This window comes from Cavia porcellus, unplaced genomic scaffold, assembly GCF_034190915.1.
Source record: "Cavia porcellus strain 051 isolate PalLab524CR breed Dunkin Hartley unplaced genomic scaffold, mCavPor4.1 scaffold_11, whole genome shotgun sequence".
NCBI lineage: Eukaryota > Metazoa > Chordata > Mammalia > Rodentia > Caviidae > Cavia > Cavia porcellus.
Window position 1 is genome coordinate 84,530,221 of NW_026947494.1, and position 72,089 is coordinate 84,602,309.

The 72,089-nt window shown below is 42.8% G+C and overlaps 1 long non-coding RNA gene across 1 annotated transcript; it reads right to left on the reverse strand.

Moving 5' to 3' along the window:
• Nucleotides 1-32,998: 32,998 nt before the first annotated feature.
• On the reverse strand, nucleotides 32,999-42,742 carry LOC106027811 (uncharacterized). Its single transcript, XR_010050668.1, has 3 exons — nucleotides 42,582-42,742; nucleotides 41,338-41,742; nucleotides 32,999-37,961 (listed from the first exon to the last, which is right to left on the reverse strand). It is a non-coding gene; the product is annotated as an uncharacterized LOC106027811 (long non-coding RNA).
• Nucleotides 42,743-72,089: the final 29,347 nt, after the last annotated feature.

Below are 72,089 nucleotides of genomic sequence, written 5' to 3' on the forward strand. Positions count from 1 at the left end.
ATACTCAGATGTATGAGGCATACAGGACCCCAGCTACCTACAACCCTAACAGAGAAACACCCAGGCATATAATAATAAAAATTCCAGAAATTCAATACAAGAACAGAATATTAAAAGCTGTAAGAGACAAGAAACAGACCACTTACAAGGGAACACCCATCAGAATTACAGCAGATTTCTCTGCACAAACCATCAAATCACGAAGAGCATGGGGGGAAATAATTCAAGCTTTGAAAGATAATCTCCAGCCAAGATTGAGATATCCTGCACAACTGTCCCTGGAAATTGATGGAAAAACAAGGTGCTTCCAGGATAAAGAGGAACTGGGGGAATTTGCAACCACCAATTCAACCCTACAGAGAGTATTGCAGGATATTCTAAAAAAAGAAAAATACAAAGAACCCAGAAATAGTGGCGGGGAGGCCACAACGAATGGAGCAGAGAACAAAATGAAGAAGACAAACTGACAGCTACTGACAGAAAAAGAGCTCAACAGAAATGAGACAGAGAAGATTGGATGATAGGAACAGCTATTTTGGAGAAAATGACATCTTAATAGGTAATACTGATTTAGTATCATCTTGTTTTGAAGTCTCATCTAGCTTTTGTTCTTCTGTCTCCAATGGTCTAAACAGGTTGTATCTTATTGGATTTTATTATGTACGATAGTATAAGCAAAAACCTTTTAAAGACAAGGAGATTATACAGAAACCATTGTTCATTTTCTGTTAGTCGATTCTAAATACTCTGTAATGCTGTCATTCTCTTAAATGGTTTTACATTGTTTTGATATACTTAATGCTACAGTATACGAAGTTGTACTCAAGGACTTCAAGGAAAGAGTCAATATGGTAACTACTTTTGGGTCGGAATTACCTGGTGGTGAAACACTATTCTGCTTAAATGGTTATGTTTTGATCTGCACTGTTTCGCTGTTATGCCCTCTTTTTTCTAAATCTCCACTCCATTATTTACTTTTTTATTTTTATCCATTTAATTAAAGGGAAAAAATAGCAGGATATAATATAGTAACCTACTTTGACTTTCTATTATCTCGATTTGAAGCCCTGTATTACTCTCACCATCTTGTTTTTGACTGATGTTCCCCTAGTCTGTTTTGCTGGATAGTATCAGGTTCGAAAGTTTAGGCATCAGCTGTGAAGATAATGAGATTCATTATAATGCCCATTCTCGTTGACTTTTATCTACTTTTGAAGACCTACAATGTCTCCAATGTTTTGGTTTTGTCGGTTTTGTTCTTTACTGTTTTGTTCAATTGTATTATAACTAATGATACAGGCAATTCTATTAGAGATAGCGGGAGGTACTATGGTAACCATTGTTGATCACCTTGTATTATGATTTTATATTATCTATTATGTTCACCCTTTTGACTTGACTGATTCTGTTCTGTTATGTCTCATTTGGTTTTACTCTCTTCCAAAAAAGCAATAAGAACCGTGGGAGCAATGAAACCCAAAATGTGTAATAGTCATTGTACAAAAGAGAGGAAAAGAAAGTGCTCTAAACTATATAACTACATGTATATTTAAGTGTATAAGATAGAAAATGATATCACAGAGTTTTATTGGATCATTGAACAGAACTGTTTGTAGTATCATTGTTGGAATGTCCACTCTACAAGCTTTAATTTTGTGACTTGAACAATTATTTCTAAGATGGCAATATGTAATCCATTAACTAGTGATTTCCTACTGTTCATTTTTTTCTTCTGTAAATCTGTATAACTTGTACCCTTTCACTGGTTTTTTTTTCTTTTCTCCTTAAATAAAAAAAAAGATGTCTGTGAAATTTCAGTCTCCCACTGGACTTTGAAACAGTTATGATGGACAATTTTTTTGCCATTTGTACACAAAGCTGTGTAGCAGCTAGCTGGTGGCTCAGTCCTTCATTATCCTCAGTACCTGCTGATCCATAGCCTACTGGTCATCAGGCTCATAGGTCCACATGGCCAAATTAAAGTAGGCCATGTGCATAGATATAAAGGAAAAAGGATCCATTCAAAGCTAGCTCAGAGACAAAGGGGTCTTTTTGCCTCAAATCTTGATCTCACTGTGTACAGGTAGGCAATGGTTTTTACAGTAAGGAACAGAGAGTACAGAAGCATGCAGAGACAATCCAAATAGCTCCACTTGCTTGATCATTTTCCGCCATCTTAGTTCCTTGTCCACTTTTATAGAAAGGAAACTGAGGCCCCAGACATTTGAATGTCTGCATCTGCATATTTTCTTATTCATCTGAGCTGAAGGGATGTTGGAAAAGCTGTTTATGCCCTAAGCCTCAGGAAGCCATTGGTCGCTAAAGGAAAAAAAAGTAACATTTAAAATTTTAATTTCCAGTGCCACTTACAGTTCCCCTTTCTGATTTCAGCCTCTGTCCTGAACGCCTCACATTTCACATCACTGTGCCTGATGTCCACAGTTGGGCTACTATCCACAGTTGGGCTGGTGCTTTGAGTCCACTACATGAAGCTGGAGCACAAGCCAAGGGAATTCAGATGCTGGAGTCCCCCCCACCCCCAAAAAACAAATAGCTGAATTTCATGATGTTAATTGTAGAAGAATGCCAAGCTCAGGAGGTATTTAACCACACCTATTAGCACAGCCTGGTGATTTTAGTCAGTCATGCATTAAGGGCCCTCCTTTATAACATCTGCAGCTCTCCTTATTTTAGTAGGGTTGGCATAAAGGTGACTCTTTGATGCTTGCAAATTTTCCCCCTCATCTCTGAATGTTTTTTAAGACATTTTCAATTAATCATATATAGCTTTGCTGTATTGTGTCAAGGAAACTTTTATACATATGGTTAGTTAGAATATTTCCTACATTGCAATGGAGAATTAGCAATAAAGAGTGGATGTGACACATAATTAGTCAGTGTCCTAAGCCATTTTTGTTACATTTGAGGAATGTCAGAGATTTAGAATGATTCTTTTGTAGAGTATATTGCCAAGTATAACCCTTTCTATTTTGTAGTTAGCACCTTAAATTGTTAGAATTTGGGCAAGGAATATTTACAATGGCCATAAATAGACATAAAACCAGTGAAAAATCACAAAGCAAAGTTATTCTATGCCATAGACATGAACTAAGAAACAGGGGACCAAGTTAGTGAAAGAAAGCCAACAATATTATGAAGCAAGCTTTGTTTTCCCAGAAATGCAATTAAGATAATTGTTTAAACTCATGTGAATTACAATTTAGAATAAAGCACAAAACTTACTAATGTCAAATCCAAGGTTATAATTCACTGGAATATTTTAGGTACACATACAGAAGCTAACCAATCTTGAATATAAGCTGAAAAAATAATGTCTACTCTATGATATGAGTATATATTTTTGAACAGAGTATTATTAACCAAGAAGAACATGGCTTTTGGCAACTTATAATTATAAAAATATGCAATGCAACAATTCAGCAAAATAGTGATCATTATACCATGTTAAGATAACATGACAACATAACTAAGATAATTTCAAAGTACTTGCCCCAGATTTTAATATAGTATTTATGGTGCTAAAATTAGATATACATAGTCAGAAATTTTTACATCTTACCTCAGCTTTGTTGCTAACTCTCTGTAATATGGAAAAAGATGTCAGTTAGGAACCCTGCTGCCCACCAGGAAAAATGTAAAGACAAATCTTCTGTACTCACATGTTTTTGTTGATATTGAGGAATGGAGGTAGCAGTATAAAATATCAAGTTTTAAGGAAGAATGTTTGGTAAATGTTTTGAAACATAGCTGTACGATGAATCAAGGACTGTTACTGAAACCAGCTGGTTTGAAGCCCCAGTAAACTCAATGACATTAGCCCAAGAGCTGCGTGTTCAGGAGCCACAGCTGCTCTAGCTTGCATCCATAATTAATGCATAAAAGTTCAAAGGAAGCAACTGTAGGTATCACCTAGGGCAAAGTAATTTCAGAGTAGCTTTTTGAGGATAATTCCATGAAATGAGTGTGCTTTCACATAGATATCGCACAGTATCACAATCAAATCACGTTCTTCATGTCACAAGTAACTACAAATATTTAGGGAGATGCAAAGTGGCACAAGCACTTTTATTCCTGAGCACTTTATGATAGAGATCCTCAACTGCAGCTTCAGTGCTCTATGCTCTTGAATTGTTTCTTCTAAGCTTGTTTGCCTACAAATTGTGTAAGAATATTGCGCTCTATATTGGCTCACCATAACTCCCCAATGGATATTGGGCTGATCTCCAATCAAAATGATATATGAGTAGAGGACAGATAATCACCTTCAATTTTAGGAGTGTTGTGTGTTATCAGTGATAACAGGGACTTTTCTTGGGGAATCCTAACAACAGTTTATGGAAAGTGCATGCTCTCTCTGAGCCCACAGCATTTGGACAGCACAGAAAAGGGGCCACATCCTGTACAGGACTGTGTCTCCTCCCAGTCCTGCTGCATTCCCCTCAGAGTCCTTAGCAGGCCATCAGAATAGGCTGAGTCTGAAACTTAGACACAGCTGCCTCATGGGCATATTTTACAGCTGATTCCCACACTCAAAAAAAGCCTCAAAAGAACTGAGCCCAAATGACTTACAGAATTCTAATCAGCACCAAAGCCTGCTGAGTTCTAGGCTAAAGGTGGTTACAGGGAGATAAAGAGCAAAGAAACAAAAGCATACCAGAGCAAAACCAGTACATACCAGTACCATACAAATGAGTACTGCAATTCCAAATAAATGCTTGAAAAATAATTTTAACCTCAGAATATCTTCTCACACCAATCAGTGTTCCACAATAACAGCCACAGTTCCAAATGACTACAAATAAACCTGTCCCCCACAAATGGCACTGATGACCAACAAATGGCCCAAAATATATAATACTCCATAGTCTCCCAGTAGTGAAGGTCTTTACCTCATCCTCTGCAGGAATGACTGTGGAGAAGGTCCAAGCTGTGAGGACAGTGGATCCTATGGCATACTGGTCAGCAGGAAAGGACACAGATTTCATGCTCCCCAGCTCTCACAACTGTCTTTTTCCTTTATACAAGGAAATCAGGAATCTTTACCGGCATCCTATGTCATGAAAAGGAAAGAAGGAAAATTGCTGGGTAAAAAAAATGACCCTGCCAGGATTTAGCTCAGCAGGTATAAGGGACTGCCTGGCAAGAGCAAAGTCTTGAGTTTGATCTCTGGTACAGAAAAATGTGACCCATTGGGGCCAGGGACTTAGCTGAGTGGCATAATCACTTGCCTGGAAAGCCCATGAGATTGTGAGTTTGATCCATGGTATTAGAAAGTTAAAAAAGTAAGCCAGAGCCAAAGATGTAACTCCACAGCACAGTGCCTGACTGGAAAGTTTAAGGCCTTGTCTTCAATTTCCAGTACCAATAATTAAGAAATTAATTAGTTAATTATAAAGTTTAAAAAGCGTTGTACAAGTATCTGCAAGCAGTCCATCCCTGCTCCCAGAATGCTTGGGACCTATGTCCCGACATGCACCGAAACTTAATAGATTCTTACCTTCATATGCTTAGATTTGTCTGTTTGAGGCTGACCAAATTAAAGGATGCCATGAATTTGGAGGAAAAAAAGGAAAAGAGTTATCCACAGTTGCCTCTGAGGATATTTATGGGCCAATTTACATCACATCATCATTTCAGTGTGCAGCTGGGCAGACCTTTCACAGTGAGGAATAGAGAGGAGGGAAATGCAGGAGGATAATGCACATCTCCACACTGGCTTCCTCACATTTAGCTCTCTTCAGTTCATTGTATTCTTGCTTTTGTGTAAAGGAAACTTGGCTCCTAGCTTTTTGATGCTAGTATCTACATATTTTATTTATTTACCTGAACCCAGGATATGGGAGGAAAGTACACATGTCCTAGCCAGAGGAAGCAACTTGAATCTAATGAAAAAAATTGCATTTTACTTTGCAATACCTGGATATAGTCCATCCTGGAAGTCTAAATTCTCAACTTTGTTCCTTTTAACAGGAGTTTTAAATCTACCATGAATTCTAAAATAATTTAATTCTTTCCATGGGCTTTTGAGCCCCAGTAAGATTCTTTTACATTCATTAATTTTTCTATTCTGGACTATATTATGGTTTTACCTTTGAATTTGAAATTGGTGCTCCCTGTTCTGAATATTTTTGAGAAATTTCACACATTTTCTTCATTGATTTAAGAGAATTGGAGGGCACTATTCACATTGACTTACATTCCATCATGTGAAATTTTGGTCCATCTATTGGGAAATTTTAGATTGCAGATTTGCTGATGATCCTACTCTAATCCTCCTCTGGGTCAAGTCCAGCATTCATTTTAATGTGGCTCCACGTTCAGAGTTGGATCATTGGGCAGCAAGGTAGCAGCCTTTTCTTCTCTTCTTCAGTTAGGAAGAAAACTCCTTAGGTGTTGCCTAAGTAGTAGATGAGGCAATGGTTCAAAGGGACATTAAGAAGTGTGGTGTTGTTTGGCCTTCCTGGCTCTCTGTCAGCTCAGCAATTCACTGGATGAGGTGCCCCTTTTCCACCTTCTTCTTGACTGTTCTCCATGTGACAGGATATATATGGAGATGAGAGTCCTGGAGCCCAGTTTTGAAGATGTCTGTGTTTCAGCTCCCTTCTGGCATCCAGGCTGGGCAGCTGCATGGAGATATTGGTGAGATGGAAATTCCAAGGCTTCTCTAGCCTTTGGGGACAACTGAAAACACCTGTGGTGCATTGGTGTGCCATTCAGTGAGGGCAGGGCCCTCCCTGGCAGCCTCATAATTGTAATCAAACCTTTCATGTGGTCCTGCTGTTGCATATTTCTTTTCTACATAAGAAATAAACACAAGGCTGGGGATTTAGCTCAGTGGCATAAGTGCTTGCCTGGAAAGCACAAGGTTGTGAGTTTAATGCACAGTACCAAAAAATAAAAAAAAAATAAGAAAGAAACCCCAATACTTTTTTGTTTTTAAAGAGGGTAAAATTAAACATAGCAAAGCAGATCATAAGATAACAACATGAGACACAGATTACATAGTAAGACAACCAGAGATCTTCACTATCATATTGTCTCTTGTTTTCTTCCAAATAGTTGTCCATGAATTCATACAAAACATCATAATATAGAACTGATCAGAACAGGATGATGAAGGCATTTTAGGTTTTCAAGGCCAGATAATAAGGAAGTCAACAATGGCTGCCATAGTGTCTCTCATTCTCTTCAAAATAGCTGTCCATACCTTCATGTATGATGAAATTAAAAAAAAAAGCAGACTAAAATCACTGTGAACAAAGAATAGTAGTATGGCTGGATTTCAACCACAAATATTGATGTAATTTTTACATTAGCCATTGGTTTCTATCCAATGCAAATATAATTTTTAGCTATCCTTAGGTTTGCATTTTTGCTGCTCACCACCAGTAATGATTGTGTGTCATATGATTTCCCTTCCAGCCTGAAAATCCTCTTAGCATTTCTTGTGGATCAGGCCTGCCGGAAAAACTGCTCTGGTTTTGTGGTGCAAGAATTGAAAGTCCATTATTTCTCTTTCATATTGGAAAGTTATTATTCCATCATCCCTTGAACTTGCTTAAATTTTATGAGGTATAACTCATCATTCGAATTTATTATTCATATTGGATTAGGTTTTACTTATTTGATGGCCTTAAGGATTTTATCTTTGATCATTTGTAGTTTGACTATTATGTAGCAAGTTTTTAAATTTTACTTTATTAAAGATTACTAAATTCTTGAATCTGGATGATAATGTTCTTGGTATGTTTTGATAATGTTCAAATTCACTGGTCTTTCCTTCTACTGTGTCCAGTGTACTCTAATGCTTTTTTATTCTCTTCTACTTTCTTTCTTGTAGTAGGGATGGAACTTAAGCCCTTGTTCTTCCCAGGCAGGGGCTTATGCTGCTGAGATAAATCCGTCAGTACAAGGCTTTTTGAAATAAATTTTTATGTATAATACAAAAAATTTCATGTGAAAGTATCTGACTTGTTTTTGTAACCTTACATGAAAATTACTCTCTATTCATGTGTTATTTATCTCCACCTCTCTAAATACCTTAAATGTATTAAATTATCATTTTAAAGTTCTTGCTATTTCATTGCAGCTTTGCAATAGCTACAGTTTTGATTCAATGGAATTTTCCCTGATTGTAGAGCAGGTAGCTTCACTAAAATGTTCTATAATTTATTATAGCTTAGAAATTTTTTCAAAGAGCAGTGAAGGCTAAAGTATGCAACTGCTTGCAGAGATTTAGAGAGAGACAATGCAATTTAGGGCTGAGCATGGTTGAGAGAGCTTCAGTGTGTCTTCAGAAATAACAGCACCATGCTCCTCTCTGTCATTCACCTGCCACTGCCCTGCACTTGTTTTTTTTCCTGAGAACAGAAAAAACATTTCTCAAGAAACTTGCTTCAGTCAGTGCAAAGCTTTCAGAAGGAACTGGAGCACGAATGCAGGGGCCACAGGACACAAACTCGTGTCCGCCTCCAATAGAAGTTTATTACACTTTGATTTACTTTTTCCTCAGTCTGTTTGGAGTTTAGCCTCCATCTACCATTACTTCAGCCACAGGTCCCTTCTGTCATAGAAGAGCTTATAAATTTGTGCACTCTGCTCTCTGCAGGGCTATGAAAGATTTGACTAGTTTCTTCAGCTTGTTTTCACTTTTACTGTAGAAAACAGAAAACATAGAGGTGTTTTCTTTGCAATTTTATATATCCCAATCAAAAGAAATGCATTCTAACAGGAAGCAGATGTGCTGAAAAATCACAAGGAATGCTTCTTCCTCCCAGATGGTCCTCCCACTCCTAGTCTGTCTGGGTGTTTTTCACTCATCCTTCTCACTCATTCTGAAGTGAGAGTAAAGTGGGAGCACCTGTGCTTTTCCTGACCCATTCCTGGCAGAGCACTCACTTATCAGAGGCCAGAGGTAACTTCACCAATCAATGGCCAACTTTATTTTGATTTCTAAATCTTCAGACACCAAGACATTTGAAACTGGCTCATGCTGTGAAAAAACTGTAATTCAAAGCTAACACCATATCTGGAATACCTAGAATTAATACAACATTTGCATTTGTTAATAATCACTTATCCACACACAGAGTCCATTGTCCCTGGCCCAGAATGTAAAGCAGCACATTAGGAGGCTGTAGCCAAATCTGATTCTCTGGAAGCTTTGGCACAGAGATCTGTAACTCCTTCATGCATTTCTTTGATGCTTCCACATCTGTTCTTAAGTATGACTCTCAGTACTTGGTCAGGACACCAGGTGTGAATGCAACCTCTTTCACCAAGCCAGATGCCTGAATGTCTCTTTTCCTCTGACTCTACCCCCAGAGAACTTCCTTCTAACTCAAGTGCTGTTATACTTCGGATTAGAGTCAAACCCCAACTCAAACTCTATGGCTTCTGTTTTTCATCTATGACATAGGAATACTGACATGACACTCAGGGTTGCTGGGTAAAATCCCACAGTGAAATCCCCTTTGCAAAGCATCTGTATTGGGTTTCTTCCTTTTCCCAGCACCTTCCACCAACCTCAGGAAATCTCTTTACAAATACAAATGTGTGCAACTTGGGAGAAAGTGGTGCCCTGCACAGCAGGGGCGCACACTTTCATTTCCTTCCACCCTCACCCCTGTTTTCACTCACAGTCAAAGTGACAGATAGGAATTACCTACCCCCCACTTTGCTTTGCCTCCCCCATTCCTAAATGGACTTGGACAGTCTGACTCAGTGTCCTCCCTGGCTGGCTGGTAGGGTGTTTGCTTACTGTGCAGCTGCCACTCTCCACTCCCACAGGAGCCTACTCAGTGAGTACAGAGCCCTGCCTTCACTCCAGTCACTGCAGGTGCTCCTAGTTTTTGAATAAAGGAGGAGACACCATGGCCTGGGAAATATTAAAAAGGGGAGAGACCCGGCCCCATATTTACATACCCAGCATTCAGAAAATTCCCAGGGCTCAGCCCTGCCCTTCACTGCCAATGACCTACAACATAAAAACAACACAAAATGATCCCTCTCTATCTGCCCAAGCCAAGAAGCTTGGGCTCCGTGCTCAGCTGGTGGGGCCTGGCCCAGTGCCCAAGAGGGATCTCAGTATCCCAGCCATTCTATGAAGATCATTTAGAGGAAGAAGGTATGGAGCTTTTTACCCACCGGAGCTGCGAGGTTTACTTAAAAAAGGCTACAATGTTCCATAGTGGCTAGAGAAGGCTCTTGGGCAGGCATCATGATTTTTATTGCTTTGGAAAACTTTAACAACTAAAAATAAAAACCTAGTGAGGGGAAAGAGTTCACACGTGGAAAATCAAGTATTAAGTATGAGTAAAACAGGAAAAAGCTGGTTCTCTCTTAACTCCAAACTAAGCTGCTGTGTGAGGACATTTCCTTTCTTTCAGAATCATTTTTATTTTATTCACTTATGACAATTTTTTTAAAGAGTGCAAGGCAAATTTAGTTTTTTCTTAGAAATACCATGTCTGTAGATGATGGCTGTTTCCACTGGCTCAGAGCATTCTGCTGTCTGGGGAAGTGAGGAAAACACTGACTTTCAGCCCAGGAGACCAACAAACCCACAGAGCTGCTGCATTGGGCATGAAAAACAATGGTTTTCTTTGTGTCTATTTCCAGAAAATGTAAACCTCTTTGAGAAATTGATTCAATAATTAAATGAGAATTTACATAAAATATCCTCCAAAGCATAATAATGTGGATGTATGCCTCACAATTTGATCATGAAATACACATACAAGGAAGCAACTTTTGGGCTGGAGATTTAGTTCAGCAGCACAAGTGCCTGCTTGGCAAGCATGAGATTTTGAGTCAATCCCCAGCACCAAAAAAAAAAAAAAAAAAAAAAAAAAAAAAAGAAACTTAAGCACAATGGGTTCCTTCCTGTCAGTTGAATGAGTCCAGTCCAGCAGAGTCCCAGAACTGTCTTTTTCACCTGTGGGTCAGGTTCTGGCTTCCTGTCAGACGAGTGAGTCCGGCAGAGGCAGTGAACACCGCCCCAGCCAGCAAACTCTCTTCTTCACCTGGGGACCAGGCTCCAGCTTCCTGTTGGTCCAGTGAGTCCAGCAGAGGCCCTGAACTGTGTTCTTCACCTGGGGACCAGGCGCCGGCTCCCTGTTGGGACCAGTGGGTCCAGCGGAGGCGCGGTATCCTTCTTCACCGGGGGCCAGGCTCTGGCATCTGTTGAGTTGAGTGGTTCCAGAGGAGGCAGGGAGCCCCATCACAGCCTGGTGGAGCTCTCTTCTTCTCCTGCAGACCAGGCCTGGACTTTCTGTCAAGATCAGTGAGTAAGGAGGGGGCAGGGAATTTTGTCTCAGTCTGGCTGATCTCTCTCCCTCATTGGAACAACACTTGAAGCTCAAAAATTAGGAAAATGACAAAACCAAAGACCAAAATTCAGTCTCAAACATCCAGCCCATCCCAAAAAAGACTAGGAGCCATATGCATAGAAGAAAATACATGCCACATACCTGAAATATCTCAAATAATAGTAACTGAAATAAAGAAGCAACTCTGAGAAGACTTAAAGGAATTCAAACTAAAAATAACTCTCTCAGGTAATAGAAGAAATGATAAAAAAGAAATGAAGGAGATGCTGAACATATCTAAAGAAGACACAGTTAAAAAATTGGAGGAGATAAACAAAAAGATAGAATCACTGGATGAACAGCCTCAATGAATGTGAAGATAGAATTTCAGATTTCAAGACAAGATTGCAGCCAGTGAACAGGAAAGGAAAGATCTTTTAAAACTAACAAGAAATCAGGTACTAACAATTTAGCACCTGCAAGATGATGCAAAGAGGAACAACATAATGTTAATAAGGATAAATGAAAAAGAAGGGAACAATATAAAGGATATGAAGAGGATATTTAGAGAATTAATAGCTGAAAATTTCCCAAACATGAGAATGGAAACTAATATAAAGATCAATGAAGCATATAGAACTCCAAATAGCCATAGCAAAAATAAAACTATACCCAGACACATAATAATGGCCATCCCAGAAATTGAACAAAAGAGTAGAATAATAAAAGCTGTCAGAGAGAAAAGACAGATCACCTATAAAGGAAAACCTATCAGAATCACAGCAGACTTCTAAGCACAAACAATAAAGTCAAGAAGAGCATGGAGTGAAGTATTTCAGATCCTAAAGGAAAATGATTTCCAAACTAGACTGATATACCCTGCAAAACTGTCCTTCAAAATGAATGGAGAAATAAGATACTTCCATGACAAAGAACAGCTGAAAAACTACATGATCACCAAACCAACACTGCAAAGAATACTAAAAGACAGCCTAGATACATTTAGGAAAAACCATTAAACAAAGCAGACAATTAAATAGAACTGAAAGATAAAGATGCAACAGCAGAAAGATAACATGTCAACAATAAACCAATATATAACAGTTATAACCATTAATGTAAATTAAAAGAAACAGACTGGCTGAATGGATCAAGGAACAAAATCCAACCATAGGTTGTCTACAAGAAACCCATTTAACTCAAAAGGATACCTACAGACTGAAAGTCACAGATGGAAAACAATACTTCATGCAACAGGAACACCCCAAAAAAGCGGGGATGGCTATCCTGTTTGCAGACAATGTGGACTTCAAGCCAATAATGATCAGAAGGGATAAAGAAGGTCACTACATATTGGTTAGGGGAAAACTCCAAGAGGAAGAGATAACTATCTTAAATATATATGCACCAAATTCCAGAGCACCCAGTTATATAAAACAAGTACTAACAGAAATGAAAAACCAAGTTAACAGTGACACAATTCTAACAGGAGATCTTAACACACCATTAAGACCAATGAACAGATCAACCAGAAAATCAGCAAAGAAATAAGAGAACTGAATCACACCTGTGAACAAACAGACTTAATAGACATATACAGAGTATTCCACCCAACAACAACAGAATACACATTCTTCTCAGCAGTGCACGGGTTTATTTTCTAAAACTGACCATATATGAATTCACAAAACATATCTAAATACATGCAAAAGGGTTGAAATCATCCTTTGCATGCTTTCGGATCATAGTGCTATGAATGTAGAAATTGATGAAAAAAGATACTGCAAAATTCCCACAAACACATGGAAACTGAATACCACACTCTTGAGTAATCAGTGGGTCACAGAGGAAATCAAAGAAGAAATTAAACACTACCTACAAGAAAATGAAAACACAAATACAACTTACCGGAATCTGTGGGATGCAATGAAAGCCATCCTCAGAGTTATATTTATTGCACTGAGTTCCCATATCAGGAAAATGGAATGAATACAAATAAATAACCTGATGCTACACCTCAAACAGCTAGAAAAAGAGGAGCAAGTCAAGCCCAAAGCCAAAAGAGGAGAGCAAATTATAAAAATCAGAGCAGAAATCAACACAATAGAGACTAAGAAAACAATCCAAAGAATCAACGAATCTAAAAGTTGGTTCTTTGAAAGAATAAATAAAATCGATAAGCCCCTAGCCAACCTTATTTTAAAAAAGACAGAAAAAGCTCAAATTCATGCAATAAGGAATGAAAGAGAAGAAGTCACTACAGACCCTATAGAAATACAGAAAGTCATCAACACCTATTTCGAAAACCTCTACTCTCAAAGGTTTGATAATACAGAGGAAATAGACAGATTCCTAGAAGCATACGAAGTACCAAAGCTAGGTCACGAAGATGTAAAACTACTGAATAACCCAATTTCTATTAAAGAAATCGGAAACATGATTAAATCCTTACTTACAAAGAAGAGCCCAGGCCCAGACGGATTCACTGCAGAATTCTATAAGAAATACAAAGAAGACCTAATGCCAACTCTCTTCAGACTCTTCAATGAAATTGAAAGGGAAGCAATGCTTCCTAAATCATCCCTAGAATCTAATATAACGCTAGTACCAAAACCTGACAAGGACCGAACTGAAAAAGAGAACTATAGACCAATCTCCCTAATGAACACAGATGCAAAACTCCTCAATAAAATATTGGCAAATAGGATGCAGCAAATCATCAAGAAGATCATACACCATGACCAAGTAGGATTCATCCCAGGCATGCAGGGATGGTTCAATATATGTAAATCAATAAATATAATACACCATATTAATAGAGCCAAAGGCAAGAGCCACATGATCATTTCTATAGATGCAGAAAAAGCTTTTAACAAGGTTCAACATACATTCATGATAAGAACCTTGCAGAAAATCAGAATAGATGGTCTTTACCTCAATATAATAAAGGCTGTCTATGACAAACCAACAGCCCATATCATACTAAATGGTCAAAAATTGAAGGCCTTTACTTTAAAATCAGGCACAAGACAAGAGTGTTCGTTATCACCGGTTCTATTTAATATAGTGCTGCAAATGCCAGCCAGAGCAATTAGACAAGAGAGAGAAATAAAAGGTGTAAAGATAGGAAAAGAAGAAGTTAAGCTATCATTATTTGCAGATGACATGATATTCTATATAGAAGATCCCCAAAACTCCATTGAAAGACTGCTAGATATAATAAATAAATTCAGTAATGTAGCTGGATATAAAATCCATACTCAAAAATAAATAGCATTCCTATACACTAACAACAAAGTTACAGAAAGTGAAATAAGAGAAGCCACACCCTTCATACTAGCAACCAAGAAAATTAAATATCTAGGAATTACTCTCATGAAAGAAGTGAAAGACCTGTACAGGGAAAATTATAATACACTGAAACATGAAATTGAAGATGTTCTCAGAAAATGGAAAGACATCCCTTGCTCATGGATAGGAAGAATAAATATTGTGAAAATGGTCATTCTCCCAAAACATTTTTAAAGATTCAATGCAATCCCGATAAAAATGCCATCAACGTATCTCACAGAACTCGAGAAATCCCTCCTAAAATTCATCTGGAGTGAGAAGAGACCTAGAACAACAAGGACAATTCTAAACAGCAAAGGCAAGGTGGGAGATATCACAATCCCTGACTTGAAGTTATACTACAAAGCAACCTTAGTAAAATCAACATGGTACTGGAACAAAAACAGAGCTGAAGATTAGTGGAATAGATTAGAAGATACAAACACAACTACAAACACACTTAACCACCTTATCTTCAATAAAGGGGTCAAACATTTTCACTCGGAGAACGACAGTCCCTTTAATAAATGGTGCTGGAAAAACTGGCTCTCCAAATGCTGAAAACTAAAACTAGACCCATGCCTATCACTATGTACTAAAACAAAATTTAAATGGATCAAAGATCTAAATATTAAAACAGAAACACCAAATTTATTGGAAGAAAAATTGGGTAAAAACCTTGAAGATATAGGAGTAGGTAGAGAATTCATGAATAGGACTCAAACTGCACCGGAAATACTTCCCAGAATCAATAACTGGGATCACCTCTTGTTAAAAAGCTTCTGCACATCAAAAGAAATCTCCAGCATAGTGAAAAGAAAACCCACAAACTGGGAAAAAAATTTAATGAACTGCCCCTCAGACAAAGGACCTCTATTTAAAACATAAAAAATTTTAAAAAATTTGAGCCCCAAAATTCAAAGACCCAATCCAAAATGGGCATCTGAGATGAATAAACAATTCTCTGATGAAGAAATACAAGTGGCAAGTAAATATATGAAAAAATGTTCATCATCATTAGTAATTAGAGTAATGCAAATTAAAACCACACTGAGATTTCAACTCACTCCTGAAAAATGGCCAAGATCAAGAAAACCACCAATAACAAATGCTGGAGAGGCTGTGGGGAAAAAGGATCTCTCCTGCACTGTTGGTGGGAGTGTAGACTAGTGCAACCATTGTGGAGGTCAGTCTGGAGATTTCTCAGAAAACTGGGACTGGAAGCCCCATTTGACCCAGCCATCACACTTCTAGGCATATTTCCAGAAGAACTGAAAGCCTCACACCAGAGTGATATATGTGCACCCATGTTCATAGCAGCACAATTTGTAATAGCCAGATCTTTGAAACAACGTAAGTGTCCATCACCTGAAGAATGGATAAAAAAGTTGTGGTATTTTTATACAATGGAGTACTACTAAGCGATAAAGAATGATCGCATTGAGACATTTATAAATAAATGGATGCAGCTTGAGACCATACTCGTAAGTGAAATAAATCAAACTCACATGTATAAATTCCTAATAGTTTCCCTTGTGTAAGAAATGATAAGAATACATAAAAGTATGTGGTAATCATGATTCCTAATCATATTGGTTTGAAGGCATATAATGTTTTCACTCATTAACAGCAATGGTTTTAAGCTGGGTTGTTCAATTTTTGTATCTATGATAGTACAAATAGCTATTTTGAAGAAAACAAAACAACATAAAAGCTAGTGCTGATTGAATATCATCTTGTTTTGAAGTTCCATCAAGCTGTGGTACATCTGTTTCTACTGGTTTTAACATGTTGTATCTTACTATATTTCACTATATGCTATAGTATAAACAAAATTATTTATAGACAAAGAGATAATAAAGAAACCATTGTTCGTTTCCTATTAGCTGGATCTAAATTCCCTGTAATTCTTGCATTCTCTTGAATAGCTTCACACTGTCTTGATATGCTTGATGTTATAGCATACGAAGTTACACTCACGTAATTCAAGGAAAGAGGCACTATGGCGACTACTATTATGTTAGATTATCTGGTCGTGAAACACGATACTTGAGTGGTTCGGTTCTGCCTTGTGTTGTTCTGTTACAATGTCCTCTCTTGTCTCAATTCCCCCCCCCCCTTTAAAATTAATCTATTTTCTCTCATTTTTTTAATTAAGGGAAAACTAAATTAATAATAGTGGGGCATATTATAGTAACTTCCTTGGTTTTCCTATTGACCTGATTTGAACCCCGGTATTGTTCTCCCCATCTTGTTCTGTCTGATTATTCTATATTCTATTTAGTTTGATAGTATCAAGTTTGAGGGTATAGGCAACCACTTTGCAGGCAATAAGGTATACTATGATGCCCATTATGGTTTGACTATTATCCTTTTTTTGAAGTCCTGCAAGGTTTCCAATGTAGGTTTTATTGGTCTTGTTCTGTACTGTTTTGATCAATTCTATTATACCTGATGATATAGACAACTCAATTTAAAAATATTAAGAGGCACAATGGCAACCACTTTTGATCACCTGGTGTTCTATTTTTGCATCATGTACTATGCCCACCATTGTGTTCTAACTGAATCTGTATTGCTTAGTCATGTTTGGTTTTATTCTATTCAAAAAAAAGTAATAAGAACCATGGGAGTAATAAAACCCAAAGTCTAATTGTTATTGTAAAAAAGAGAGGAAAGGAAGGTGGTCTTAGGGATATAACTGCATGCATGTTTGAGTGTGTAGGATGGAAAACCATAATATCAAGCTTATGTTGAATCATTGAATGGAGCTGTCTCCAATTTCACTGTATGAATGTCCATGTTATATGCTTTAATTTTGTAATTTGGACAAATGTTCCTGGGAAGATAATATGTAACCTATTAACTGGTGATTTCTTTTTTTTTAAAATTTTATTTAAGAGGAAAAAGAGAAAAACACAAAACAAAACAAAGCGGTGTAAGGTTACACATAATACAGAACTACAAAAAAAACCATAACAGTAAGAAATCACCTGTTAATAGATTACATATTATCATCTTGGAAATAGTGGCTCAAATCACAGTATCAAAGAATACAAATTAGACATTCAAAGAGAGAGACTGCAAACAGCTGTGTTCAATGATCCAAAAACATTAATATAGTCAGCTATTTAACACCCCTAAACACACTTGCTGTTATATCCGTTAGAGCTCTTTTTTTTCCTCCCTCTCTTTTTTACAACAAAATTTACACATTTTGGATTTTATTACTCCTTAGTTCTTATTACTTTTTTTGGGGGGGAGAGAATAAAGTCAAATATGGCAAAACAAAGCTGTCAGTCAAAACCAAGGATAGACATAGCACATGATGTAGAACAGAGTACAAGATTATCAACAATGGTTATCAACATTGTCTCTTGTTTCCTTAAAAAGAATTGTCTATCTCATTAGATATAATAAAGTTGGACAAAACAGTAGAGAACAAGACCAATAAAACTTAGGCATTGTAAACATTACAGGACTTCCAAAGGGGACAATAGTCAAACCAGAATGGGCATCTTAGTGAATCTTATTGCCTTCAAAGTAGTTGCCTATACCCTCAAACTTGATACTATTGCACAGAATGGAACAGAGTCTAATCAGTCAAAACAAGATCATGGAAGTATTACAGGACTTCAAAACAAGTTAATAGGAAATCAAAAAGAGTTACTATTATATATCCTAATTTTTAAAATTTTTCCCCTTAATTAAAATAAACATAAGAAATAACTAAATAATTTTTTTAAAGAATAAGGGAGAGATTGAGTTAAAACAGGACATAACAATATAACAATAGAGGTCAAAGCATGACTGTTTCAGCAACCTCGTGCTTCATCACCAAATAACCCGATTTAATAGTAGTTACCATAGTGTCTGACTTTCCTTGAAATATTTGGATAAAACTTCATATACTCTAGCTTCAAATATTTCCATATCAAGAAACCCAGAATAAAGCCTTTCTAATTAGTAAGTGAAAATTTTATAAGGCTTCAAGGCCACATAATGGGGAATCATGATTACCACATATTTTTATATATTTGAATCATTACTTACATTAGGGAAACTATTCGGTATTCATACATGCGAGATTGATTTATTTCACTTATGAGTATGGTCTCAAGCTGCGCCCATTTATTGATAAATATCTCAATGTGATCCTTCTTTATAGCTGAATAATACTCCATTGTATAGAAATACCAGACCTTTTTTATCCATTCCTCAGTTGATGGACACTTGGGTTGTTTCCAAGATCTGGCGATTACAAATTGTGCTGCTATAAACATAGGTGCACATATATCACTGTGGTATGATGCTTTCAGTTCTTCTGGGAATATGCCTAGAAGTGGGATAGCTGGAATAAATGGGATTTCCAATCCCAACGTTTTGAGAAACCTCCAGACAGACCTCCACAAAGGCTGTACCAGTCTACACTCCCACCAACAGTGCAGGGGAGTTCCTTTTTCCCCACAGCCTCTCCAGCATTTGTTGTTGGTTTTCTTGATCCTGGCCATTCTTTCAGGAGTGAGATGGTATCTCAGTGTGGTTTTTATTTGCATTTCTCTAATGACCAATGATGATGAGCATTTTTTCATGTATTTATTTGCCATTTGCATTTCTTCATCTGAGAATTGCGTATTCATCTCAGATGCCCATTTTTGGATTGGATCTTTGAATTTTGGAGGTCTGAGTTTTTTTTAATTCTTTATATGTTTTAGACAAGAGTCCCTTGTCTGAGAGAGAGTTCACTAAAATCTTTTCCCAGTTTGTGGGTTTTCTTTTCACTATGCTGGAGATTTCTTTTGATGTGCAGAAGCTTTTTAACAAGAGGTGATCCCAGTTATTGATTCTGGGAAGTATTTCCCGTGCGGTTTGAGTCCTGTTCATGAATTCTCTACCTACTCCTATGTCTCCAAGGTTTCTACCCAATTTGTGTTCCAATAGATTTAGTGTTTCTGTTTTAATATTCAGATCTTTGATCCATTTAGATTTTAATTTAGTACATGGTGATAGACATGGGTCTAGCTTTACTTTTCGGCAAATGGAGAGCCAGTTTTTCCAGCACCATTTACTAAAGAGACTGTCGTTGTTCCAGTGAACCTGCTTGGCTCCTTTATCAAATATAAGGTGGTTGAGTGTGTTTGTAGTTGTGGTTGTATCTTCTAATCTATTCCATTGATCTTCAGCTCTGTTTTGATTCCATACCATGTTGATTTTACTACTGTTGCTTTGTAGTATAATTTCAAGTCAGGGATTGTGATGCCTCCTGCTTTGTCTTTGCTGCTTAGAATTGCCTTTGCGATTCTAGGTCTCTTCTGGTTCCAGATGAAATTTAGGAGTGATTTCTCTAGATCTATAAGGTATGTTGATGGTATTTCTATTGGGATTGCATTGAATCTGTATAACAGTTTTGGGAGAGTGGCCATCTTCACAATGTTTGTTCTTCCTATCCATGAGCAAGGGATGTCTTTCCATTTTCTGAGATCATCTTCAATTTCCTTTTTCAGTGTATTATAGTTTTGACTGTATAAGTCTTTCACTTCTTTCGTAAGAGTAATTCCTAAATATTTCATTTTTTTGCTTGCTAATGTGAATAGTCCAGTTTCTCTTATTTCCCTCTCTGTGATTTTGTTGTTTGTGTATAGGAATGCTGTTGATTTCTGAGTATTGATTTTGCATCCAGCCACATTACTGAATTGATTTATTGTATCTAAGAGTCTTTCAATGGAGTTTAGGGGGTCTTCTATGTAGAGTATCATGTCATCTGCAAACAATGATAACTTAACTTCTTCTTTTCCTATCTTTAGCCCTTTTATTTCAATTTCTTGCCTAATTGCTCTGGCTAGTACTTCCAGTACTATATTAAATAGGAGTGGTGATAAAGGACATCCTTGTCTTGTGCCCGATTTTAAAGTAAAGGCTTTCAATTTTTGGCCATTTAGTATGATGCTGGCTGTTGGTTTGTCATAAATGGCCTTTATTATATTGAGGTAAAGACCATCTATTCCAATTTTCTGTAAAGTTCTTATCATGAATAAATGTTGGACCTTATCGAAGGCTTTTTCTGCATCTATAGAAATGATCATGTGATTCTTATTTTTGGCTTTATTGATATGGTGGATTACATTTATTGATTTGCATATGTTGAACCATCCTTGCATTCCTGGGATGAATCCCACTTGGTCATGGTGTATAATCTTCTTGATGATTTGCTGCCTCCTATTTGCCAATATTTTATTGAGGATTTTTGCATCTGTGTTCATTAGGGAGATTGGTCTATAGTTCTGTTTTTTATTTGGGTCTTTCTCAGGTTTTGGTACTAGAGTAATATTTGCTTCCAGGAATGAATTAGGAAGGATTGCTTCCCTTTCAATTTTTTTGAATTGTTTGAGGAGTGTCGGCATTAGGTCTTCTTTGTATATCTTGTAGAATTCTGCAGTGAATCCATCTGGGCCTGGGCTCTTCTTGGTGGGTAAGGACTTAATTACATTTTCAATTTCAGTAACAGAGATTGGGTTATTCAACAGTTTTACATCCTCTTGATCTAGCTTTGGCACTTCATATGCTTCTAAGAATCTGTCTATTTCTTCTGTGTTATCAAGCTTTTGAGAGTAGAGGTTTTTGAAATAGGTATTGATGATCTTCTGTATTTCTATTGGGTCTGTAGTGATTTCTCCTTTTTCATTTCTTATTGCATGAATTTGAGCTTTTTCTTCCCTTTTTTAAATAAGGTTGGCTAGGGGCTTATCGATTTTATTTATTCTTTCAAAGAACCAACTCTTTGATTCGTTGATTCTTTGGATTGTTTTCTTAGTCTCTATTGCATTGATTTCTGCTCTGATTTTTATAATTTCCTGTCTTCTTTTGGCTTTGGGCTTGACTTGCTCTTCTTTTTCTAGCTGTTGGAGGTGTAGCATCAAGTTATTTATTTGTATTCATTCTGTTTTCCTGATGTGGGAACTCAGTGCAATAAATTTTCCTCTCAGGACGGCTTTCATTGCATCCCACAGATTCCAGTAAGCTGTATCTCCATTTTCATTTTCTTTTAGGTATTGTTTAATTTCTTCTGTGACCCACTGATTACTCAAGAGTGTGTTATTCAGTTTCCATGTGTTTGTGGGATTTTTGCAGTATCTTTTATCATTAATTTCTAATTTCAGAGCGCTATGATCCGATAACATGCAAGGGATGATTTCAGCTCTTTTGCACTTGTTTAAATATGTTCTGTGAGCTAATATATGGTCTATTTTAGAAAATGATCCATGTACTGCTGAGAAGAATGTGTATTCTGATGTTGTTGGGTGGAACATTCTGTATATGTCTATCAAACCCATTTGTTCACAGCTATGATTCAGTTCTGTTATTTCTTTGCTCATTTTCTGTCTGGTTGATCTGTCCCTTGGTGTCAATGGCGTATTAAGGTCTCCTGTTACAATTGTGTTACTGATAATTTGAGTTTTCCTTTCTGTTAATAATTGTTTTATATAACTGGGTGCTCTGGAGTTTGGTGCGTATATATTTAAGATAGTGATCTCTTCCTCTTGCAGTTTTCCCCTTACGAGTATGTAGTGACCTTCTTTATCCTTTATGGTCATTGTTGGTTTAAAGTTCACGTTGCCTGCAAACAGAATGGCTACTCGTGCCTTTGTTTGGATTCCTGCTGCATGAAGAATTGTTTTCCATCCTTTGACTTTCAGTCTGTGAGTATCCTTCTGGGTTAGATGGTTTCCTGTAAACAGCATATGTTTGGATTTTGTTTCTTGATCCATTCTGCTAGTCTGTTTCTTTTGATTGGTGCATTGAGACCATTTACATTAATGGTTATTACTATTAAATGCTGGTTAATTGTAGGAATGTTATCTCTCTGCTGTTGCATGTTTATCTTTCTGTTCTGTTTAATTATATGCTTTCCTTAGTGGTTTTTTCCTTTGTGTATCTAAACTGTCTTTCAATATTTTTTGCAGGGTTGGTTTGGTGTTCATGAAGTTCTTCAGCTGTTCTTTGTCATGGAAGTATCGTATTTCACCATCTATTTTGAATGATAGTTTTGCAGGATATATCAGTCTAGGTTGAAAATTGTTTTGCTTTAGGATCTGGAATACTTCACTCCATGGTCTTCTTGACTTTATCGTTTGTGATGAGAACTCTGCTGTGATTCTGATAGGTTTTCCTTTATAAGTGATCTGTCTTTTCTCTCTGACAGCTTTTAATAATCTATTCTTGTTTTGGATTTCTGGGATGGTGATTATTATATGTCTGGGTGTAGTTTTATTTTGGTTATGACTATTTGGAGTTCTATATGCTTCACTGATCCTGATGTCAGTTTCTGATCTCATGCTTGGGAAATTTTCAACTATTACTTCTCTATATATCCTCTTGATATCCTTTATGTTGTCTCCTTCTTTTTTATTAATCCCTATCATTCTTATGTTATTCTTCTTTGCATCGTCTTGCAGTTGTTGAATTGTTTCCTGATTCCTTGTTATTTTTAAAAGATCTTTCCTTTCCTGTTCACTAGCTGCAATCCTGTCTTCAAGGTCTGAAATTCTATCTTCACTTTCATTAAGGCGGTTTTTACAACTTTCAGTGGAGTTTTTTATTTCCTGTATATCTCTGTGCATCTGCATTATGTATTCTGTTTGTTTCTTATATTGCTCATCTAGGGATTCTATCTTTTTGTTTAGTTCCTCCAATTTTTTATCTGTGTTTTTTTTAGATATATTTAGAATGTCTTTCATTTCTTTTATCATTTCTTCTTTTATCTGGGAGATTATTTCAAGTTTGAATTTCTTTAAAGCTTCCTGGAGTTGCTTGTCAACTTCAGTAGCTATTGTGTCTGATATATGAGGTGGATGGGATATATTTTCTTCTAAATACATTCCTCCTAGGGTTTCCTGAGATGGGCTGGAGGTTTGAGGTTGTAATTTGGTCTTTTGTTTTGTCATTTTCCTATATTTCTGTGTTTCAAGTGTTATTTGAAAGCTTCCTCAGGATCTGTTGAAAATCCCCTTCTATATTTGCAGCTACTGATACTCTGGCACCACGCTACCCCCAGCCATTGGGCCTGCAGAACCAATGGCCCTCCTCTGCTTGTTCAGAACTCCGCAGTTCCAGACAAGCTGGGCCTCAGGGACAGTATGCGCCCACCTGCCCCTTGGAAGCTCCACAGCTCTTCAATTGTAGCCGGGTTAGGGTACTCACCACAGGCCGCGGTGCCTCAGGAGCCTGTGATCCCTCCCTGCTTGCAGAGATATCCACAGTCCTCCAGACAAAGGCAGGCGCGGCAGCAAAACAGGCTGGGCTCGGGGGGATAGTGTGGGCCCGCCCACCTGTCGGAACCTCAGCAGACCTCCAAGTGCAGCCAGGATGGGGAGGTTGATGCAGTGTTCTCTAACCTGCTGCTCCACTTCACTGCACCCGGAAGCCTGGGGGGTCCGGAACAGTCTGAGATTTGGGCAGAGTGTGCTGAGCACTTACCACAGGCTGAGATGCCTCAGGAACCTGCGATCCCTCGCTGCTTGCCGAGATATTCAGTCCTCCAGACAAAGGAAGGGGCTTCTGCAGGCACTCCAGATCTGCCCAGCTCCTCCTCTGCACACCGATGGCTAGGTGCAGCTGGGCTCAGGGGATAGTGTAGCCCCGCCCATCCGTCGGGAGCTCAGCAGACCTCCAAGTGTAGCCGGGATGGGGAGGCGGATGTAGTGGCCTCTAACCCACTGCTCCACTTCACTGCACCCGGAAGCCTGGGGGGTCCAGAACAGTCTGAGATTTGGGCAGAGTGTGCTGAGCACTCACCACAGGCCGAGGTGCCTCAGGAACCTGTGCTCCCTCCCTGCTTGCAGAGATATTCAGTCCTCAAGACAAAGGAAGGGGCTTCTAACTGGTGATTTCTTACAGTATATTTTTTTCTCTTGAAATACTGTATTATTTGTACCCTTTTTCTGCTTTGTTTTTTATGTCCTTTCTTTTTTTCTCTTTAAATAAAAAAAGAAAGAAACCACAATGCGCCTGTGTACACAGAAATAAACCAGGAGTAAACTGGATTTTAATAATTCATAGAAATATAGTACATATAATTTTTCCTAACTAATCAAAGGATAGTATTAAGTAGGTGACTTCTTGGGAAAAAAAGTAAATGACATTTCAATGTGGCTATTAGAGATAATAAATGTTTGAGTTAATGAATAGGTTTATTAGCTGGATTTAATCATTAATCTAGTCACATATTGTACCATTGCCCTGTACCCTATAAGTGCATACAATTAAAATTTATCAATATCAATTTTAAATCAGAAATATCAATATCAATTTTTTAAAAAAGAAAATAATCAAAACTGAGTAATAGATATCAAATTATACTCATAATAAATCAAGAGCCAGTGAAATCTTAGAAATCTAGGCATCTCAGACTAAGGTGTAATAATGTAGAACATTGGACACATAAGTAATTGCAGAGCCTAGAGACAAAACAAAGTGACTAAACAGCAGTGTGCAGTTGTTGGGACCAAGGGGGAGGCACTAGTAGCAGGGCTTTTCCATCAGCAACTGGCTTAGTGAGGGAGAAGACTCAGAAACAATTTGAGATGCTGACCCCAAGGAGGAAAAACAAGAGATATTTCTTTTCTTCTTCCCATTTCCTTTCTCCATTTTTAACCAGTGCCTCTCATTGGCCAAGTCACCTAAAAGTTAGAAGGCATGTTGGACTGAGAAAATTTTTCCCTGGAATTCACAGCAAAGTAAGAGAATAGAGAAAAAAGTCTCAAAGAGGGCTGAGTCAAGGTAGTGGGTTATGTGCAGTTCAAGGTCAAATTTCACTAAACTTTCAAATAAGAGTTCACTCCAAAGTTGTACAAACTATTTAGGAGCATAAAGAAAATGAAAATATCCAAATTAATTCTATGAACTACCATGACCTGATATCACACACAGAGGTGTTTGCACAAAAAGCAAACAGACACAAGATGACAACTTTGCTCTTAAAATAGAAAGTTAAAATATAGAATTAAATGCCAAAATCATCAGTGGATTAAATAATATACCTAATTTTTCTTAAAAATAAATAGATCAGTATTCAAATATGCTAATGTAACATATCATGATAACAAATGTTTAAAAAAATTCTGCACATTTCAGTGCATGTTGAAGTAAGATATAATAGAGTTTAGCAGGTTTTCTTATTAAAACATAAATCTTTGCCATCATGACAGAGTTCATTTTTGCAGAAAGGATGGGACCAAGAATGTTCTAGTGAGTGTTCTCACCTTCTTAGGTGAAAAAAGATGAATCAGCACTCTGGCAACTAACTCAGGGTTCGGATGCCTACTAAAAAGTGTGGAATTGAGGTCTGCACGATGTAATCCTTTAATTTAAAAAATTTATCTTGTTAAAGGTGATAATTTATATCTCTCCTTCATTATCTGCTTTATTTCACTGTACCAAATACACAGGGAGACTGTTTAATGTACACCAGAAAAATTACATTTTGAAAAGTGACAAATGTCACAAAACCCATCAGTGTAATGCTTAATGGGGCATAACTAAGGCTTCCCACAGGAACTCACAAACCCAGTGTGAATTCACCATCATCTTAAACTCCACAATTGATTGACTTTTCCAGACTAAAAAGGCACAGTGGCCCAACCTGAGGACAAAGGAAATGATGCAGTTCTTTGGGGAAATAGAATCCAGCAGGAATCTGGGAACTCGTTTCCGGTCATTTCAGCCTGGAAGGCATGACTTTTCATCTGCTATTCCTGAGTAGGACACAGGGTGAATCATGAGTGGATAAGAAGCCACAGACCTCTGGATTGAGACAAAAGGAAACTTCACCATTCCAACCTATGTCAGGCTGCACAGCAAATTAATTCCCAGGCTTTTCCAGACAGAAGGGACCATAACCTGTGCCTCATTCCTAATTTAAAAGCTTTACAAGCATTTAAAAACTGACATGTACAATGAGTCAGGAAGAGACTCAAGTTATTCTTAATTGGACAAGTCCTCAAATGTGTTCACAAAGAGCAGAGAAAGAAAAGATTTACAGCAAAGGACAACCGAAGACACAAGCCCTGCCACAGCTGAAGTGGATGCATTCCTTTCTTAGTCTCCAGGAAAATCAACAGCTAAGAGATGGCAGGAGAGGGCTCTGGATGCTCTCTGGGTAACACGGAAACTCATTCCTTGAAGCCTGCCTGTAGCAGTGTGCATGGAAATGCCACTGCCCAGATCCATTGTAACAGACAAAAACACTAATGTCTTGTTTGTGCAAAAGCTCAGCACAGCACCCAGAAAGTCCTCAGAAAAAGTCACCATGTGCAATCTAATCATGTGTGTATACATTTAGAAAGATGAGAGCAAGTGTTTCTGATGGCAAGCACCTGACACTGTAAGTGTTATTTAGGAATAAAATGTCAACTGCAACTTAGGGGGAACTGGTTTTACTGCATTTGAGTAGGCCAGAAACAGTAGGTTGGTGTTCTGCATACACATAAAATAACTGATTTTCCCTCTGAAAACTCTGGTTTTCAGGCACAGAATTGTGCAAATATCCCATTTATATGGAAGGAACATGTAACACACTTCATGTTTTCATTATAACTTCTTCTATGAAGCAACACTCAGTATGATCTCAATCTGAGCACTGATTCTAAGTGGGCTCTTTGGCTGTTCCACCTAGGGCTGTCACCCTTGGGCTCTGTTCTGGAGGGCTCAGTGAGCTGGTCTTGGGGGCAGGAGCCCCTGGAGGTGCCCAGTGCTTTGGGTCTCTGGGGTGCATTGCTCTAGCCTACCGGGTGTATCCTTGGGCATTTCTAAGTCTTCCATGTGACTGACTGAGCTGCTCTCACTCCCTGCATCTGATCCATTAGGGACCTGGAAATCTCTGTTAGGTGCAAGTACCTGGGGTCATTGGAGGCAGTGTAACCCCTATCCCTCGCACTTTGTACACATATATGTGTTCTGTGACCTCCAGAGAGCCCGCTATTAAGTTAAATCTTCATCCCTGTTGTAAAGCTTGTGCTGGAGAAAACCAGCTCAGTGCAGTCCTACCACAGGAATCTGGTGCACCACTCCCTCTTCCAGAAGTTGCTCCTCATTTACCTTCGGCAGCCAAACCTGAGCTTCTTGAGTTACTTTCCACATGGCTCTGTCTTGTCTTCCAGAAGTCTTGAGTTTTCTTCAGTTTCCTGAGGAACATAAATGCAGCTCTTCATACTACTGTACTCCGGGCCCATCATAAATGTGAGGCTAGATTCTAGCACATTTAACTTTTTCAGCAACTCAGCATAGATTTCTTCTTCCTCTGGATCTTATTTTAAACTTCTGTTATCACCTTTGCATGTTCCTATCTGACAACATCTATTCCAGATGAATTGCAACAGTCCCTACTGCTTCCCACTTGGATTCTTTTAAAGCTGCAGTGTTTGGGTCAGCACAGAAAATTTTCCGTGGATGCAGATTCTAAACTGATCCACATTGGCTCCTCATGTTGCTAACTCTGCTGCCTTCATCGAAGGACTGAACCGTATACACATGCCCTTAACTTCCAGATTCGCCGTGGTGAGGCCATTCACAAGCACAAGCTTCTTCAAATGCTCTCCTGGCTAGGAATTCAGAGCATCCCAGGAAAGTCTCTCCCAGAGAACTATGGGTGTGGGGGATACAATGCTGTCACTGGAACCTCTTTTAGCACTGAATCTGAACTTGTTAATTCCTGGTAAAATCTGAATTCCCCTGCTGGAGAGCTGAGCTCATCCTCCACCAAAATTTAGGTTCAATTTCTTAAAATGTCTTGCAACCATTGACCAAGCTGAAAGGCATGCTTTATCCTCTCTACAATCCATGGAGTCCAGAGTATTGTAAAGACAGCCACTGAGACTAAGGGATATAACCACAGGTATGTTCGAGTGTGTAGGATGGAAAACCATATAACTGAGCTTTTGTTGGATCATTGAACGGAACTGTCTCCAATTTCACTGTATGAATGTTCACTTTATATGCTTTAATTTAGTGATATGGACAACTGTTTCTGGGAAGATAATATGTAACCTATTAACTGGTGATTTTGTACTGTATATATTTTTTTCTAGAAATACTGTATTATTAGTACCCATTTACTGCATTGTTTTTTATGTCCTTTCTTTTTTTTCTTTCTTCTTTTTCGTCTGTCTTTAAATAAGAAAAATAAAAAGACAGCCATCAAGGAGGGCACAGAGTTTGTATGCTCACTTCCTTAAGCAACAACTTAACCAGCAACTCATGTCAAGGTGGGCCTACCACATTTGTCCAGTGACATCACAGGAATAGTGGACATAACCAGCAATGGGGTAGGAGTCAAGATCATGCTATCACATTTAATTGCAGCTGTAAGTGATAAGGAGCAAACACTGCCAGATCCACGCCCTCCATACATTTTTCAAACTCCAGCCTGTGTGTTCCCAATTTAAGCTCTGTAGGCTCTGATCTCTTATCCAGGGACCCTGCAGGGCTGAAGCATGGAGCCCATTTTGGCCTGGGGTTACTTCCACTTTCCATTTCAGACCAATGTCTTTCTCTCAACTAGCAATGACAAACTAAAACTTCTAGTAAGAGAATAGATGTCATACACAATTGTAGCAGAAGCTACTAACTAATCCACAAACCTATGACAGCATGTGTACAGATATTTTAAAATTTCAGTGAAAGGTACTTAAGAAGGCTTGGAAATATTCTTCTATGGGAAGGCCTAATTTTGAAAATTCATGATTTTTCTTTCTAAAATATGTAAATATAACAGATCACAATTAAAATTCAATCAAGTGGTTTCAACTCAATAAGTAGTTCCAAAAATCTATTTAGAAAAATGATAGCAGTGTTGAAAATAGATATTTTTTACACCCATACTGCAAATTCTGATAATAAGGGTCAAAGCAGCCACTGATGTACATGATCATTTAATATAGAACTGATGGAACATTTCAGCTGAAAAGGAAAATTAGATAATTATGTTCATCTCCTGAGGGAAGTTAGGCCCTGTATAACATCAGAATAAAACAAGATGAAAGTAAATATCTAAAGATACATAAAATGCAACACTAGAAAATGAATTGGGTTAAGACGTATTTTTAAACATGTATAAGGTTATGATTAAGGAAGTTTTTAAAGAAGAAATACAAGATCAGGCAGTCAGAAAGGAGCATGGTGTAACCCAAGAAATTGAGGGAAGTAAAGCAGAACTAAAGAGGTGATCTAACAGAAAGTACTTAAGAAACAGTAATTTTAAGAATTCTAGAAAGTGCCTGCAATTTAATAAGAAAAGCAAAAATAATTTTTATAAATGGAAGAGAAAACACAAACATTTCAATCTGAATGGACCATAACTATACTGGCCTATTTACATTTTATCTTATTTTTAATTGCATGTTTGTATTCCAAAAGGTGGTACTTGTTTGAGGATGTTGGTCCACTGTTCATTTGAAATAATTTACCTTCTTTCTTTTTCCTTCTCCTCACATGAACTCCTTTGTCATTGCCAAGAATCGCCCTTTAAGCTTTATCTTATTTTTTCCTTTACTTTATTCATTTATTTATGCATGTTTTGGATTTCTCATTAAAGGAATTAAGAGACAATTTTATATGTCTGGCTTGTTTTCTTTTTTAAAATAATGACTTTATTTTGTTAAAATTTGCACACTACACAATTTAAAAGCTAAACATTTATGACTCACTATGTTTTCGCTTATGGACAGAGTTGTACAACCTTGACCACATTGAAATTTAGGTAATTTTTGTTTTCTCAAGTCAAAACACTCAACCCACTAGCTGTCATCTCCCCATATCCTCTGATCTAAATCTAGAAAATCGTAGGCTCACTTTCCTTAGCTTGAGGGTCTCAATTTTTAACTATCCATTTCCCCGAAAATGAAACAATTTCACCTTTTGTAGTTAAAATATATACTTTTTATACAAATACCATATTTTCCTCATCTACTCACCTATCCATACATCCAGACTGCTGCCAGACCTTTGCTATTTTGAATTAGGATGCTATAAACCACAAGGCTATGCATGTATCACTCTATGATGATGTATTTATACCTTTTGAGAATACACTTGGGAGAGAGATGGCTTGGCCAATAGGACTTTCTATTGTGAGTTTCTGATGAATGTCCAGACTGCTTCTAATAATTTAAATTACTAGCAACATTGCAGCACTGTTTCCCTTTCCCACATACACCCATCTGCACCCTGCCAGTCTTCATTGCTTTTTGTGTTTGTGTTATCAATGATTGTCATTTATACTGAAGTAAACTGGAACCGCAAAGTCATTTTGAATTGCATGTCGATAACAGCTAAAAAGCCTAAACATATTTACTTTTTTGATGGACCTATTGGCTGTTTGTCCTCTTTTTGAGAAGTGATTATTCAGTTCAATTGTGCAATTCTGATTGGGTTATACTGGGTAATAACTTTTTGACCTTTTGTATACACTAAGTATCAGTCCTCCACCAGAAGTATAACTAGAAAACTTTTATATCATTCTGTAGGGTTTTTTCACCTAATGGTTATTTCCTTTGTTTTTCAGGGCATTTTTCATTTGATACATGCCATTATTGTCTTCTGTGTTATTGGGATTCTAGTCAGAAATATTTGTTTTTTGCTTTTTATAAGAAATACAAATGGAAAAATTTTCATCATCATTAGCCATTAGAGAAATGCAAATTAAAACAACAACAGGATTCCATCTCACTCCAGAAAGAATAGCCAGGATCAAGAAGACCACCAACAACAAATGCTGGACAGGCTGTGGGAAAAAGGAACTCTTCTGCACTGGTGGTGGGAATATAGACTGGTGCCACCATTGTGGAGGTCAGTCTGGAGATTCCTCAAAAAGGTGGGATTGGAAGCCCCATTCTACCCAGTTATTCCAGTGCTAGGCATATTCCCAGAAGAACTGAAAACATCATACCACTGTGATATATATGTGCACCCATGTTTACAGTAGCATGATTTATGATAGTCAAATTTTGGAAACAACCTGTCTAGAAACTGAGGAATGGATAAAAAAGTTGTGATATTTTTATACAATGGAGTACTACTCATACGTAAAGAATGATCACATTGAGATATTTATAAATAAATGGATGCAACTTGAAACCATGTTCATAAGTGAAATAAATCTAACTCACATATATAAATATCATGTAGTCTCCCTATTGTAGGAAATGATAAGAGTACATAAGATTTTATGGTAATCATGATTCCCCATTACATTGCTTTGAAGCTTTATGTTTTCATTCATTAATGGAAATGATTTTTTCTGTTTTGTTTGATTTTAGTACGTGTGATTATATGAACAGATATTTTGAAGAAAACAAAACATTGTGGAAGCCATTGCTGATTTAATATAATATTGCTTTGAAATCCTACCAGGTTTTTGTTTTCCTGTTTCCATTGGTTCTATCATGTTGTGTCTTATTAGATTTTAATATATATGATAGCATAAATAAATTCTTATGGAAAATGAGATAATATAGTAGCCATTGTTCACTTTCTGTTATTTGGTTCTGAATGCCCTGTAACATTTTCTTTTTCTTGAATGGTTTTATACTATTTTGTTATGCTTGGCAGTATTGTATGTGAAGGTATGCCCAACTATTTCAAAAAAAGAAATTTTGGTAGCTACTGTTTAATATCCGGTTGTCTTGTGTTGAAGCACTGTATTGCTTATATTGTTCTGTTCTGATCTGCTTTGTTATGTCCTCTTTTGTCTTAATCTCTTTAAAATAAAATAAAAAATAAAAAGTATTCTATTTCTAATCTGTAAAATTGGGGAGAATAATGCTTCCTACTGGGAGTTGCTGCAAACTGAAATGCAGAAGACCTAATGCAACTCTGGCAGCCAGTAAGTGCTTAACAGGGTTTTTTTTTTTTTCTTTCCATGCCATTCTTCCCACAACCTCTATTATGTGTCCCTCAAAATCTTGTGTTAGGAAGATGATTACATCACAGGACACTCTATTCATCAGTGGAATTCTTGAGCTTAAAAATATAAAGAGAACATAAAGACTCAGAAGCCAAAACTAGATGTTTGCCTACAGCGAGCCACATCTGTTCAACTTATTTAATGTTGATTTTTAGACAGATGCTTGTTAAGTCTCAGTGACCCAAGTTGAGCCCAAACTTATGGTCTCCAGCTTTACTGTCTCACAACATTGGAAAGCTTGTATTTACCACCATGTCCAGATAAAAGCTCACGTATATATGCATTGATGTGAATCCATAGCTATATAGTTACTAATAAACATATGGCAGATAAACTATTTCTTACCATATTATCTAAAACATCTGGAAATAAGCATGCCAAGAAAGTTTATTGTATAAATATATGTAGTATAACATAAATGTACATTATGCACATACATAGCTGTCACTAAGGATAGTTATAAACAATAAAAGAAAATACAAATATGGGTTGGGACATTAATCTACTGCATATCTCCAAGTTCTTCCACAAAATAGTCTATAAATTGATTACATTGATATCACATAATCAGCAGTGTTTTTACTTCCATATTACCAGCCAATTCCATAATCCTAAAAGCCATGTGAGACAGAATGCTAAAAAGCAACGAAGCTAATTGCAAAATGGAAATGTGACAAGACAAGTATATCTACAACTACTGAAATGTAGTATAATCAGTATATTGAAGACAGGCTCTTCTTTTGAAAGAAAAAACGATTCAGAAACCCAGTGCCATACAAGACAAAAGTTATTACCTTTTTAAAATGAGAGAAAATGCTGGCAAAGCCAAAGGAAGACAAGAAAAATGTCAATAATTTAATCAGAAAATATAGGATGAATTCCATCATAAATAGGAAATAATGTATCAAGAATAAAATTGAATTTAAAGACATTAAGACTACAGCTTCTACTGGACCATTATACTATTAGATAAAAGAAGTTGCATAATCTAGTAAGGATATAAGTTCTATAGTATAATACAGTATCTGACTGTAAATATGGTTCAGCTTTGACTTCAGGACAAGTATATATAAGAAGACAACTGTGTGTAATGATAAGAAAGCTCCTTTCTCACAGAATGTGCTTTGTCCCTGATACTAGTAAGAGAATTTCTCTCTGGTCTTAACAAAATAATATAGCACTTGCAGACAAAAATACAGCCAAGCAGCCCTGCACTGGGAGCTAAGATGGAGAAGACCTCCATAGTCACCATCTCCTTGCCCTGCTGCTGAAGTAGACAGGAAGGAAGGTGATGCACACACTGAAAAACAGTAACATGGCAGAAATTTGGTTTCACTGAAGGTGTCATCCAGGTTCCTGACATCTTCAGTGGTGACCTGGAAAACCACAATGAAGCTGAGCATGATCAGGGAAACCAGTTATCTTAGGACAAAGTAGAAGACGGTCAGAGAACCATTGTTGCACACTATGATGATGAAGCCATCCTCAGAGTGTGCATCTGTGTCAATGTAGTGTGGATTTGTTCCCACCCAGACTCCACAGAGAGTGAGCTAGATCAGGATGCAGATGAGGATGATGTATTTTGGTGCCTCTGATACCATCAACTGCCTCATTCTTCTCCCTGGAGCAGTGACTTTAAAGGCCAGCATTTCAGTGATGGTTTGGAAATAGAGACAGGGAAGACAATTGCAAATGTGATATGCTGGAGGATGCAGGTGACTTTGTTGGGATGATCAATGAAGAGCAAGGAGCAGAGGAAACAGAAGGTGAAGGAGGTGAGCAGGTTGTAGCTGAAAACTTGGTTATTGGCCTTGACGATGGGAGTGTCTCAGTGCTTTACATACATGGAAGAACCAGAGCTGTGAGAACATTGAGACTCAGGGCAGTGCCAACCAGTACTTTTCCCAAGGAGGCTTCATAATCTAGAAATCTCACAGCTTCTTGTGGTTTCTCTGAGTGTTTGTGTATTGATTAACCAGATACTCCACACAGTGATCCATACCTACTTTCATATGCTAATAATTTCTTTTTGTCACAGATCCATCCCTAGAAAATCACTGAATTTCAACTAAATTGTCACTTTTTAATTTTTTTCTTTTCTTTCTCTTTCAGAATATGCGACTGATCTCACAAATTTTGAGACATATTCCAAGCCCTTTTAAATTTTATTATTTTGATTAACAATCCTCTTAAGTCATTATGTCACCAAGGCTATTTTCTGACTTAAAGTCCTCTTTACTCAGTGTTACAAAACTCTGGATTCTAGGCATGCATTACCACATTTCATTTTCTACCTGCTTCTGGACCCCCCAAAAAGATAAGTATATTAAGCATAACTTTTAAATAATATTATTTGGTGTGTAATGTCCTTTTAAACCTGACATATTCATAAAAATGTTCTTTTTTACACAGGAATAAAGGCTCTCCCTTTATTACTTCCTACACTGTTATCTTTTATTTGATATAAATCAAGTCTTCACAAGTGATTCCCAAGATAATCAATGTAAAATCTCATACCTGGAAGTCCACATAATTTGGTGGCAAAATACCATACATATGAAAACACATATTTAATATTAAGCCATTCCATTTTTGAGTCTCTCCAGTTATGAACTTGCTTTCTGCAACCACTTGCTTAAACTTTATTGTCAAAGAGGTATTTCAATGGTTTAATTCTGGTGTCTTTCAAAATGGCTTCAGGTCATATCACTACATATTTAATGATTTTTAACTGTTACAAAATCAATTTTCAAAATTTTGTGTAGTAGAGTCTTATCACTAATGTGTATAAATGGTTTTTTTGGTAAGTATTAGATTCCATAACTAGGAAATCCAATATAATTTATTCACTTACATGGATATTATACCTAGAAACTAATATCACTGGAAAATCCTATCCTTTATATTTGTCCCTTTTGAGTGTAATTTTTGCATACTTGTTTTGTCTTCATTGCACTGACCATGATGAAGAATGAAATGTGGCCTGACCCCAGCCCAGGATGCACTCACTGAGACTAAGGCTGGATTCTGCCTTGCATGGGCCCCAATGGAGCCATGCACTTCATCTGCAGAGCTGACAATTCCAAGCACTGCACTGCAGAGATCTCCTGGCTCCAGCTACCTTTTTCAGATACAGGCCTGCTTGATATGCTGGTATCCTCCTGGGTTCAGCTCCCAAGCCTCAGTGACATGCTCTCCCCAGGATGTTCATAGTGTCCCCAGGGGTATCAGGAGGCAGCAGCAACCTAGGGCTCCTGGTGAGTCTGGGGGCTTAAGGACAGAGGGCACTTCCCCCTTTCTTCTCTATGACCCCAGCCCCATTGCACCCACCCACATCCTGTCTAGTGGGGCCACACGTAAAATCTGTACCCTGTTTCCTGATGCAAGAAAGCAGCTCACACATGTGGCATGCCCAGTGAGGTGCTTTTACAACTGTCCACTTAATCATCTCAGAAACTCCTGGGGAGATGTTTCATTGTCTCTTTCAAGTATAAAGGAGCAGAGTCACAGAGAAGGTAGACGGCTTGCTTAGGACCATATGTATAGTGTGGTGGCTAATAGGTGCTGATCAGAATGCAAACTGAGGTTCGCAGAAGAAAGCAAATACACACCTGGGGCTTACCCCTGATGGGTAGGCACCCCTGGCTCAGAGCTGCCAAGCAGAACAGCCTGGTACCTAGGCCAGCTCTTTGGCAGACCAGGCCCACTGCAAGCTCCGTCACAGTGACTGCAGGAGGAAACCGGCATCCAAACACATGGAGGACTTAGGCATGCCTAAGTTGAAATAAGTGAGCTCTCCTCTAACTGTCCTACCATAGGGTGGAGCGTGACAGACATCATTCATAATCCAGGGCCAAATTCAATTTCTACCCATTTACAACATGAACATGCCTGTCTCCAGTGTGTCCTCCTAGAGATCATCCTGCATCTGGCACTTGCTCTGCCAAGGGCCAGTAACACATGGCATACAGGGAGCTGAGAGCTTCCGGTCCCCAGCAGAGCCAATGAGGAGCCACACTGCTCAGAGCTGGAAGACAATCAGTGAACATCAGAGGGTAGAGGGGTGCCCTCTTTCCCACATTGGTAGGGGTCCAGAAAAGTCTGGCATGGGAGGGGGAGCAAAGCCAAGATGGCTTTCTGCATGGCCTTTGGGTGACAGAACAGCCCTAAGGAGTGAACAGACAGATAGTGCACGTACCAGGTGAGCAAGAGCCCAGGGCCACCCAGCTGCCAGAATGTCCCCTTCCATACTCATGGATTCAGCTCTGCCCTGCCTGCAGTGGCCTGCTGAGTCCAGGCCCTTTCTGCATCTTGGCTGGGGAGCCTGCCAAAGGCCCTTGGCCTGTTCTCCCACCTGTCAGCAGTAGGTCAGAGGATATAACGAGGGAGGAAAGGGAGCAGAAAGGGCTCTGCAGCCAAGCACAGCAGGTCCACTGCACTCAGGGCCTTGGGAGACAGCACGGTCCCTAAGTGCAGACTCCCTGGGAGCCAGGACTTCGCTGCACTGCCATGATCCTTGCTTCTCGGGGTCTGGGGACAGTGACAACTAACTCTGGAGCCTTCTGTTTAATAACTGATGTATACTACAGATATATAACATACACGGAGAAAAGGACAAACACACTAACTCTAGTACACCTTCCTAAGTGATGCAGAGATGAAGAAATCCAGTATGAGCAGTCCCAGGACTCCTAAAAATCACTTTGCAAACTGCTGTTAAGGTCTTTTTCCATTCACAAATGAGGTTGTCCCAACCTGGGTCAGGCTGCATGGAAGGAGGATGTCTGTCAAGAGCCATGCAGCAGCTTAAGGACTGTGCCAATGATCAGAGCTTGGAGGAATCAGCTTTTGACCGTGGGTCTGACTGATGGCCTTGAACTCTACCAACAGAAGAAAAGAAAGGCTTTCTTTGTCTTGCCTGGATTCTGTAGGTTCCCAGTGAGTCTCTCAGGAGTGTTCCTTGGTGATCCCTGGCCTCCACACTGCCCCAGGACTTTTGAAGGGCCATAGCTGCAGACCTCTCCCCACATGTGGAGAGATCCACACAGAAGATCTCTTTCCTGCAAAAAGATCCATGACACCCTGAGATACCGGTAACTTGCAAGTTTACACACATGCAGTGCCATGTCCAGTGAATCCATTGTTTAGAGCCCTCTTCTGATTACAAATTCACTCCACAGGTATGATTTGTCTCAGAGTATCACTTACCTCTGCATAAAGATGGAATAGTTTCCCTGCATTAATTACAGGTGGATATTCCGTGAGTCTGCCATGTATAATCATCCAAAGGACTTCCAAAAGTGAAGGTACTTCAATACTGGTTGGGAAGTAAAAATGATGGATTCCTTTGTAAAAACAAAAGGCACAAATAAAAATTAAAAATTTATTTCATTTTTATTATTACTGCTTGCTATATTATAGAATGCTGTGGTTTGTTCAGCAACTTCCTATGTAAATTTAACATACCTTGATTTTTCAGAACCTCCCACCCCTCTTCCTTTACCCGCCCCTTCCCAGGGATATCCTGTACCTGTTTCCAAAGTCTGCCTCCCTGCTTTCCTGTCACCCATCTTTATCTGTCAGTAATTTTTTTTCATTTCTCAAATAAGAGAAAACATGAAATTTAACTTTCTAACTCTGGATAGTTTTACTTCACTTGACAGCTTCTAGCCCCATCTATTCTCCCTATAACTGTCATGATTTCATGCTTCTTTATTACCAAGTAAAAAAAATATAGATTTTGCAAATCAACTTTTCTAAAAAAAATAACAAAGGTCAATAACAGTACAATTATTCCTCCATCAGCATTAGTGAGCTCACCAAACATATGTCATCTGATTATCACTAAATTATGACTTTAATTTTTCTATCAACTTGAAAGTTTTTCAGACTACATGGTTTGAAGATGATCAAAGGTTTTAACAAGAACTTCTTTTCTTAATTCTTTTTTCTCGTTTGACATAGGTTTTCCTTGTGTAATTCAGGCTTCCCTGAATACAGTATGTGTTACAGGCTGGCCTAGAACCTCAGTGATTTGCTTGTTTCACACTTCCAGGTGCTGCAATTGTTACCACACCTGCCTAGCCAGGCCTCCTAATAGTCACTTAAAACACACTTACAATATACTCTTGACTTTAACAAATCTGAATTGACCCCAGGACATGGAATTTCTCATGTTGTAAACTGCACTATAAATAAGGATGCCTTCATGGGCCTGTACAACTTTGCATACAATCACTTCTTTGCCTGCTCTTAAGAAGCAACATACAAGGATCACAAGCACACAGTGAAAATGGAACTTCGTTCGTGCTTCTGTCTTACTCTGCAGCTCCACCTCTCTCTCTGTACCCCGTGAAAGGTAAACATCAGGACGATGTTGCTGTTCACAGAGGTGTGAGTGGGAAGGGTGAGGTCTCAGTGACTCACCCAACCACAAAACCATGGCTTCCCTGGGGCAAAACAGAGCTGCTGACTTAACTCAAGGCATTTTAAAAGCATGCAGATTCATACTACACTCCCCACCAATTTTCCAATTACAGATACAATAAAAAGCATCACAATACTTGTAAAAGCAAATAAAATGTCACTGTTTAAAAGACCCTCTCCTTCCTCCCAAAGTGTACCATGATCTACACTGACTCTACACTCAATCTTGTTTCATTTTGCTGTTTTATTTTAGTACATAAAGTATCTTTTATCCTCCGTCATACAAAATCAAAATTCCAAAAAGTACTACTTATAAGGTACAGCACAGTGACAACACAGTTTTAAATTCCATGATTGCATGACAAGTTTTAAATCTCTGAGCTCACTCTATGTTCCTGATCTATCATTTATCCCATGGTTGTGCACTGTAATTGAAAGCACGAAGGACACACAGTGCCACCCCACACACTCTGGCAGGACTTTGGTGCATAAGAGTCCCAGCCACGGTGCAGCATCCAACATTGCTTCCATTCATCAAAAACAGATTTTGTTCAATTTCCCAAACTGAAAGAGTTATTTGTGGTTTGAGTTAAAGAAGAGTCCAGTTAAAATATGAATACATTTTTCATTCAGTGGTAACTTAGGCCAATGCATGCACTCCCAACCATCATCTGACCTTTGTGACTTGTACTGTTTTTGTTTTTTTTTTCTTTTTATCAGTACCAAGGATTGAACTCACAACTGCCTGCTTGCAATGCAGGTGCTTATGCTGCTGAGCTAAATCCCCAGCTGACTTGTCCTGTTTCTAAGGACTCACAATGCCAAGGCTTTTGTCTTGGCAGGCTTTTGTCTATCTTTCTCCTTTCATGGTGGTTATTATTTTTTTTTGCTCTGTGCCAGAATGCAAGTCAAGGAAAACACAAGAAAGAAGAAAACAATGCTTTCCTAATAAAGATGGGCAGAGAAGTTTAACAGAGATGAGGGGAGTGTGAAAAAAGAAACAAGGAAATATCATGTACAGGTACAAATTCCCTATGATGGGTGTGATCATTACATATATTAAATTATATCACTATAATTAATGTTTAAAAACAATATTTAATATTACAGTTGTTGTTAAAGAAAGAACTGATAAAAACATGAAACGCACTAGAAAAGCTACATGTTTCAACAAAAGAATTCACAGATTCCTTGGCAAAACAAAAATACTTTAATTTATAAGTTGCAATTTCTTTAATGAAACTACTTTATAAATGTGCTGCCTCACATAATGAGGTCTGTCCAATAAAGGTGGCAAATGTGAGTAACTGGTATATATAAGTATGTTTCATACACATAGGCATAAACTATTTTACTCTAGGCAAATTTTAATTCAACTATACTTTTTGGTTTTTAAAAATTTAAAAAAAATTTTTAAATTTCAAAATGAAATTAAATCTTAACAATGCAAAAAAAATCCTACCAATGAAAAATTTGCACAAATGCAGCTGGAAAAAGAAAAAACTGAAGTCATTTGAAACTTCTTTATAAATTTCCTCAAACCAAACAACTTCAATCCACATGCTTCCACACCTAGACAGCACATAATTCCAGGAGACCAACTGCTTCTATACCAAGAGCACAGGGACAAGTCCAGGACCTGGAGCACACTGGGAATCCTGGGAACTTCTCCTCATGCTAAGGGGTACTAGAGACCTGGGGAAAGGGAAAGACTGCACAGTTCTGTAACCGCCTCTGTGGTTGTCTGTGAAACAGTGATGATAGGAATGATTGTGATGTGTTTTCCAACATTTCTCACTATGTCTCTTGTACTCCATTCCTTTGTATACAATTTTCAAGAGAATCAAATATATGCACTGTGTTAGAGAGACTATTTTAGGAAAAAATCTTCATTCCCAGGAGACACTCCAGAACTCTGTCCTCATGCTCATCACACCTCTGATCAAGTCATTTTATTTAAAAATTATTCCATGTACTAAATACACTGAATTTGAAGTGGCTTGTGTGATTTCACCTCAGTAAAAACAGATATTGGACACAAAAACCAGTCAGTGTCTTCCTACAGAATGTGGTTTGAAAGCCCTGCCATGAATTGGGCTCTCTAGGACTGGTTACAGGCAATCTTTCAAACCACTTCCTACTTTCCCCTCCTTGAGAAACTTTCTTCCAGCCTAACTGCTCTCATGCAGAGGGATGCTGCTTACTTCCACCATGCACTTCTGCCAGCCCTTGTCATGTGCTGGGCCTAGCTCCACACCTCTAAAGCTCAGCACTTTGTCACAATTCAAATCTTACCTGGTCCTGGAAGTCCTTGCTGATCTCTTTCCCACTTCTATCATGAAGTATGAGTTGCCTCTTCTGAGCCCCGGAACACTGCCATGGTCAGTCATCCCTTCACAACTCTCATCAGGCGTCTTCTGAGTGACAGACCCCGGCGTGCTGAAGACTGGATTTCCAGAGATGGTATCCAAGGCGTAATGTGTGTGTGGACACGGTTACACAGTGGTAAAATCTCAGCAGGATTCCTTATGATTCGTCACACCACATATAGTGACTCAGTCCCAGGACATCAGCCAAAACTCACAGGGTGGAAACCGATGGCAGTAACCTCTATCCACATCCTTGTTCATGTCAGCAGCCACCTGACACAGCTACATCACTGGTTTCACTGAGACAGCAACAGCTGAGTTCTCTGTCAAGCTAGAGGAAATGGAGAAGAAAAAGGGTCACAAGTCTAAAAAGCCTGCACTGTTACATATTAAAATTCCACAGCACGATGGAAGTAAATGAGTATCAATGACCAGGAACATACTGTCTCTATTAAATGCAGAGAGAAATCAACTCTGTCCACCAGACACAGCCACTCATTTTTACAAACTGGGATGCTGGCTCCCTTTTTTCCCTTTTGTTCTTTTCTCCTTTTCCCTTTTTCTTTTCTTTTGTCTTTTTGAGTGGACAGAAGTCATTGCTTTAATTCTGTTTAAGAAATGGCTGTTGCACACCCCATGGCAGAGTCACCAGCTGGCTTCGCTTGCAATTATTTACAAAAATAAATGTGAAAAAGTACCAGCTCTTTTGTGACCATGGAATCAATCTGACAACAGTTAAATGTATCTGACATATCTTCAAAATTGTACCAAACGGATCTGGAAACACTTGGTTTGGTCTAAGAAATGAAATGGAAGTTGGAGGAAGAGGCTGGCCTTGCCCCGAGCTCTGGGGGTCCCAGGCCAGCCCCGCCTGCACTATCAGCTCTGAGACCGAACACACAACACCCAAAATCCTCTCCTGTGGAACATTCTCATAGCTCTCATAGGGCTCCAGGGCAAACAAATACAAGACTGTAACAAAAAATGACACTCCAATTACAGACACTGTTAGGAGCAACATTTTGTTCACAGATGGGGTTAGGAGCTCAGTAGCGACCACCAGGGTACTGGCTTTCGTACTGGACTGGCACAAATCTGCAGCTGCTATTTTCGGGTCCCCAGAGCTCCTGCTCCAGCTGAGCCCATTCCCGTTTGTCTTTAGTGTCTTACCTGCTCTGATGTCTGGGGGTAGACTCCAGCCCCCTGGGTAGATGACACAGGGCTGCATATTGTTGTGGGAAATTTGGCTTCCACCTCAGGGGTTGGACTGGGGGAGATGATGGCACTGCTCTGGCAGGGGACTCTTCAGTCTGAGCCTTGGCAGTGGCCAGTGATCTGAAAGACAACAAAACATGGTACGGGCTGTGGTATTTGAGTGGGTGCATGTGAACCTACTTGCTGTGCTAAGCACTGGCTAGGCTGTTGACAAGTGACTTGAGAGACCTTGTACTTGGAGATCCTTGGTGGTTTCAAGGGTCCCTGTGGACCTGATGGGCTTGTGCTCTCAGGAACTGAGAGTGCACTGTCCTAGGACAAAGGGCTAGCTACTAGTAGGTGCTGACCTGTGAGGAGCAGAGCCCAGACAAATGAGGGAAGCAATATTCATAGAGTCATGCTGAGTCTGGGATGCTCTAGTCGCCTCAGCTCCTCCCATAGTGGCCCATCTGCCCAACCGTTTTGAAGCCCCTGTGTCCCCTACTGCGTGGGCCCCCTGCCACTCACCTAGACCCAGCTCAGAGATCCAGGACCTAAGGGGCACGCGCCTCCCCCATGGACATATCTTGGTTTCCGGGAGCCTAGTCCACGTGGTGCTGCTTCTCCTGCAGGGGCTCTCCAAGAGCAGGGGAAGGGGTCGGCTGTGGACGCTGCTCAGGGGTTCCTACTGCGCACCCATTTCCTTACCCTCCGTATTCTGAGGCAGTGGGTAACCTGGGCAGCCTGTTGGCTCACAGTCCTTTAGACACAGCAGGCAGTGGGAGTGGATCCCAACTGCCAAGCACTAAGCCTTCTGCTGCGCATGCTCTCCAGGTGCCCCTTCCTGGCACGTGCGGCCCTCCACCCGGTGCGTGTGGCCCTCAGGCCCGCCACCTGACGCAGGTGCTGCTTTCCCCCGCCCGAGGCCCCACCTCTTTGTCGATGGCCCATCCCTAGCGCTTGAGCCAGTGGCACTGTTGGCCCGCCCCTGGCGCTCCCGCCCCGCCCCTTGTGCTCCCACCCGCCCCTCGCTCTCCCACCCCGCCCTTTGTGCTGTGCACAAGGCCCTTCCTCGTGCCTGTGGCCCTTTCCCACTGCCTGTGCTCCCTACTAAACACCTGTGGCCCTTACCTTGCCCTTTCTTTGAAATTCCATTCAACCCAGCTATTTCCCTTTTGGGTGTCTTCATTAAAGACATATTACAGCGATCCATGCACACCCATGTTTACAGGAACACAATTCATAACAGCTAAACCTTGGAAGCAGCCTATATGTCCACCAACGGATCAGTAAGGATAAAGAAAATGTGGTAGCTATACATAGTAGAGTACTATTCTGCCATAAAAAGAATAAGCTTGAGTCACTTGCAGGAAAATGGATGCACCTTGAGATATGTTAAGTGCAATAAATAAATCAGACACACAAGCTTAAATACAGCATGGTTTCTCATCTGAGACCAAAGTAAATGAAGAGCAATATAAAAAAATGACAGGAAACAGGGAGATAAATTTTTGCAGACAGGAAAGGAAGAGACGGAGGGAGAGGAGAGAGACGGGAAGGGGAGAATGTGTGCAGTGCACACCAACTCCCCACAAACACTGTAAATGTTACGCAGGAAAATATGTGGACTAAGAAAAACTAAAAATGGAAAACACAGTGGTGACGGGGAAGACTCAGGCCTTTCTACTCCAGGACACATTCTGACCCTTGCCTGTGCTAGAATAGATGTTTGTGTTTAAAGAAAATAGCACACATAAAATAAAAGGAAGTTCTGAAGGAAATGGAGGCCCTCAGCTGTCTTGGCCGCCCTCTTCTGCTGCCCTCAAGCCAGGCAGTGGGGCTGACAGCCCTTGCAGAGCTCCTCGGCCAACACAGCACAGGAACTGCACAGAAAGCAGCTTTGCTCCTTCTGGGGTATTCCAGCCTTGGAACAGCCAGGTCTGCCTGCTGGAGGAGGAAGTGGGGACCCTGGGCTCCCCAGTGTACACACCTCCATGAAACCCTAGGAGAGAGGTCCTCATGCTTTTCTGAGCATGACCCCATCCCCTGATCCTAGAAACCTAACTTCAGCTGGCCAGAGCTTCGGCCCCAGTGCCCCACAGTTGAAGCTCTCTGCAAGGGTGGAGGAGTATTAAGACTCTGTTGCTCCACGCACAGGGCCCCAGGTCTAGCCCTGGAGAGCAGGAAAGGACAGTTCCACAGAACTCAGCAGACAGGGAGGGCACAGATGGGGGGGGCCAAGCAAGCAGCCAGGTGGCTTGGCAGTGTGCCGCATGACACAAATGCACACACATGCTCTAACACACCTGTACACACACGTGCACCTGCACAAACCTCTCCCACACACCTGTATACACACACGCAAACGTACCCACCTGCACGCCTCCCAGCACATGGTTTGCCCTCACACACAGCTCCCCGGCTGCTGCCATTTCTGTTGTCAGACCTGCTCTGCTAAGCACTCAGGCACCTCAGCACTGTCTTCATGCCAAGGCCCCACACCCAAAACTGTGGAGTCAGAGCCACCCAGTCCCTCTCTGCCAGCTCCTGGGCAAAGGCCCAAAAGGGCCCCAGCTCCACCACACACCCCTGACACTGAACAGACTCAGGTAACAAATGTGCCCTCCTGGCCAAGGAACTGCCTGCGTGACACTGGCACAGGCAGAGAGGCAAAGAGAGCCCCCAGATACCAGGCTGCAGGGAGCTGACCCCTAGGGTACAGCAGCTTACCCCAAGGGGACAGGCTAAGAACAAGACCTGTGATGCCTGACCAGGCCCATCACCAGCCAGGACCCACACAAGAGAGACAACAGCAGTGGGATCACCAAAGGGTGTGCAAGGCCTGGCCACACCCACTCCAGGCCCCACAGGTCATCAGCTGGCTTTGCAGTGTGGCCAGGGAGTCCTGGATGTCAGGCTTGGGATTGCCTGCATTCAATACTCACTGCAAAGCCCTGAAGTGACACCCAAGCCTGAACCACGTGTGACATTCCTAGCAACCCACAGTTGGTCAGGGAGACTTCAGCAGACAGGGTCAACAACACAGTAAACTGAGCGGTACCATGGGGACCCCACAAAGGGTGAGACCGAGGGCACCACTGGCTGGCAGCAATCGTTGCCCTGTGCCAGACACTTCAGAGACAGAAAGAGGGGTGTGGGTACAAATTTTGAACCAGCACAGGCTCAGGTGGACAGTGCAGATGCAGGTGCGCTGGCAGGCGGACCTCAGGCACAGGTGTGAGGACAGGTGCAGGTGGAGACAACTGCAGGTACAGTTGCACCATGGCCTGGGCTACCCTTCTCACTTGGGTTTCTTTAAAGAGCTTCCTGTCTCTGCACCTGGCTTGTGACTTCTTGTGAGCTGGTCCTGTCCCACTCTAGTGCCGGCCCAATCCAACCAATGTCCTGGCCCTGACAGGGTTGGGGACAGGCTAGTGACCCTGCTGTGCCAGCAAAGTGTCCCTGGAGGCTCCACTGGGGCTTTGCAAATCAGTATCCTCACCCTGAGCTAAGGCTGCAGACACCAGTAACCAGGGATGCTAGGGCCAGGCAGTCACCTCTTGCCCCTGAGCAGGAAGGGCTGGGGGAGTCCCACGAGAGCCCATGGAATTGAGAATGCAGGAGGAGGACACAGGGAAGGAACCACAGGAGCAGCACCGAAGCTTCCCATCCTGGAAGCAGGAACAAAGTACCCACTGCACCACACAAGCACTGCCTCCCGAGTGCCACAGGACAGCTCATAGCCTACAGGGACAGCAGCTTGACATGCAGCTTTGACAAAGGGTGGAGCCAAGGAAGAGGGACTTGGCAAGGATCACACTACCAGAACCTGCACTTGGAGGGCGGCTCTGCCTAACAAGCAAGAGTCTTTGTGGTCACTATCACCTAGGTCCACACCTGTCAATTCTGGATACTGCTAGGAAGGAGTCCAAAGGTGCCACACCCCTTCACTCCATCCCCTGTGGAAGGATCCCCCAGCCTAGCCCAGCCAAGCCCCACTGTGACTACAGAGCCCTCTGCTCTGCCAAGAGCTCCCAGAGCAGCCATGGTGCGAGGTGACAGAGGAACAAGGAACACGGAATCCTGTGTCACCCTGGAGCACCCCAAGGTGCGCACCAGGGAAGTCTCACCACTTGGGAAGAAGCAGTCATATCCTGATGGCCTTGTTGGTAAACTCACAATGACAGCTCCCCAGTGAGTCCACCCCAAAAGTGTCCTCTGGGCCTCCAGGCAGCAGCCAAGATGTGAGGCCCGGGAGCCGGCCATCACCCCCCTGCCTCTGGCCCTCAGGGAACAAGGCCAAAAGCATGGCGGGGAGGGTGCCAGGCAGCTTCAGGGAGATGGGCACGTGTAAGTGGGAGTGCACACGTGTTAATGGACGCACGATGCACAAACAGAAAGGAAGCAGAGTGGTTTCTGAGAAGGTGCCCTGCAAGGACCCTGTCCTGCTTGACACGCCACATTCGCTAAGGAAGTCCCAAGCAGCTCTCAGTGCCCAGGGGCCCTGGAGACCAGTGTGGGGTGAAAGCAGGATGCAAGGCCTGGACGGAGCCATGCATACATCATTACCGTGCATATTTCTCTTCAAAGGAAAACCCCAAACCAGTATTCCAGCACACGTGCACGTGCATGCACACATGTTCACAAACCCCCACCCTCGAGCTCTGGGCAAAGACAATGGTCTGGCAGCAGGGAGACTCTGCCCACTGGTGAATGAGGTCATGGCCACCCCATTCCCTTTATTCCTGCTCCCATTGGACAAGGACTTCTGTCACCCTGGTGCTAATGTACTCTTGGTGGTAATGATGCATGAAAAGTAAAACAGTAAATAAATACAACATTTAAAGTCAACAAAGAGGCCAGTAAAATCAAATATTTAAAAGTCAGTAAAACATGACCCCACAGAGGAGAGAATGCTGTGGGTAAACAGCCAGGAGCAGGACTCTGAGGGCAGGGGAAGGATAGGGAGCAGGTGAGAGGCCGCGAGGATGCACAGTCTCTAACACAGGCATAGCAGGAGGGGTAACCTGCACCCATGCTCCTCTGATGAGGTGATGGGCACAGACAGCTGGGTGTCCATCCAACCAAGGGTGAAGTTCGCAGGGTGGGGGCTATGAAGGGCAAACCTGCAAAGGGAAGAGGGCGAAAGTACGGGGAACCCAAGGCATAGCCCGAGCCCTCAGCAGGAGTTCTGGAGCTGAAGGACCTGCTGGGACCATGCTCATCAGGAAGCCTCAGCCATCTAAGAGGGAAGGAATAAGCAGTGGGGGGGGGGTGGTAACAGGCCATGGGATCCTGTAGGGCACCGGTAACATGCGAGCAGGGAGAAGGATCACCATCACCAAGGCGAGGAGAGCACTTACTAGGGATGAACCAGCATCCAGAGGCTGGGAGATGACAAAGACCCAGCCTGGGGCCCAGGAGGAACTCAAACCAGGAGTAGGCAACAGAGGCCTACATCCCTGGACCCAGAGAAAGATGGCGATGGCGCCACAGGACCCCACCTGATGGCAGTGGCAGGAGTTCTCAGAGCACAGAGAGGGCCGATGTCCCCTTCAGTGGGCTTGGGGTGACTGGAGATGGGGAGCCCTGGTCATCATTTCCCAAGCTGTGCTGTGATAACCACAGAAACCGTGCAGCAGAGGCCGGCAGTGGTGACCAGTGCGGGACTGTGTACAGCAAGACACACTGCAGGGCACTTGTGGCCTGTGCAGCTCTGATCCACAATGTCCCCCGGGCCTTGTGTGCCCCATCATGCTCAGCGTAGGTCCAGCCAAGGTCACAGGTGTCGAGACTGAGGCTGAGCATCAGGAAGCAGCATTTCCTTTTCTTTCTTGCAGTTCTACAGATGGAACCCAGGGCCTTCTCGCTGCATTGCACCCCTGGTACCCCAGGGTTTGCTTTTGTTTGTTTGTTTTTGAGGCAGGGTCTGACTAAGGCTGTAACTTGCCCAGCCTGGGTTCAAACTCACCATCCTCCTGTCTCAGCTTCCCAAGACCACAACAGTTAATCAGTCAGAGCTGGGATTTGAACCCATACCTACCCAGCCCCTTCCACCAAACAGGATGAGGGATTCGCACCTGATAGCCAGGTCCATATGCTCAGAGCCCATGAGCTGTCTTGAAACTAAAACACCATGAGGGGACAGGCAGCAGTTGCCCCACGTGATGCACAGATGGCTCCCAGCCACCTCCAGAAGGCCACGTGGACCACACCAGCCTCCCTCTGCTCTCTCGAGACTGCTGGAGAGGCCAGGGCTCCGCTGCAAGCTACAGCTGTCCTAGGGGCTGCAGGGCAAGGCCCAGGGCTCCAGGGCCCACCCTCCATCCATGCCCAGAACCACTCCTGCCAGGCCCAGGCCAGGGATAGGCTCTGGCCACCCCACAGCAGTACAATGTGTGGTCACCCCCAGTCGACAGGGGATACTGAGGCCATCATCCAGGCACAGCAGAGCAGAACCAGGAGCCCCAGGAGCGCCATAAGGCAGGGCAATGCCCCATACCCATCAGTCCCTGGCAGAGGAGCAAAGAAGGGGACAAAGCAGGGAGGCCATGGCTGACATCCATGGCCACACTGGCAGCCCCCTGACTGTCCTCTTCAGACCTCTCCTCACCCTGCCCCTCAGCCCGCGTTGCATCCAGGAAACCTGCAGCTAAGACCCCAGAGGAGAGATGGGTAAGTGGAGCTGGGGCTCTCCACAGGGCCCAGCACCCATCAGGGTGATCTGAGCCCCAGCACAGTGTGATCTGGGGCTGCTCCGCAGGGGCTGGGGCTACAGTGCTGCTGGGTTCCAGATACCTCACCGCCAGGTGACATTAAGGGTGTTTACTACATCCAGGTGACACACACACTCCACAGTGGTCACTCCCAGCCGACAAACACTGAAGCACCAGTCACACCCCCTGGGCATCTTTCTAGAATGCAATGGTACCAGGCTGCCCCACACATCTGTCCCTCACCCTGGCACCTTGAGAAATGTCCAGCTTGGCTCCAAGGCCTGGCACCAAGGCTACAGATGGGCAGAAACATGAAAGTCGCAGTGAAATCCCCCAGGGGGCAGGGACCAAAGGAAACACAAAGAGGACTGGCTCCTGGGAGAATAGAGCACCCCAACCAGGGTGCCATTCCCCAAACATCTTGCCTTGGTTACTTGGTTTTTTTAAAGAGAAAAAATAAAATAAAATTTCAAAACAACAGAGGACTAACCATGACTAATACACTGAATACTGTGATCTTTAAATCAGTTACCAGAAACACAGGATGATTTGTTTTCTTTTGAGATGAGATTCTTACTATGCAGCCCAAGCTGACCTTGAACCCTAATGGATCCTCCTGCCTCCACCTCCCAAGTGCTGGGATGACAGGTGTGTGCCCCCACACAGTTTTGGTGTGGGCTTTTTATATTTTGTTCTTGGGTGCTGTCACCATGGAAGCTGGCAGCAGGCACTGTGCTGTTCCTGAACCTCCACTTCCCCTCCAGGCCAGGTGCGCCTTAGGACAACGCTTCCTTGACATCCTGTGACTGCTTGTGGCAAGGTGGCAAGTTCTGGTCACAGAGGCAGAACAGAAGTGACAGACTGAACCTCCACCAAGCCCTCTCCCCCTCTGGCCAAGAAGCTGGCACCAGAGTACTCCAAGAGTGTGTCACCAGCAGACCCATGATGGGATAAACTGCTGTTCCATTCACCAAGAGCTGGGACTGTTTGACAATGAGCAAAACTTAACCCAGGCTGCCTGATACAGTGGGAAACACACAACAAAAGCAAAGCCCAGGGATGGGGGATGCAGCTCAGCAGCACAAGTGCCACCCTGGCAGGCACAAAGTCCTCAATTCAAGACCCAGTACTGAAAACAAAGTGCAGGTACAAACACACAGGGCCTTGGGGAGCAAGTCTGAGTCTGAGCAGAAGCCCATTCAGGATGGTACTGGACCTGGAAGGTTTGAGGAGAAGCCATGCAGACACAGCCCGCTGGCTTGTTAGGTGACAGCATATGCTGGAGAACTGTGCTGGCTTCCCCCACTGCGACCGAATTCTCCACACCAATGGCTCCAATAACCTTGGGAGATCGTATGCCCACAAAGAGCTGGCTGAAGGTGTCAAGGCACGACCTTCACTGCCAGCTGTGGAAGCAGCCTGATCCAGGTAGCAACAGAGATGGGTGCTGTGTCATTGCCAAGCAGCAGGGGCAACCAGTGTTCCACAAGCCTGAGGCCTTGCACCTGCACACCCATTGTGAGGAGCCCATGCACCTCCAGCCAGGTACCCCACCGGCACAGACTGGCAGCCCAAGTGTGCACATGTGCCTGTAGTCACCCATGTGTGCAAAACAGCCATTCTGCATGGCAGCTCCAGGGCCCAGCGATGCCACAGCAGGGGCCATACACACAGCTTCATCAGCCTGATGGGTCACCAGCAGCAGGCCATGTGCCAGGAGGGAAGACCTGGGTCACCAGAGAACATGGGGAGGATGGGAGAACCAGCAGGCCTAAGGAAGTGTAGGTGTGATGGGTGCCAGGTCCTGTCAGCCTTCCTGGCAAAAACAGGGGACACCACCTAGCAAATGGCACAGCCAACAACAACAGAAATGAAGAGAACACACATGGAGATAATGCCCCACCACAGCAGGCACAGGCAGGTGGGTCAGCCCGGCAGCTGGATAAAGGACCACAGACATTCACGAGCCATGGCTTGCAACTGAAAATGCACCAGCTACGTGGCACAGCGGGGTTCAAGGCTGCAGACAGAAGTCAGCCTGCAAATGAGCCAACCCTCAAATAGCAGGGTCACCCTGGGTCATGGGGCAGGGTGGGGGTTCACCAGGGTTCCTGGACCAGGGACAAAGGCAGAAGAGCAGCAGGGGGAGCGGGCAGAGAAGCAGATCCGAGCCAAATCTCAGGTCTGGGAGACAGAGGGCCACCTGACCACCCGGAAGCTGGAAGGGGCCTCCTCCCTCCTGGGCTACCCAGAACTGGCCCTGCCCAGCTCAAGTTGGCCAGGGAGACCCACATCAGGCTTCCTGCCTGCAAAATGCAACACCACACACTTCTGCGGTCTGAACTAATGAATCAAGAGGATACTAACCCAGCTCTACCGACATGGCAAGGTCAAACCCTCTCCTCGGAAACCAAAGGACCTGGCTCTTATGCATCCTGCCTTCTGCCCCCTCCCCAGCTGCCCCTTCCAAGCTGTGGGTGGCACAGGGACCCACAGCTTGCCAGGCAGTGCACCTCAGGCAAGACCACAGCAAAGGCAGGCGCCATCCAGCCTGGTCTTTGGACATCTGTGTAACACTGCACTTGAGTGGCACTTTCAACACTGAGAGGCTTTTTTTAACTTAACAAATTAATACCTCTTCTTGTATCTGGGAGACCAATTTTTATACTGACTGGTAGCTCGGACTTTGCCAGCTAAACCTTGGGGACATTTTAGAGATTACAAGATCCTGCTATGTTGTTATTTACTGACTTTAAATACTCAATAAAGCACAAATTAACCATGATCTGGCTTTTCATGTGGCTTGATCAAGTGTCCTAAAAAGCATCATCTGGAAGCAGCTTTTACAAAATCAGCCTGAAGAAGTGACAGGTATAAACCAGGCACGGCACTACATGTCTGAAGTTGCGTCACTAGGGAAGCTGAGGCAGGAGGGTCAGCAGGAAATGGAGGCATCCTGGGCTACCTCAGTGAGTTCAAGGCCAGCCTGATCTACATAGCAAGACCTTGTCTTGAGAAAAAAAAAAGGAAAGAAAGAAAGAACTTATAGGTACAACTCTCAGGGCCAGGAGGTTCTCTTACACAGAAATAGTTCATTCTGTACTGACCAGCACAAATGATTCCACTTCTTTAAAACACTGCTCATTGGAGAACGCGGGCAGCCAGTAAGAGTGATGTTTCAATGTTCACGGTGGATTCGGGAAGAGCCAACAACATGGCAAAGGTACAGAAAGCAGGAAACACAAACATCATAACAGGACCCTGTGCACTCACAGGTGCAGCAGGAGGGAGGCTGTGCTTCCCTGCACCCTCCCGTCTTCACCTAAGGAGCACTGGCCTCTTTTCTTTCTACATTTTTAAATCAACTCAAGCCAATTGCAACAATACATCTCTCTTCTAATTGGAGAGGAAAAGCAGAAAAGCTGGAAATGACAAGGTCACCTAGGGGCCTCTCTCAAGGGATTCACCGCCTACAAAGTGGCACACATCACAGTGGCTGGAAATAACAACAGCCTGGGACATGGAGGAAACCAGGGTTCACCAAGCACCTGCCACAGCCCTGAGCAGGAGATGTATGCACGTCTCCCCTCGTTTAAAACTCCCCATAATCCCAGGTTACCTCGTTCCCTTTAAAAGTTCTGAAAACCCGAGCTCAGAACAGAGCCAAGGCTCCCCACCTGGAGCCACCCCCAGGGAGCAGGATCTCAGAGAGGGCCCTCTGGGCCTCGGAGACCAAGCTCTTCTCATTGCTGATTCTTGGGCTCAAACAGGCTGTGACACTGCAATCCCAGGGGCCACAGCTCCTCCAGGCCAGAGGCCAAGCCGGCCACTCCCCCACACCAAGTCTGCCATCCAATGAGACAATGAACATCCAGGCCTTGAAAAAGAGATGAGGCAGCCACCAGGCAGGGGTCAGGCCAGCAGGTGGACCAGCGCCCCACAGAACACAGCCTAGGCAGGCAGCAGCCAGCCAATACCTGCTCAATTAGCCCCAGGGGAGGAGGATGAGGAGGCACACACTGCTTTGCTCTGTGTGCACAGGCCTGGGAGCTGGGTCCACTCACACACCAGAGGTGCCCAAAGGTTACACATGGTAAGGGGACAGTGCGGACCTGTGCCCCCGCAGCTTTCTCCAGCCTGCACCCTGCACTGGTGACAGCACCATGACCCACACAACCGCCAGGCATGTAGAAACTCACCCTCCCCTTGGGAGAGCAGGCCAAGCTGCCACTCCTGGAGACAGATGAGGGCATTTCTCCAGGCATCCCAACAGAGAAACTGAGATCTGGAAAGCAACTTTGCAACCAAAAAAGACCCCTGGTTGGAGCCTTTATCACCAGGACGAGCAAGCATTTGGGGTTCAAGGCACAGAGTTGTGTTTTGCTGAGTCTGTCCTGAAGGTTTGAGCTGCTTCATTAACTGACAGCTAAAATATCATATTTTAAACCACAGCCCAAGTTCGGGGCCACCCTGAATGAACACTCACCATGCTGTCCCAAGGCAGGGCAGCAGCACCTGTAGTCCTGGGGAACAGGTTGGGCCTGATGGGCACCGATGAGCATGGACCTTGGCCCTCAGAGGACCAGGTCAGTGGAAGGCACCTTGGCAATGGGACCTCAGGCAGGAACCCCTACACACACATAAAGGAAGCCCAGGGACAGGGGGTGCCAGGAGACAGAGAGTTCAGGCAGGGGGATGTGACGAGGGAAAGGCAGGGCTTTCTCCTCCCTGCACATCAGGAGACACCAGACAACAGACAGCTGCCAAGGCTGGAAGAAGCAGTCCCCACCACAGGCCACACTGGCCTCACCCCACTCATTGCCACCCTAAAAACACCATCTGGAACTCCCAGTCGGCACAACCCTCCCCAAGACCTCTCAGACCTTTGGGCTCCAGAACTATGCCATCTCCACCCTAGGAGATGGCCTCCAGCTCCTCCTCCTCCTCAGCTAGGAGTAGGACACCCCAGATGGCCTCTTTTCCAAAGAAACCCTGGAAGTACCACCCTGACCCTCTGGACCACATCCATCGCTGAGTCACCTCCTCTGAGAGGGCCCCAGCAGAGCAGCAGCTGGGAGCAGCCCTGGGCAGCAGGGGACTCTGCTCAGGGGATCCCTCCACCCCTCCCTGCCACTCCTCTCCAGAGGGGCACCTGCACCCTGCTCCTCCAGCAGAGCAGATCCAGCTTCAGACTCCAGGGCACAGGTTGTGGGGCTGGCCAGGAGTGGGGGCCAGAGAGAGCCCAAAGCCCTGATCCCTGAGAGTGAGGCAGGCCTGCCAGGAGGACCTGGCATGCAGGGCAGAGAGCCAGGAAGGAGGGGAAACAAGAGGGGAGGGGAGGGGCGAGAAGAGGAGAGGAGAGGAGAGCAGGGGGGTGGCCTCTGTACACCTGTGGTGCTGCTGCAAGCCTAGCTGACAGAGACTAAAGTAGGAAGCGGCCCAGCACCAGCCAGCATTTCCTGCAGCTGCCCTGGCCAAGCTCTACTTGTTTCCTGGGCAAACAGTGCCCACCTCTGGCCCAGGCAGCAGCAGAGAAACTGGCTGCTCCCACTCCTGCGGAGAATGGTGGCTGAGTCCTGGATCTGAGCCACAATGGCATGATAGAGAGCCAAGGAACTCACTGGGCTGCAAAAGGAGAAGCTTCACAGGTCCAGCTGGGCCACCTGGCAACCAGGGCAGGAAAAACCCTGGGCCCCAGAGTGCAGGGAAGGCCGCAACTCAGAGGTCTCTGTGAGCAGACATGTCCACCCATAAACACTCAAGAAACAAAGCTGGCATAGCCACAAGCAGTGCCTGCCAGGGGAAGGAGCAGCATGTGCCACGCAATGCTCACAGCCTCAGTGGCACATTGCTCACTTGCTGCCTCCTGGGCTCAGGGAGCCTCTGCTGCCCAAGGGTGGCCCTAGGCTGCTGGGCATATGGACTGCTCTGCCGGCTCCGGACTGACTGCGAGTCACTCACCTTCCTGCATGGCCTGGAATGGGTTGTTGGCCTCAATAACCTTGATGGAGTAGGTGATCTTCTCACTCTGCAGGATATCATCATTGAGACTAAGGTGGGACAAGGCCAGCTGGAACACCCTGTCATCCTTGGCTGCATTCTCCTCCAAGATGACACCTGGTGGAGTAGAGGGGTCAAGGCTGGGCCTGGAGAGGACCCCGCCTCCTCCTCTCCCCTAGGTCAGGCCACCAGGTAGAGGAGGTCTGGGCTGGGATCGTCTTTAAGACTATCCCAAAAGCTGCACAAATTCGCCCAGCCCTGCACACAGGTGCACACCATTGACATGAATCAGGTGGGCACATCCCACAGGCAATCACCAGGTCACATGCATGGCTCACACCCAATGCATCACATGTGCCTGCCATGCCCAGTGCCAGGGACTGTGCCACGCCAGGGCGGCCACCAGCGACACCCACATGCCCCTAAGGTGGTTTCACAAGACCCATCCCAGGAATCAGAAAGTTCCAGGGGAGGGCCCTGTCCCCCAGCCTGAGTCTGGGGTGCAAATGCTTCTTCCTTTGCCCCATGTGCCTGGCTGAGGGAGGTGCACTCGGTGACCACAGAGGGTGCCTAGCACAGGAGGCTTCCACGTGCACACACAGGGCCGGGCACCCTGGATTCCTCCTCCCTCCTCCTCTTCCTGAGGGACTGGTGGAGGAAGTGGGGGCGGGGACCGTCCCACAGCCCCCTGCACTCTCAGCTCCAGCTCAGGTGGCTGAGCATCTGGAAGTGGCAGCTGGTGCAAGAAGCCTCTGGGGTGCCCTCCAGCCAGCACTGGGCGCTGCTCCTGCCATCTCTGTGCCCTCAGTGGGGATGGGTGAGCCTCCCTGCAGCTGACCCTGCTCCCGGACAGCTGAGGAGTCCCCACATCACCGCAGGGTCCAGGAGTTCCCAGGGCTTGGCTCCACGTCCCTGGAGCTGATTGCTGGCCAAGAGGAAAGAGGCCGAGCTCCTCCGCTCCTCTGGACACCAGAGCCACACTGCCCACCATGGGACCAACACCGCCTTGCCTTCAACCGTGCCACCTTCTTGAGCCTCCCAGCTCCCAGCTTCTCCTGGCCCACTGGTCTTTCCCAACTTCCAGAAAGGCCACTGTGCAAGGGCTCCCCCACAGTGGCTGCATGGTACAGGAATTTTGCCCAGCATCCCAGGATTCTATCGGTGCTGAACCCAACTCCCAAACGCAGCTCCCTGTCCCTTCCCTGGGTCCTCTCAGCCTTCTGCCTCCTCGCACTCAGCACCCCTCTCCTCCACCTGGTCTCTTCCCTGGACCCCCCACTACTGGCTGGCAATCTGGCTCCAGGGACTGGAACCCACCCCTGCCAAACTCCAGGGCTGTCCAGGACAGGGCTGCAACCTCCACCCCTCATTACACACACAGCCATGCGGACACCGCTGGGCACAGGCAGACTCCAAGGCCACTCTAAAAGGCTGGGGGTGTCACGTACCTGATACACGTTTGCCCGGCCCCACACTCCCCAATGCCCTCTCGCAGTGACACCGACAACCTGCTAGGTGCACATGCAGCGACACACGCTGACAACACCCGTCCGTGGCCACACTCGGCTCCAGGCCGGCCTATCCAATCTTGCAGGGCCAACTTGGAGAGGCCCCCGGCCCTGAGTGCCCACTCCCCCAGGCTGCGGTCCTTCCAGTTTGTGCCCAAGGACTCCTAGCCTGGCGCGGGTCTCCACGCACCCCCACCACGGTGTCCCCAGATCCGCGGCCCCAAGTGTGGCAGAGTCCACGGGATCCCGCGCGGACCTGGGCTCCCCTGGGAGTGGGGAACAGCCCATGCATGGCTCCTCCGCCAGGCTGCGTGACAGGGTCTCTGGAGCACCGCCCGCCAGGCCCCTCAGCCTGGGAGCTGCCAAGTTTGCTCGCCACGCACCCGGGTCTCCTGGACCCTCCGCCCAGTCCCAGCCTGGCTGCCAGCTGCACTCACCAATGTGGATGATGGAGTAGGCCTGCACCATAAAGCACTGGCTGATCCAGGGGAGAAGCCACAGTGTCAGCACTTCCATGTCCCTGGGCACGCAGTTCCTCAGCAGAGGCGTGAGGCGAGGCTGAGGGCAGCGCGGAGCGGGCAGACGCCGGTGCCGGTGCAGCCCAGGGCCACTCTCCAGCAAACTGAGCCCGCCTTCTCACTCCTCTACGAGCCCTGCGCCCTCCCCGGTGCAGCGCAGCCCAGCCCAACCCCTGAATGAGCTGGGCCCCTGGCCAGGCCCTGCCTGCGGAAAGCGCAGGGCTGCTTCCTGAAGGTGGTGATGGTTCCACAGACTGGGTGCAGTTCCTGAGGGAGGAGAGAGAGGGCGCCGGTGCAGGTCTCTGCAGGTGAGCAGAGGCTGGCGGAGAAGGGAGAGAGGATAAATCTGAATGACAGCAAAACTTTCATGAGGAAGAATGGAAATCCCACAGTGACTACAATTTGGATTGGTTTTTAAGGACTTGGACTGTAAGCTTCAAAGCCCTACACACAGTCTGACCTGGACTACTGCTTCCATGGTAGTAGCAGTTGGCTCTTAAAGCCAGCAACCACTGGAGAAGTCCCAAAGCAAAGGAGACCCCTGGCATGGCATTAATATTTGGAATCCCTGCTTCATCTTTCCTGGTTTCTTGAGGTTCACATTTTGCAGAGGCTAAATTAGAGGAGATCTACATCTATGCCAGCAGAACACAGAACACACGAGCCATGAGGTTCTGGGTCAATACATAAGCCAGCGAAATATCATAGAGCCCAAGATCAGCAGGTTTTCTCAAACTTCAAATGCATCTGGGTGGAAGAGAAATACATAGAAATGGGATCCAAATCCCTCTTCCCCTCAATGCCCAGATATTTCTTTCAGGAGTACAATCTTTTGTTTCCACAACTCATGAAGGGATGCCAATGGCCTATGTCCAGATATTCTGAGAAGACTTGTGAAATGACAAAACTGATCAATCAGGAGTGTGTGTGCATCAGATTTAGTCCTATGACCCTGTTTAATTCTGGCTGCCCTTGCCTAGGGCACTCCATTTCTCTTGAGATGAGATACAAGGCCCAGAGGCAAGGGTGTGGCTTGGCTGCAGAGGGTGTGTCATCAGATGAATATGCCCCAGGTGAAATATGCCCAAGGAAACCAGGTCATATGGACAGGATGAGGAATGATTTCAGAGGCCTGAGTAAATGGGGATATAGAAGAGAGCTGAGTGGTTATGGGGAACACAAAGTATCAGGCTTAAGGCTGCAGAATGCAGCATCTGCACCTGCACCTGTAAGACCAGTGTCGTGAAGGAGACTCCAAGGGCTCCGCTCTCATGTAAGAACAAAGGGGTTTTTTATTATTCCGTGCGCACGGGGTCCTCCAAACAGGTGGAAATGAAGAACCCCGAGTTGGGGCAAAGCTGGTGCTTTTAAGGGAAATAACTGCAAAACAAGCATTTGTTACAGAAGCCAATCATTGCAGTTAGAGCAGATCAGTTGGCGATTTGTCCATTTGTGATTGGTCAGATCATGAGGGGCGACCAGTGGGTCAGAGTTGATTAACCATCTTGTTTTGTACAGCTTATTTTTAGGTCACCTAGTTCCTGTGTGGCTTGGTTTTGACATACTTCCCAATCTTGATTAGCTTAGTCAGCAGACTTTATCTCTGAGTTTCCTGACATTAACCAGCCACAGTTGCAGATATTTTCTTTTGGGCCTCTCGCAGAGCTGAGTTAGAACTGAGTCAACTGGGTCATGGGACTCAGTTCTGTTCTTAGCTGGGGGTGGGTAGCTGTTCCTAATATTTCCTGAATAGAAAAGTCTAACAGCAATTAACAACCTTAATTACCTTACTTTAGCATCACAACCGTTCTATTTGTAGAGGGCAACAATGGTTAGCATATCAATTAGGTAAGATTTTACAATTCTTTACAGAGGAGAGCATTGATTAACATATTAATCTTTTACCCAGAGGAAAAGGAAGACACACATTTACAGTTACAGGTATTACTGTGATATAATACCAAGTTACAGGTATTACTATGATATAAATGAAGCTATTTTTGTGAAGAATGTACAATCTAATACAATCTGATGCAATTAACACAATTTGTGATGGGGCTACCGGATAGGGAAGACCTGGGATGTCAGGAGCTATTACCTCAGGCCTTTGTTTTATGGCCTTTAGGAAGTTAAAACTTAACCTAGTTAGATCTGCAGGGAGAAGGGGAGGGGAAGTAGCAGATGGAACGAGCTTTCTTGGTCTCTTCATTCCCCCCTTTTCTTATAGGTGGCCTCTAATCTTAGAGGTCTGTTGTAGCTAGGGGTTTATATTGTTGATGCATGACCTGAGAAACTTGTCCCCTTATGAATAATGAGGCAAGGGGCAATGGCTAGGATTAGGATTAAGGTCATTAATGGTCCTATCAAGGGAAGGAGATAGGGGAGAATTTTGTTTTACATTTTTTAAAGGGGGCTCCCATATAAAGATCTTTAACAATTGTTTTTTTTGCTTACAGGAAGACCAAAGCCGCTGTGCAAGGTCGGCATCAATGTTATTAAAATCAAAACAAGCAAGCTAAAACAGTTCATGACCAGCATAATTTAACTATGGTTTAGTCAATTTTTAACTTTAAGGGTTACCAGTCTGCTGTGTAGTCCACTGAGTATGTCCCTCATTGTCTGCTGTTTCCAGTGGCTTTACATGAGTGTAGTGAATCCACGCAGTTTTTCCTGCTACCTTGATGGCAGTGGGGGTACTGAGCACCATGGTGAAAGGTCCTTCCCAGCGGGGTTTAAGGGAGTCACGGTGGTGACATCGAACCAAGGCTGGAGTCCCTGGGGCCTTGGTCTCTGAAGGCGGGTCCAAGTGTTTTTGTCTAAACAGCTGGTGGATCCAGGCCAACACAGGCTGGAGTGTCTGCAGGGACTTAAGATCTCGATTAGTAATTTTTAGCTAATTTGTCTTTTGACAATCTTGGAACCAATGGCGGGGGCCTCCCAAACATGGCTTTAAAGGGGGAAATTTTAGAAACATATGGGGTATATCTAGCTCTTAACAGTGTAAAGGGAAGAAGGCTCATCCAATTATCGCCAGTTTTTGAAGACAGCTTAGTTAAAATGTCCTTGAGACTTTGGTTCATACGTTCTACTTGCCCTGAGCCTCTGGCTGATAGGCACAGTGGAGTTTTAATTAATCTTTAATGCCTGGGCTAACTTTTGGGTGACTCGGGCTATGAAAGCCAGGCCATTATCAGACCCCATTGATAGTGGGAAGCCAAATAAAGGTATGATCTCATGTGATAGTCTTTTAACTACCACTAAGGCCGACTCAGACTTAGTAGGGAAAGCCTCTACCCAGCCAGTAAAAGTGTTTATTAATACCAAGAGATAGTGGTGTCCCTGTAAATTAAGTTTTACCATGTCCATGAAGTCTACTTTCCAATGTTCTCCTGGAATAATTCCTTGATGTTGGGTGGTCTCCAGTGCAGAGCTCTTGGCTGAGTTGACAAACAAGCACTGTGGGCATCTGGAGCTCGAAGAGGTGGTCAGTTTGTAGAGTTTTGGAATAAAATACTGAGTTCTGGAAAAATCCACAAGTTTAGTTTTTTCTAAACGAGTAGTCTGGTGAGCCCAGTATAACAGCTCCTGCCCTAGTGTCTCCAGTAACCGTACTTGTATATCAGGTAACTGGTATTAGCCCCCTGGGGTGGGGGACTTTACTCCAAGTTGAAAAGCCAACTGTAGGTCTTTCTTTGTGTAGACTGGTTCTGACAAGGTCAGAGGGACTAGTATCAGAGCAGTTACTTTCTTGGTTGACCCCTCTGATGTGGTTGCTATTTTTCAAGTGGCTTGATCTGCCAAACTGTTTCCTAAGGTGACAGTGTCATCTCCTGTTGGGTGAGCCTTGTAATGAATAATAGCAACCCGTTGAGGCAGCCAGACAACTGCCAGCAAGTTTAGAATCTGTGGAGCATTTTTAATCTTAGTTCCAGCTGAGGTTGAGATCTCGCTCTTGATAGATGGCTCCACGTATATGTACAGTAGCAAAGGCATATCTACTGTCAGTAAAAAAATGTTTACCCTCTTTCCCATGGCTAGTTTTAGCCTTTCAGTCAAAGCAAGAAGCTCTGCCTTTTGGGCAGAGGTTCCAGGCTCTAACTGCTTAACCCAGAGTACCTCCTTTTTGGTGGTCACTGTTGTCCCGGCCACTCGTTTGCCGTTTTGGATGAAGCTATTTCCATTGAATGGTTGTTGGCATTTCCCAAAAGCTGGTCGGTAAGATCTGCTGCAGTTCGAGGATGTCAGCACACTCATGGAGAGAGGTATCCTCTGTTTCTCCGGATCATCATCAGGCATAAGGGTGGCTGGGTTTAAAGCTGAAGAAGTCTTGAATATCACTGACTCTGGGTCTAGAAGCAGGGCTTGACAGTAGAATTCTGGCATTCGAGAGCCTTTTTTAGGAGGGGTTTTGATAAGAGTCTCTAAACTGTGAGAGGTTACCACAGAAATCACTTGCCCAAAGCGAGTTTCTTTGTCTCCTTAAGTAGCATTGTCACAGTAGCTAGTATTTTTAGGCAGGGGGGCCATACTCCTGTTACTGGATCAAGTCTTTTGGAGAGGTAGGCTATAGGCTTCTTTCAAGGGCCAATGTCCTGAGTTAGGACTCCTTTGGCAATGTCCCTGAGTTTGTCTATGAACAAGGTGAAAGGCTTGATAACATCAGGGAGTCCCAGGGCTGGGGCCTCTGTCAAGGCCCGCTTGAGCTGCTGAAAGGCCTGTTCACATTCATCAGTCCAGTTCAATGAATTTTAAGTTTCTCCCTTATGGGAGTCATATAGAGGCAAGCTTTTCAGTAAAATTTAGCCTACAGTATCCAACCGCCCCCAGAAACTCTCATCTGTTTTTTTTTTCATAGAGCAATTTTAACACCTTGGTTATCTTTTTGTAAATTTTCTTAGTTCTCAAAGACCTTTTTATGCTATCTCTATTAACTGGATGATGGGCATTTTCTTAAACCTTTCAAACCTTTGTAATTTTTGTCTAACATGTGGGGCCGACTGAGTTACAAAGAGAACAACTGGCGATATTGGGAAACCTCCTTACCTCTGGATGTCCAATCGGGGTGGCACAAAAGGAGAACATGGTTTTGGCATTCCAGATCAGAGAGCCGGCTTCATCTGGATGGCATACTGCTTTTTGTCTAAGGGTGTCACGTGGCAGGCCATCATTTTACTGAAATTATATTCTTAACAAAAAGGGGTTTTTCATAGGTAACAAAATTGTGCTGCATAATCTCCCAGATGTTCACAGCACATGCAAGAACTTGTATCATATCTCTAGTATCACCTATAATCTCATTTTAATGGAAACATTTTGCAGCAAAGTACAATCTTATGAATACTTTTATCAAAACTGATCTAATACTGTCAAATTCTGAACACATTTACTTCTTGTCAAACCTGTTATTTGCAGTACTATAAACCAAGACAAATAAAATTCACATCCTCTTGAGCCTTCTATAACTTACAATATACCTCCCAAGTTAAGCTTTAATCTTTTTTTTTCACATTCTGGCACAGCCAGACATTTTTACTTGAAGACCACTCTCTTTGTGCCTCTTTTTACTATTACCAGTCAATTACCTTTTCTCTCACTTTTCAGACAACATCAAAACTCTTAACAAAACCCTTGAAGTCACCTTTTAATAGTCTAAAACATACTTATTTTATGTCTTTTTAACACATAAAAATGCTGTATTTTAAAAACAAAACTGTAACCTTTTAACTGGCTCAAATATAGTACCACCTGGTTTTTACTTGGTAAAGTTGATATGATCCTTAATAACCATAGATATACATATATATGTGCACATTTACATTTTAACCAGAGAGAAAAAATACTCCTTTTAAAAGGCATGCTGAGGTTGTAAGCAATCAATTGAAGTTTTACATATTAAAGAAGGCACCACAATATTAAAGACATAAACAAAGGGTGCTTCTTGCACAGTTTGGTGAGCTAAAGGAAATAATTTTTCTTATCATGAACCTTGAATCTAATAAGCCATATGGATCCTGCAACAGAAATGGGCAACCAGCCCCTAAGTTAGTAATAAGTTTAAACAGCCAACCAAGGAGGAAAATGGCCAATACTGTAGGGAGGGCATTTTTTCCCTCAGCTGTACCATCATTAATCATGTCCTTTTTAACCTGGAGAGAAAGATTGCGAGCTCACTCTCAAACCTCAGGCCAATGGTCCAAGGTAAGGGAGAGAGGAGATGAAGTTGTCTGTCCTATCTTATCCTGGAGAAAAAGAGAATAATAACAACGAACAGGGGAGATGCAGACAAACACAAAAAGTTTACGTTTCAGAGCACAACTCACAAGCCGGCGTCACGCACACACATACCAAAGCCACTAGGTGGTGGAAACAAATCAGCAGAGTATCCCACCGCGAAAGTAGCTGTGAAAATGGTCACACTAGGTAGCAGGAGCGACCTGCCCAACTCAGCAGGAGACACCTGCCTGCGTGAATCGATGTGGAGCCACTGACAAACATTCCATAAGGGAACCTCGGGGCATCCCCCAAGAGAAACAACTGCCCTTGGAGTCAGAACCAAAGAAAATGAATGATTCAGGGCAGTAAAAGAAAGGAGAGTGAATGAGCGATCGATCAAAATGAAAGTAAACAAAAATTGGCCATACTACTTACCCCAGAGAGGTGCCATTGGGGTCTCCCTCTGCAAGGAGGTCTGATCTCGGTTTGATCTCGCTGGGCCCTCCAAATGTAAGACCGGTGTTGTGAAGGAGACTCCAAGGGCTCCGCTCTCATGTAAGAACAAAGGGGTTTTTTATTATTCCGTGCACACGGGGTCCTCCAAACAGGTGGAAACGGAGAACCCTGAGTTGGGCCAAAGCTGGTGCTTTTAAGGGAAAAAACTGCAAAGCAAGTGGTTAGAGCAGATCAGTTGGCGATTTGTCCATTTGTGATTGGTCAGATCACGAGGGGCGACCAGTAGGTCAGAGTTGATTAACCATCTTGTTTTGTACAGCTTATTTTTAGGTCACCTAGTTCCTGTGTGGCTTGGTTTTGACATACTTCCCAATCTTGATTAGCTTAGTCAGCAGACTTTATCTCTGAGTTTCCTGACATTAACCAGCCACAGTTGCAGATATTTTCTTTTGGGCCTCTCGCAGAGCTGAGTTAGAACTGAGTCAACTGGGTCATGGGACTCAGTTCTGTTCTTAGCTGGGGGTGGGTAGCTGTTCCTAATATTTCCTGAATAGAAAAGTCTAACAGCAATTAACAACCTTAATTACCTTACTTTAGCACCACAACCGTTCTATTTGTAGAGGGCAACAATGGTTAGCATATCAATTAGGTAAGATTTTACAATTCTTTACAGAGGAGAGCATTGATTAACATATCAATCTTTTACCCAGAGGAAAAGGAAGACACACATTTACAGTTACAGGTATTACTGTGATATAATACCAAGTTACAGGTATTACTTTGATACAAACAAAGTTATTTTTGTGAAGAATGTACAATCTAATACAATCTGATGCAATTAACACAATTTGTGATGGGGCTATTGCATAGGGAAGACCCGGGATGTCAGGAGCTATTACCTCAGGCCTTTGTTTCATGGCCTTTAGAAAGTTAAAACTTAACCTAGTTAGATCTGCAGGGAGAAGGGGAGGGGAAGTAGCAGATGGAACGAGCATTCTTGGTTTCTTCTCACCCACTTCAAAATTTTTGCAGTGGCCTGCTGGGCAATTTTGTGTTCAGAATTGGACTCAGCTTGCGATTCTGCTTTATTTTATCATGGAGCAGAGAACATTACAAAGTTTTTAAGTGGCCCAAGTGTCTTATCTAGGAGATATATGGTCCCCGTGATAGATTTGAAGCCAAAAATTCCTCAACAACCCATGGAGTTTGAAGCAAACTAACATGACCTTGAGATTTTTCATGTCCATCTCTTGTTGGGATAGCTTTTCATTACTATGTGGTTGAAGTTTCTGTTACTTTGTGAGGTCAACATGCATGTGGCATAAGGGAAATATCTACTTTCCTCACCCTACTTGAAACCACTGCCTGTTTCAGGTGGCTTGCCTTCCCCATTAAAACACTGAGAATGTACAGCAACATTTTCTCACTGCTTCAAATTCAGTGGCCTCATGTTGGAGTAGCGCTAAGAAGCTCCTAGGAAAGTGTGCTGCCTCTTGACATATGAAAGGCAATACCATAGTTACTCAAAACCTTAAAAATGCTGAAAGGAGGAAAAGGAAATGGATCTCTCCAAAATGGAATTGGGTCACCTTTGAATTAGAGCTTTGCAGAAACAGGAATTACAAGGGAGGATTGAACAGCCCCAATGGAGTTGAAATTTCGATTTTCCACCCAAGAGAGACAGTGCCTGTAGGCCTGAAGGTGTGATTACATGAGAAACAGGTTAGCACGTATCACAGAGAACCAAAAATTTTGTAGGGAGAATGATATTTGCCCAGGAGCTCAGAGTAGTCAAAAACAATATTTGGTGTAATGGTGATCAAAATTTCCCTTCATAAGAAACACCTTCCCACAGGATCATTTACTGGAAAGATAAAAGATAAAACATTCCACAGGTTTGATTAAAAGCACTTTAGTTCCACACCGGGCACAGGGCTTAGATTAAAAGTGTGAAAATCTGGGAGCCTTTCATGTTTTAATGGAGGAAAATCTATTATCATTAATTATATCATCTTGATTGATTCCTTGTATGCTGTAGGAGAATACCACCATAAATGGGAGTGTGGGCTTCTCTGTCTCACAAAGTTAAAGTTAGAAAATCTTAAGCAATTAGAACAACAAGCCAACCAACAAAGTCCAAAAAGTGGAAACCAAAATGTTTCATTGTTTTCTAAAAACACCTGGTATTATATCCAGGAAAATTTTTTGTGAGCTCTACCATCTCCATACACACGATCTCAGGGCCTGTCAAAATAATATTACAAAGAACCTGTCAGGTAACATTCCGGTTTGTGGAAACATGACACAATAAAAATGTTCTAGGCTTGCTACCTGGTACATTCCCCAAAAGTGCTGTCTAAAGATTTAGATACACTAGTTTTTGGGTGGTTTTATTCTGTGCTATTGTGTCTTCCAATAGGCTTACTTGATGAACTCCTGCCTTATTCTCCACTGTCCAAAGCCAGAGACTACACAGATAATAAAAACATGAGAATTTCTCTTCAATACCCTTATCATACCAACATGAAATTTTAATTTCCCTTTCATGCTCAAAGATTTTTACACAGGGACTGTCTCTCCCTCTTTCTCAGTTCTTTCCTTGGACTTTCATCTCTTTCATGTGGATTAGTTCTGTCCTGAGTACTGATATCCAACCTCTGGCATATTCCCACACATATTCACCTGTTAAACTTGCTGAAAACATGCTCAGGTCTAGTTTCATTGTTTTCAGATGGCTACCCTTGAAATTCAGCTTCATCCACGGATTCTGATTTCAAATACCATTTGCTTACAGCGATTTTGCTGTTGAGAAATTTCACAGCCAGTTCTCCTACTGTGTGGTCATGAGTCCAACAAGGATACATGGAAGAGGTTATGGAAGAGGACTCAGCCATATGACAGATATCTTAAGTTGAAAACAGATTTTCAAGGGAAGGTCATTGCAGAGATCCCCTACCAGGTCCTGGGATATCTCATATCCCATTGGCACTGTATATTTGGGCAGAATTGCATGTATTTCCTTCTACAAACTTTCAGAACTGAAGCCTTCAAAATAATCCTGTTGGATATGAGGCCCGTGAAAATTCACCTTTTTGAAATCTTGCCCTGTATGTTCCTCTGTGCAACTAAGATATCCATGGTAAATTCCAGCATCTTGACTAAGGCCTCCTTCTGCAAATGTGTATTCTAGTACCTGGCATCTAACTCAAAATGGTGCTCAGCCAATCACAGCCCAGTGTGGTTGCCAGGCAACCACAAACCTGATTTGTGCCCACAGTTCGAATCCAAATCTGCAGCTTTCCACCACACCACCGCCGCCATTTCACCCATGTAATATTTTCATTAATCTCCCTAGGTGGTCTCCGAATTTTCTTTCAAGGTGTCCTGATCAAAAAGTGTTGCCACATTTTGTGTAGTGGAGGAAAATTATTGGATACTTACTTTCTCTTTTGTGATGTCTAAGGGGCCCATACTTGATTCCCACAGTCCACTGATTTCTTTCAAACTGATGGAGAACAAAATTTTCCTGAGGAAGAATGGAAATTCCACAGTCACTTGGCTTTGGCTCGGTCTCAGAGGATATGGATTGTAAGCCTGAAAGCCCGACACACGGTCTCTCCTGGACTATTGCCTCTATGGTAGTATCAGTTGTCCCTGAAAGCCAGCAACCACTGGAGAATTCCTTAAGCGAAGGAGAACGCTGGCATTGCATCAATATTTGGAGTCCCTGCTTCATCTTTCCTAGTGTCTTGTGATTCACAATTCGCAGAGCCCAATTTAGGGGAGGCCTGCAGCTATGCCAGCAGAACACTGTACACACTAGCCATGAGTTCCTGGATCAATACATAAGCAAGCAAAATCCCCGAGAGAGACCATGATCAGCAGATTTTCTCAAACTTCATTGTATCCAAGGGGAAGAGAAATCCTTAGAAATGTAATCCAAATCCTCCTTTATTTAAATTCCTCAGATATGTTTTTGAGGTATGCAATATTTTTACTCCACAAGTCATGAAGGGATACCAATTGCCTATGTCCAGATATACTTAGAAGACATGTGAAATGACACAACTGACCAATCAGCAGTGTGTGCATCAGGTTTAGTCATAGGCTCTTTTGTATTTTGGCTCCCCTTGCCCAGGTCTCTCCATTTCTCTTAGGATAAGATACAAGGTCCAGATGGAAGAGTGTGTCTTGGCTTCTTAGAGTGTGTCATGGGACGACTATGCCAGAGGTTATAAATGTCCAATGACACTCAGTCATATGGACAGGATGATGAATGAGGGCAGGGGACTGAGTTAATGGGGACATAGAAAGGAGCTAAGTGGCTATGGGTTACACAACGTATCAGGATCTAAGCTGCAAGATGCTGCATATGCATCAGCACCCACTTGGTCAGCTTTGATAGTGGCCTGCTGGGCAATAGTGTGCTCTGAATTGGAGTCAGCTGTGCATTTTTGCTTTCCTTTTCTCATGGAGGAGAGAACATTACAACATTTTTCAGTGGTAGGAGTGTCCTACTTAGCCAATAGGTGCTCCGCTTGATAGGGGAGCAGCCAAAAATTCCTCAAGAGCCCATGGAGTTTGAAGCAAACTAACATGACCTTGAGATTTTTCATGTCCATCTGTCTTTGGGAAAGTTTTTCTCTACTATTTGGTAGGAATTTCTTTTACTTTGTGAGGTAAACCTGCACATGGCATCAGGGAAATCTCTACTTTCCTCATCTGCTTGGAACCACACCCTGTGTGGTTTTCCTTCCTTGGATTTCCTTCCTTCCTTGGCTTTCCTTCCTCAGTAGAACCCTGAGAATGGGGCAGAAACATTTTCTCACTGCTTTAAATTGACAGGGCACACGTTGGAGTAACACAGATAAAGTCCAAGGTAAGTGTACTGTCTCTTGACAACAGCAAGCGGGGGGAACCCCTCGTTACTCAAAATCTTGGAAAACCTGAATGTGAGGAAAAGACAATGTGTCTCTCCACAATGAAATTTGGTCACCTCTGAAGCAGAGCTTTTGAGAAACAGCAATTACAAGGGAAAATTGAAGAAGCACAATGGAGTTGAAATTGCCAGTGTTAAGCCCAGAGACACATTGGCTCCAGGCCTTAAGATGTGATTAAATGAGCAGAGCTTTTGAGAAATAGGAATTACAAGGGAAGATTGAAGTAGCACAATGGAGTTGAAATTGCCAGTGTCAAGCCCAGAGAGACATTGGCTCCAGGCCTTAAGATGTGATTAAATGAGCAACAGGTTAGGGCTTATCACAGGAATTCAAAAATTTTGTAGGAAGAAACATATTTGCCTAGGAGCTAAGAGTAGTCACAAACAGTATTTGGTGTCAAGGGGGTCTAGTGCAGGATCATTGACTGGAAAGATAAAAGATAAATCATTCCAAAGGTTTGATAAAAATTTGTTTAGCCCCACACCATGCTCAGATTAAAAGTGTCACCATCTGGCAGCCTTTCAGCTTTTAATGGGAGAAAAACTATTATCATGGTAGGAGAACATGGCAGATAGATAATAGCAGCTACAGAGGCTCTCTGAGATAGGCAGCTTAGATTCCAGGAATGTTGTCTTGTGGCAGTCTTAACTAATGGGAGATAGACCCTGCTGACCCAGGAACAAACTAAGGAAACCAAATAGAAATGCAATCCCGGTGCTATGATTTGAACAGCAAAGGTCTCAGTGCTGAAGCCATAGCCCACGTCTCTGGAATCTGTGGCTTGAATTTCCTGCCACCATTGTTGCATCTGAATCAGCACAGCATGGATACAGATGCAAACACTCTGAAAGTAGGAATCTGTCAAGAGAATTGAGAGCAGAGTTGGCGGGGAGACCTGCATCGACCTGTGATGAGTAAGATGAAAGGGGACACTTCCATAGATTACAAAGCTCCAATAGAGGACATTCTGCAACTAGGCAGACTAGCTGGAACAGGACGCTGCAATGACTTCAGTCACATATTCCCCTCCCAAGTAGGATTGGTGGGGACTGTTTGACATGGGTCATGTCGCAGACTAAGATCCAGTAGGCTAGCCCAAACCAGGTCCCTGCACCTGGCAGTGCACCCTAATGCAGTGAAGCCTTCAGCAGAATGGCCGACCTGGAGGGGCAAGGCCAGCAAAGGCTGCCCAGCTCTGTATCACCCTAGTATACTGCAGTGGGTGGGAACACCTAGCCTGCACAATTCAAACAAACTGTAACCCACAAAGAAAGAAACTGGGCCTCCTATATATGCTTGTATGGGAGGAACAAAAATTATGGGAAGAGGGAGCAACAATAAAGGATCCTCAGCCCCTAATTCTGAGAAGACTGATACAGGAAAGGTAAATGCAAAGCAAAATGAGGACAGAAAACATGCAATATCAGGCAGGGCACCAATAAACATAAAGCGATATATCTGAGAACTCATAGACGAAATCAAAAGTGAAATATTTAACCAAGTAAAGCAAGATATAAGTAGAATAATTAAAGAAATGCTAAGTCTCTCGCAAGAAAAAACAGATAGTGGGATGGAAGAACAGAAAAAAAGGGGAGAATTATTTGATGGAGAATATAGAGAAAATGGAGAATACAACAAGCAGGTTAAAAGAGATTACCAGGTAACTAAACACTCTATAGAAAGCTTGCATAACAGCTGGAAAGAAACTAAGGATAGATTATCTGAAGGGGGGGACAGATTTGTAACATGGGAGCATGAAAGGAAAAACATCCTAAAAATCAGAAGGAAGCAAGAAGTAACAATACAAAGGCTAGAAGATGATAAGGGGACCTATACCTTAAGAATTAAGAATGTAAAGGAAGAAGCAGGGATACAAACAAATGAACTGCAAAGGCTATTCACAGAAATAATCAAGGAGAATTTCCCTAATATGGGAAAAGGTAAAGATATTCAGATCAATGAGGCATACAGGACCCCAGCCACCTACAACCCAAACAGAACTTCACCCAGGCATATAATAATCAAAATTCCAGAAATCCATTGCAAGAACAAAATATTAAAAGCCATCAAAGACAAGAAACAGATCACTTACAAGGGAACACCCATCAGAATTATAGCAGACTTCTTGGCACAAACCATCAAATCACGAAGAGCATGGGGTGAAATAATTCAAATTCTGAAAGACAATAACCTCCAGTCAAGATTGATATATCCTGCACACATGTCCCTAGAATTTAATAGAGAAACAAGGTGCTTCCAAGATAATAAGGAATTAGGTGAATTTGCAACCACCAATTCAACTCTACAGAGAATACTGAAGGACATTATAAAAGAGAAAAATACCAAGATTCCAGAAGCAGTGGCCAAAAGGTCACAATAAATGAAGCCAAAAGAGAAATGAAGAATACAAACTGGCAAATAAAAACAGAAAAAGAGCTCAACAGAAACAAGGCAAAGATGGTTGGATGGTATGAACAGCTATTTCTGAGAAAACAAGACATCATAATAGCTAGTGCACATTTAATATCATCTTGATTTGAAGTCCTATCAAGCTTTTATTATTCTGTCTCCATCAGTCATAACATGTTGTATCTTATAGGATTTTATTATATGTGATAATACAAAATATTTTATACACAAGGAGATAAAACAGAAACCATTGTTCATTTTCTCTTATTTGGTTCTATATATCCTGTAATACTGTCATTCTCTTGAATGTGTTTACATTGTCTTGATATGTTTGATGCTACAGTATACGAAGTTATACTCAAAGACTTCAAGGAAAGAGACCCTATGGTAACTAGTGTTATATTGGGATATCTTGTGCTGAAACACTATTTTGCTTAAATGGTTATGTTCTGACCTGTGCTGTTTTGTTGTTATGTCCTCTTTTATCTCAATCTCCTTTTTTATTATATACTTTTTATTTTTAATTTTTAATAAGGAAAAAATAAATTAAAGATAGCAGGATATATTATAGTAACCCACTTTGATTTCCCATTAACTTGATTTGAAACGCAGTATTGTTCTATCTTATTTTGGCTGATTTTACTCTATTCTGTTTTGCTTCATAGTACCAAGTTTGATGGTATAGACAACAACTGTGAAGACAATAAGATTCACTATGATGCCC